The 72,089-nt window shown below is 44.2% G+C and overlaps 2 long non-coding RNA genes across 2 annotated transcripts; one reads left to right on the top strand and one right to left on the bottom strand.

The window, feature by feature from the left end:
• Positions 1 to 24,390: 24,390 nt before the first annotated feature.
• On the top strand, positions 24,391 to 61,531 carry LOC308570324. Its single transcript, XR_014001125.1, has 2 exons — positions 24,391 to 24,438; positions 61,419 to 61,531. It is a non-coding gene; the product is annotated as an uncharacterized lncRNA (long non-coding RNA).
• On the bottom strand, positions 55,023 to 62,205 carry LOC308570279. Its single transcript, XR_014001071.1, has 3 exons — positions 62,007 to 62,205; positions 59,376 to 59,492; positions 55,023 to 56,092 (listed from the first exon to the last, which is right to left on the bottom strand). It is a non-coding gene; the product is annotated as an uncharacterized lncRNA (long non-coding RNA).
• Between the last annotated feature and the right edge of the window lie 9,884 nt (positions 62,206 to 72,089).

The raw sequence follows: 72,089 nt of genomic DNA, 5'->3' as shown, positions 1-72,089 counted from the left end.
ACCTCCAGGCTTGATTATTGTAACTCGCTCCATGCAGGGCTGCTCTTGAAGCTGACCCAGAAACTCCAGAGGGTGCAGAATGTCGCGGTGAGGCTCCTTACGGGGTCCTTGCTGCGGAATCACATTCATCCAGTGCTTTACCAACTGCACTGGCTCCCGGTGGAGTACAGGGTCAGGTTTAACGTGCTGGTTTTGACCTTTAAAGCCCTACGTGGCCTAGGACCCACACATCTACAGGACCGCCTCTCCTGGTGCGCCCTGCGGAGGACCTTAAGGTCCACAAATGACAACACTTTGGAGGTCCCAAGTCACAAGGTGGTTAGATTGGTCTCAACTAGGGCCAGGGCCATTTCAGTACTGGCCCCGACTGGTGGAACGCTCTGTCACAAGAGACTAGGGCCCTGTGGGACTTGACATCTTTCCGCAGGGCCTGCAAGACAGAGCTGTTCCGCCTGGCCTTTGGTTTGGACTCAGTCTGACCTATATGTTTCCCTTCCCTTATGGTTTTGATCTATGGGCTACATATTTGATCTATGAGGCTGCATTTTAAATTGCATTTTAACCTGTATTTTAAATTGCCTGCCCCCATTATGTTTTTATTGTAATTTTACTGGTGTTAGCCACCCTGAGCCCAGCTCTGGCCGGAGAGGGAGGGGTATAAATAAATAAATAATAATAATACAAATATTTCGCATAAGAACTTGAGGGCTGCATCATTTAACAAAGCCTAGGCCTTACAGGGTAAGACTTCCTTGGAATCCCCAGAGGGCTGGATTTCATATTCCGTTTCCATTTCCGTTTCCATCTGGTGAGTGGCCAGAAATCGATAGGCCTGCCACCTTTTTAGTGTCTCAGCCTCTCCCAGGTGTGCTGATGCCAGACGTTATATGGAACAGCTGTTAGGAAAACCTCCAGAAGATGCCGCGTCCAGGACTGACATATCCAGCACTCTTCAAAAGGAAAAAGCTGCCTTGGCCTCATTCTGCAGGTGTTGAGCAGCAGCACGTCTTCCTTGCTTATAAGGGTTTCAAAGAAAATACTGGTTTTATTTTTAATTTTCGGTGGGGGTGTGTGGAGAGGGATGGAGGAACCAATTCATTCTCTATTTGCTTGCTTGTGTTCCCTCTCCTTGTCTCTCTCTCTCATATATATATATATATATATATATATATATATATATATATATATATATATTCCAACTGCCACATGGCTTGTTTTGCTACATCTGGTGAGTAGGTGGTATTAACATGCAAAAGCTCTGTGGAATATGGAGATAATCCAATTTGGTTGCCTCATGTAGCAGCTATCTCTCCGCTTCTGTGTCTGTAAATGCTCTCACTACTGCGTGGGGCCTGGCAGGGCCATAAGAGGTTATATCTGCTTCTAGATGTGGCAGGGGTGTGCAGTATTTTGGAACTGAATGGCTTGAGCTAAAAGCTGGATAAACCCTGAAACTCACCAGCTCTGTTAACTGAACAAAGGGAAGAGACCAGGCACCGACTATTTATGCCATGCCTAGCCGATCTAGAGGCTTCCTTTTGCTGGCCTGTCACAACTGGAGCTGATGTGCCAGACAAGGGCACTCGGATACACAAAGTCCCTGGTACAGGATTATCCAACATAGAATCATAGAATTATAGAGTTGGAAGGGATCCTGAGGCTCATTTAGTCCACGGGTAGGCAAACTAAGGCCCGGGGGCCGGATCTGGCCCAATCGCCTTCTAAATCCTGCCAGCGGACGGTCCAGGAATCAGCATGTTTTTACATGAGTAGAATGTGTCCTTTTATTTAAAATGCATCTCTGGGTTATTTGTGGGGCATAGGAATTCGTTCATTTTCTCTCTCCAAAATATAGTCCGGCCTCCCACAAGGTCTGAGGGACAGTGGACCGACCCCCTGCTGAAAAAGTTTGCTGACCCCTGAATTCTAGTCCAACCCCCTGCGATGCAGCTGTCTCTTATGAGGATCGAACCTGCAACCTAACTCTGCCATATTCCAAAAAGTAAAAACCAGGACACCCTGAAAGTTGATGAGCTTTTGAGTTTTACAGAAACACATAACACACAACACACAAAACCCCATCGCCTTTCAGAAATTCCCCCCAGGTGTCACTTCTGCCTTTGAAATCCGGATAATGTCCCAGAAATCCCAGACATCAACTCCCATCATTTCTGATCATTGCCCATGCTGGCTGGGGCTGATGGCAGCTGTAACCCAAAATATCTGGGTGCTACCCCTGGCACAGTGACCAGTCTAGGCCCGGGGCTCATATCTAAAGTCTCCACTTCAGTTTTGTGCATTTGCTGTGTGTTGATAAACTGACATCATGAGGATAATGAAATCTTGCTAATAAACCTTTTGGCTTCATTTTGACAATGGGATGCTGTGGATTCATCACTGTTTGGTCGCTGGCATTTGGCAGCAACTGTTGTGGAGTGCCAGAAGCTCATCTATGCCAAGTTCACCATGGGCCACTGGCTGATACATGACCCACACAGTCAGTTGCAGTCTGGCTGAAAGGCTCTTTGGAACAGCAGCAGAATTGTGAACATCATTGGCTGAAGCGGCATGTGAATAGATGTTAAGCGCAGTGTGCCCCCAGCTTGTCGTGAGATAGGACCGTCTGACTGAGCTGGCTTCTGTCCCGACAAGGACTTCATTGGGGGAGGAGATGGGAACTTCAGTAGTCGGATGCCTGTCAGTTTCTAAGATGATCTGACAACTAATGAGACTCTCTGGATTTGCAGAAGTGCACTCGTTTGCCCATTAAATTGAAAAGATAAAAACAAAACAACAAAAAAATGCGGGAGAACTTATCCTTCCCTAAGAGACATTGAGTGAAATGCTCCCCCCGCAATGTCTCTGCCCACAAAAAGGGTGAGGAATTCCAGGAGGTCGTTTGTGCACAACTCGAGGCTAGATATAGTCATACCTTGGAAACATGAACGGAAGCCATTCCGGAAGTCTGTTTGACTTCCAAAACATTCAAGTTCCAAGGCGCGGCTTCCGATTGGCTGCAGGAGCCACAGAAACCCCACCGGATGTTCAGCTTCCAAAAGAATGTTCGCAAACCGGAACACTCACTTCCGAGTTTGCGGCGCTTGTGAACCAAAACATTTGACTGCTAAGGCATTCGTCAACCAAGGTACGACTGTACTTCTTTTTCTTCAAGGGTGTTTCTACTTCATGCTAATCAGATTCCTATGGAAGTAGGACCTGAGCACAACAACACTCTCTCTAATTGTGATTTCCAGAAGCCATTGAGAGCCACGTCCTCCATGAATTTTTCTAATCCCCTTCTAAAGCCATCCAACGTGGTGGCCATCAATGAATTAAGTATGTCTGAAGAAGTACTTCCTTGCATATCTATGAGTTCTAGGACCATGAGAGAAGGAGAAAAACTTTTCTCCATGTCGTGCTTAATTTCAGTCACCCTCACTGCCTTTCTCCAACCCAGCATGGCCAAAGTTGTCCCTCCAGCTGTTTGGGGAATACAACTCCCAACATCCCTAGCTAACAGGACCAGTGGTCAGGGATGTTGGGAATTGTAGTCCCCAAACAGCTGGAGGGCCAGGTTTGGCCATGCCTGCTCCAAACTAAGAAGCTTCAAATGCCATGACTTATCTTCGTAGGGGGGTTTCACCATCCCTTGAACATTTGGGTTGCCCTTTTCTGAACCTTGAGTGTCCACTTATGATCGAAGAAGAAGAAGAAGAAGAAGGGAAACATCATTCCGAAAGAAAATACCAATTTGCATTAAATTAGCATGTCCTGAGGACTAGAATTGAAACAAAAATGCAATGCATCTAGTGGGAGAGACTGGCAGCAGGCAAGTTGTATGTCTGCTCAATCTGATGCTGTGCTGGTCCCGGGGGGGGGAGGGGGTGTTACCGTGCGGCGTGGTCTAAGTCTGGTCCTAGGTCGAGGGTAAGGAGGCTGTCCGTCAGGGGCGAAGCAAGGTCCAAAGCAAGGAGTCAGGCGTGGTCAGGAACTCTGGAAGAGCAGGACAGGGTGCTGGCAGGGACAGGTTACCAACGATGTTGCTACTGCAACCTGGGACTGGGCTGACTGGCCTTTATCTCCTCTGAGGCATAGGGCGGTCCCGGCCCACAGGTGACTCACCTCTCCTGGCCTTAAGGTGAGTACTCCTCCTGTGAGAACTTAGTTCCCCCCGCCTCTCTGCCCTGAGCCTCTACAGCTCCGGAGAGGCTGGAGGGTTACTGGACCCAGAGGCAACCTCATCTTCCTTCCCCTGACAGGGCTGAGAGAGGAGCACCTGCAGACAATGGGTCCTCGATCATCTCCGGAACAAGAGTGGATTCAGCTGGTGTCTGCTCCTGAGGATCCGGCACAGGTGAGGGCCCTTCAGGTTTAAGCCCCTGCCCCAGCTCAGCCGGCCCTGGAGGCGGGGACTCCTGTGCAGGCTGGGATTCCTCAGGTTCAGCCTCTGAATCGGATTCCCAGGCCATCACAGATGCCCAGGTGATACCAGCTGAGGGTCAGTTTCAGGGCTTCCTTCTTTAGGTTATTAAAACTGGACTTGGACTGGGTGGCCCTTCCGATAGAGGACTTCTTTCCAAAAAAAGGGGGGGGGGACTATCCTCTGACAACCCCTCACAAATAGAGGGCTAGAAAGTAGGACACCTGGCTATTCTAATTTTGCCTCATCATTCACTATCTGTAAACAGCAAGGTTAAAAATGCAGGTGAATTGGACCAACAGAATAATAAATATCAATGCCTGTATCTGCTGAAGACAAGAATGCAGGATTTGTCTCCGGGGACAGCCTGTTTTCCCTCCTGCTGCCATTCCTTGTAAAATAGGATCTTCATCAGATCTGCTGTGACAGTGTGTATCTTTCCCCCGAGCCTCCTTCCAGTCCCCTGCAGGGCTCTGGTCATCTTTATCCCCAAGAGAGACTCTAAGCCTGACAATGCTTTAACTGGAAACAATGTCTATGGAAATGAGCAAAGGCAAAGCAGCCTGCGCTATGAAAATGGGTTTAAATCCTGTCATTATCGCACTTTAACATTACTTTGGGATCATGCATTTAATTACTCCCTAGAGACAATGAGCTGCCTAGTGCCAACCAATCTGAGCCTATTTATGAAACCAGATTGTTCGACCTGTATTTTGATGACTGCCGCGATTTTGGGGTTGCAGACTTAAGGAATAAAAGTAAGTTTAACAGAGTTTTCCAAGTCCGTGTGAGCTAAGTTAGCTCCGCGCTGTCCTTGCTAGCGTCACAATGGACTGGGCCCACAAGGTGCTCACCTTGGCAGAAGGCGCTCATCCTAAAGTGTCCCATGTCTGTGAAGGAAACTGACCATCAATCTCGGCTTCCCAGTGTGTGGATCAGGCACACACATTTGTGACATGAGAAAAACCATTTCCAAATGTTCCCTCTGTGTATTTACTGAATGTGCAGAGGGTGGGGGAATAGGACTGGACCTCCTAACCCTGGTGCCAGTCCCTTCAGCCAGGGATGGTTTACTGCGGAAAGTTGATCCTATCCGCTCCGCCATCACTTCAAATGCAATGGTTTTCAACCGTGGCCCAGTTCACACAGTAAGCTGTGACTCACTGGTGTGTGTGTCAGAGAACATCTGCATGTTCAGCATGCTTAAGAGCAGGCTCTATGCACAGACCAACACCTGTGCATACTGTGGGGCATGTGTGGGGCATCCTAGCCTATTCAAGATCTTCCCTGAAGGAACTCTACATACCCATGTGCATACCCATAGGAACTCTACATACATGTACATACCCATAGGAACTCTACATACCCATGTGCTCCTTCTCATAGGCATTAAATGTAGGAGAGTGAGAGGCATCGCTACCAGGCGTATTGGTAGTGCAGGAGTGGATAGCAGGCATAGACCCATAAACTTCCCACATGTTCTTTGTGTTAGGCTCGTCCTACTCTCGCATAAGACCCTGGTAGAGACACATGCCTGACTGGCAAGTTCTCTCCCTCCTGGTCTGTCGTTTGGGAGCTCCAAAAGCTTTCTTCAGCCTGAACATCACAGTGACTGATACCAAGAAGCATCAGCACACTTAGGAACCTGCAGAGTATTTGCAGTTTGCGTAACAGAACTCAGTAGCAAAGCATTTTGGCTAATCGACTTTATTTACCTATAATACACTCGGAGCATTTTGCCTTAGCTCTTTCCTCTTTCTCGTCAGACAGCAAAGAGAGAAAGAACAAAGGACAATAGTCCCACTTCACGGGACACAGTAACACAAAACATCCTGTCTCTGTCGCTTCCCACACTGTGGAATGAAAACATACACCGTCATGTGATAGACAACAATCTCATGACTGCAAACACGGAGCAAGAATCCTAACACTTTGAACATATGGAGAAGTGGCCTGAATCGGCCTACCATGTGTACATAATGTGAATGAGCCCTCAGAAGTGTGGTGAGTTCAAGGCCTTTGCTTATTCTGCCTAATGAGTTTCACCTAAAATGTGAGGCAATTTTCTGAGGCTCATGCTTAGGTTAAACATTGGTAGACAATTTGAAGGAAGCCAGAAGAATTCAAACAAGGTTAGCAGCCAGAAGAAATAAATCTCCTTGGCCAGATTTAACTTCAGCTTGCATTTGTTTTCCAGCCTTCAGCTGTGCATGTGCCTGTATGCGCATGCATGTTAGGTCACACAAATTCTGGCATTCCCAACTCTGCTGCTTTGCAGGACCAATAAATTCACCACTCTGTCTGCTTCAGGAATGGTCTCCATGGAGTTAATCAGCTTTTAAATGTCTGGTGCTTTGCTCCCAGAGCCCTGAGATGAACTATTGATTGAGAAACTAATGTCACGATGTGATATTATCAGGTAGGGAAGACAGAACAACTGAACTCTTATACCAAAAAAAGAAAAGAAAACCCACCAAAAGTCAATATATTCAAACCATTTTAAGAATAGATTATAGCCAGGCAAATTAGCCTCAAGGTTCATTCTGAGCATGCCATTGCAGTGCAGTTTGCAGACATTGTGGTAAACAAAGTAAAAAGCAGAGGTAATGTGACATCCCAGCATTTTTGACATCCCAGTGTCCAATGAATCAATTGTGTCTTTATTTGAATGGCTGGGAACAGGGAAGGCTTGAAGCACACTACCCTTCACATGCTCTGGTTCTGAACTTTTATATCCCATCCCTAAATATATTTCACTCCCTGTAATTGTGCATGGAATTTCAGATCTGGTTGGGATTGTGGTAAAGAATATTCAACAATGTTTCTTGAGAATAAATAGGAGTGGGGGGAGAAATTTGATTGAGTTTGCATTTAGAAGGGAACCTCCCTAGTTCCCATGTTCTGAAACATTGCAAAAACTGAACACCCCCTTCCTTCAAAATTCATATTTTTCCCAATTTTGCAAGGCAGTTCTTCAATCAAGTAATGTGGACAAAAAATGAAAGTTTATTGAAAGTGGTTTTGTTGGGTGTTATATTGGATTGGACAAAGTGAATACAGTGGTACCTTGGTTTATGAACTTAATCCGTTCTGGAAGTCCGTTCTTAAACCAAAACCATTCTTAAACCGAGGCACAATTTCCCTAATGAGGCCTCCCGCTGTCTGTGCCCTTCCACTGTTCGGATTCCATTCTTAGACTGAGGTAAAGTTCACAAACTGGGAGGACACTACTTCCAGTTTTGTGGAGTTCGTAAACTGAATAGTTCGTAAACAGGGCTGTTCTTAAACCAAAGTGCCACCGTATTGTTTTTATATAGCGGACAGATGAAGAACCGAAAGTTCTTTACTTTGTGAATCTTATCTTTCTCTTTTAACTTCTTTTATACTCTTCTTTCTTTCTTTTTCTTTCTCTATTTGCCCCCTCCTTTTTATATTTTCATTGTATCTAGATCAAAGCCTTAGCTGGGATTTAAAAAAAGAAAAGATAATAGGTTTTGTATTTTTCTCTATAAACCTTAATAAAATTTATTATATAAAGTGATGTGTACAAAAATGCACATGCTGCAGCTAAGTGTGCGTGTGAATATTAGCGGAAGTAACATGCACAAATGCATTCCATTAGGGAAAACTGTTTTGCAGAAATGCATATATTAGTCCAAATTGCATACAAAAATGCATATATTGGGAGAAAGGCACACTGGGGTGCTGATGAATTTTCACGAAGAAGACTTTAAGAACAAAACTGCAAATTGATGCAGAATTATGGAGATTTAAGATGGGGGAAATGTGAGATTGAAAGAACCTGAAATTGGCAGATTATCCCCTCCCTAGGAACGGAGAACGGATATTTGGAAAAGGGGCTACCTGTATTCTTGTCCAGTGTGGGGAAAAGAAGCCCAGAGAATATTTATGAAGATGGCTTCTCAAGGTACTGTAGTTAGGTGCTCATGTTCTCTGCAATGCTACATCCTAATTAAACAGCTGTTTTCTTCCAAAAGGGCTGGCATCCATTCTCTAGCTCTTGGGAAGCTAGAGAACATCACTAAAATTCTGCCACAACAGGGATTTTGGATTGTCAAGGCTATTAGGGAATAATACATCATTGTCCGCATGGATTTTTAAAGAATAGAAGTTGTTGGCTGCGTGAGTTTGTCTGTGTTTTCCTGCTGCGGTCTGCTCTAATTTGTCTTCTACCTGAGGTGAAGTGCCCAGTTGGTTGACCAAACAATTCAAGCGAATCACTACTAGTCCCACTTTCTGAACTGGTAATTCAAAATCATAAGATGGAGACTGGCATTCTCATGTGTTTTCTTGCAGTACCTGCAGCACTCTCGAAGTCTATGAATCTAAAAATATATGTAGAGGAGATGGCACTGAGAATCGTCAATGAGCAATGTTTAACTTCACAGTGATGGAGGGATCCTGCCTGTGCTACTTTCTTACACACCAATCTGCATAACTCCTGTTGAAATGCATATTTACATACCCATTTTACCACACAATGGATATTTCAGTATGTGTTTTATCTCAATGTATTTATTTATAAATTTATTATTCATTATTAGATTTATATACTGCCCTTCATCATAAGGTCTCAAGGCAGTTCACAGAATAAAGCACAGCATAAAAACAAGTAAATAAGTAAAATAAAACAGCAAAACAATAACCCCCCTTCCCACAATCTACATAGTTAAAAAACATATTTTATCCTGAATGTCACATTTTGAAAATAATTTGGGTATGCCTTTTTCGAGTGGAGAACTTTGTCAGAAAATCAAGAGGTGCAAAAATTCAAAGGAAAATCACATTTTAATACCTCCCATTAGTCCAGGAGCTGTAGATCACACTGTAATTTGCAGAAATCCAATTTCTCATGTCCCTACAATGGGATAGCTGAGAGTGAGACAGAAAGTGACTTGGTGGCTTTCCCGAAGCTGCAGAATTAGCATCAGAACGTGGCTGAAAAGAATGTACCTTTCAGCTTTTTGGTCCTCTTCCTGCAAAAAAAAGCAGCTTCCCTAGTCCAAATTGGAGAAAAGACAATGCTTTGGGTTTTGGATCTCAGGGGTAACTAAATGTCAATGGTGGTGAAAATATCCAAGAACACGCTGAGAAAGGGAACGTCGAGGCCTTGTTTTCTTTCCCTCATTCCAGCCACAAAAAGCATCTCTGCAGAGATCCAATGAAGAATTAATAATGAATTGCACTCTCAACAGCTTTGTTCACTGTAGGAGAAAAATCGGCAAAATCAAAGGTAAGAAAAAAATTATAGCCTTCCAAGATGACAAGGGAGACCTGGCAGTCAGTCAGCAGGAAAACTATACTGGCTGACAGTGAAAGACAGCTCTAAAGTCACCAAAACACCTGTCTGCACGGAGCCACCTGTCACATTAGTGGAAAATATATTCAATATCGGCTCTGTGCATCACATAATTGTGACAGAGGCAACTGTTCTACAATGAATCTAACACAGAGGGGTTAAAAGCAAACAATGGCAGAATTACCAGTCAAAATTTCTGAAGGACTACTTCATAGAAGCAGGGAAAGTACAATTCAAGTTTGGAATCATGTTCTTCTTCCACTAGCAGAGGACCCCTTTGGACACTCCAAAGAAGTGTAAGTTGAAGACAGATGACTAGATTGTGTTTTTCTCTCTGGCAGGTTCCAAATCCAGGTCTCCTACAAGGGGAGATGAGACAAGAACATAATGCTTGCCTCAAGGATAAGGAGCTTTCTTCAGCCTAAGAGCTGCAATTCCTTCTAAGCAAGCTACCACAGCCCCATGGGTGCCAACTCTTTAAGGCTGAGGTGTCTTTGGCTTTCTCAGTACCTGTGGGGAGGGGGCCAGGCCTCCTAAATGTTGAGGGGATGGATGGAGACTGAGCGCGGCACAGCTTCAGTAGCTGGCTCCTCCTGAGTGTGAGAGAGGAGGAGCCACCAGCCATTGAAGCTTCACCATGCACGCTCAGCCTCCTCCCAATGATGCGACGTCGCACACATGACGTCACACACCATGGCCAATGGTCAGAGGTAATTGGTGCTAGAGTTCAGCAATACTTGGAGGACCACAGGTTTTCCACTCTGGTGTGGGACAACCAGTTATAGAGAGCACTGAAACCTCACATTCTAATAGCTGAAATTATAATACAGTGGTACCTTGATTGTCGAACGTAATCCGCTCCGGGAGTCCGTTTGCCTCCCGGAATGGTTCGAAAACCAAGGCGCAGCTTCCAATTGGCTGTAGGAGCTTCTTGCACTCAACTGGAAGCCGTGTAAGCTGCGTTGGATGTTCAGCTTCCAAAAAACGTTTGCAAACCAGAACACTCACTTCTGGGTTTGCGGCGTTCAGGAGCCGATTTGTTCGACAACTAAGCCGTTCGACAACCAAGGTACCACTGTATTAACCAACTACTGATTTCTCATATTACACCAGATTAAAAAACAACAACGAAACCATGCCATTTATTTGACAGTTTTGAATGTTAAAGGGAAAATGTGGAGAATTCAATCATTCTAACTTTTATTATTGCTTAAGACCACAGAGAGTGGTGCATGCTTGAGGTGAGAAGTAGTCAAATTCCATAAGGAGAGAAGCTTGTAGAACCCAAGAGTTTTACAGAATCCTGTTCTATTTGGTACAACCCACAAAATGTTTGCATAGCTTGTTTGTATTCTCTTGTGGTCCGGTAAAAAATGTTAACATGACTAGTAAATCGCAGCTGTAAGCAAACTAATAACCCTCCTAGTGCCCGTAACCTTATTGAAGAAGATATTTATTCTTTATTACTCCATAATACAAATAAGTTTTCCCAAAACTTTATAATGCCATCACATAAATAAGATGTTGGGGGAAATAACGTTCAGTCATAGCTTCACAACCTTACAGACTAGAAACCTGCGGATGTCTCCAGCTGAGCCACTCAGATGAAAGTAAGGCTCCCATCAGCTGAATCTTAAATCTACTCTGGTAAAGGTAAAGGTAAAGGGACCCCTGACCATTAGGCCCAGTCGTGGCCGACTCTGGGGTTGTGGCGCTCATCTCGCTTTATTGGCCGAGGGAGCCGGCGTACAGATTCCGGGTCAGGTAGCCAGCATGACTAAGCCGCTTCTGGCGAGCCAGAACAGCACATGGAAATGCCGTTTACCTTCCCGCCGGAGGGGTACCTATTTATCTACTTGCACTTTGATGTGCTTTTGAACTGCTAGGTGGGCAGGATCAGGGACCGAGCAACAGGAGCTCACCCCATCGCGGGGATTCGAACCGCCGACCTTCTGACCGGCAAGTCCTAGCCTCTGTGGTTTAACCCACAGCGCCACCCGCGTCCCAAAAATCTACTCTGGAGGGTTGGGAACTCTGGAGGGGTGGGAACCCTCACCAATGGGCTGAGCAACACCATTGGGTGTAACCCTTGATATTTAAACAAGCAAAGAAAGCTGAGATTTTTAGGACAGTGATAATAAATATATATTTATGGAATACCACATTCACAGGCTTTTCTGCATTCTTGTGGGATTTATTTATTTACTCTTTATTAAAAGCATTTGTAGCATTTTCTTGTTGATTTTTGAGCAAACTAGATTCTTAAAATGATTTTCAGCAAACAAATAAACCAATACTTGCATCAGCGGTGCACTCCGAGTCCTGGCCATGACTGATATCCCTGACACACATTTTATGTTTGCTACTGATTTTGTTGTTGTTGTTGCATGTATACAGACCAGGTCACAGGAAGGCTAAATGTAGAAATAACAAGCTCCTATTGACTGCCTCCAAGATGTCTGCTTCATTGAGCAAGCACATGTCAATAGATCGATGCAGCGCAAGAAAATTTTGGCTGCGGGTAGTTTGGTCCGTCTGTGACAGCTACCCATCTTCTGGGAATATCAATCAAGGAACTACCGTATTTTTCACTCTTTAGGACGCACTTTTCCCCCTTCAAAAATGAAGGGGAAATGTGTGTGCATCCTATGGAGTGAAGACGCCATAGCCCCGCGACCCTCTCCCAGCTGGAGAGGTGATGTGCGGCTATGGCAGGAGCCTCTATAGCCGCGCGCCACCTCTCCAGCCGGGAGAGTGCGTGTGGGGCTAAAGAAGCCCCTCTTACCCTCTCCCAGCTGGAGAGGTGATGCGCGGCTATGGCAGCAGCCTCTTTAGCTGTGCACCACCTCTCCAGCCAAGAGAGCGCATGCGGGGCTAAAGAAGCCATAGCCCCGCGACCCTCTCCCAGCTGGAGAGGTGACACGTGACTATGGCAGCAGCCTCTCCGCTGCGTGCCTTTCCGCTGCTCCCCGACCTGCTCTTTGGGGCTGGTGGTGGGCTTCTCCCCACCAGCCCCAAAGAGCAGGTCGAAAGGAACCTGAAGCCTGGAGAGTGAGAGGGGTCGGTGCGCACTGACCCCTCTCGCTCTCCAGGCTTCCAGCGTAGCCGCCTGAAGGCGACTGAACACACCTTAAACGGCACCTTGTTTTAGAGGGGGAAACAAGAGGGGGAAAATTATCCTGCCGCTTCGCTGAAGGGGCGCTGGGCAGAGAGCGGGAGAATTTTTTTTCTTGTCCCCCCCTCTAAAACAAGGTGCATCCTATTGTCCGGTGCGTCCTATGGTGCGAAAAATACGGTACTCATCTGGAATGATTTACTTTGCATGGACATTCACATGCCCCATTTTGCATGTTAGATTTTGTAAAATCAGAACTCCAAACTTCAGTCAAAGGGCTTAAAGAAATTAAAACTATGTTTTAAAAGCGCAAATGATAGAAATAATCAACCGAGTGGGAGCATCACATGTCCTCCTAAAGGGATGCAAGGTACTATGAATATCAATCGATGTGCAAGCCCATTACTTTCATGTTTTCCTAATCTGCAAGCATATTCTGGCCTGTGTCTGCTCCTCTGGTAAGTAAAAGAGCACAGAGACAGGGAACAGGCTAATTCCTTGCCCCTGAACTCTGCTCGCGTTAAGTGTTGCATATTGTCTTCATCAGCCTCTACCGGCAAGCCCAGGAATTAAAGCATTCATCATTCCTGACTGTGCTGAAGCACAAAACCTTCTGACTGCAGCTTTGGGAAACTGAAACTAGTGTTTGAAAAATATATATGAGGAAATTGAAAAGAAAAACACCAAGCCATTTTTCTTACTGGATAAAATTCTAAAAGTTGGTTATATATATAGTTACAATGCAGCAACAGGTGTTGCGACTGGTCTTCTAGGAAAATAGCTTTATGTAGCTGGGATATTGATAAGTAGGGGATGGGGGAACCACTAACAGCTTTTGAGTTTATACTGAGGAAATTAAGGAGTCCTAGTAGAAAGACAAAGAAACCTGATTCACTAGCGATAATGGCTGGGTTCCACTCCAAACCTCCTCATAACTGAGTAAAACATGTCTTCCCAAACGCATTTCTTATGAGGAGGCTGATATTTCCTTACATCTGAAGCCACTCACATCCCGTGAGCTTGTGCTTCAAGTTTGTTTGCAGCATCAAACTTAATAAATATAAATTAAATGAATAAGTTAGTAAGATGAACCAACCCAGACCTTGCAATCAACATCTGAGGTCTGGAGAGTGGCAACATAAGAACTGGCCTTTTCTGCAGTGGCTCCCCTGTTTGTGGAACGCTCTCCCCAGGGAGGCTTGCCTGGCAACTTCAATTCATCTCTTTAGGAGCTGGGCAAAAACATTCTTGTTTTCTTGTTTTCCCAGGCCTTCGGCTAATTAACAATCTATGTTTGTCATTATGTTATGTATTTTTGTGTTTTCATACTACAAACTTCCCTGTGATCGTCTGATAAAGGGCAATATATACATTTAATGGGACACGGGTGGCGCTGTGGGTTAAACCACAGAGCCTAGCTCTTGCCGATCAGAAGGTCGGTGGTTCGAATCCCCGTGACGGGGTGAGCTACATAAGATGAGGACTGATGCTTCAGAGGGGCCCACAAAACCAAAGCCTGGATCCCCAATGGAAGTAATGACATCACAAAAAAACTTGACAGGTGGGGAGGAAACAGACATGCCTGAGTTGAATTCGCAGAATTTGCAGTTCAAAAGCACATCAAAGTGCAAGTAGATAAATAGGTACCACTCCGGCGGGAAGGTAAACGGCATTTCCGTGTGCTGCTCTGGTTCGCCAGAAGCGGCTTAGTCATGCTGGCCACATGACCCGGAAGCTGAACGCTGGCTCCCTCGGCCAATAAAGCGAGATGAGCGCCGCAACCCCAGAGTCGTCTGCAACTGGACCTAATGGTCAGGGGTCCCTTTACCTATACATTTAATAGATAAACAAACAAATGAACCTCTGTGTTTACCTAAAGTTTGGGTAGAACTAGTTTGTGGTGTGTTTCTCCTCTCCAAAAGTGCAATATTCTGGTCTCTCCCAAGAAGCACAATTATTTTCATGCTGCTTCTTGTGATTCCTTTGCATTTTCAGAAAGGGAGGAGAAAAGACAGTGTGGGTAACAGCTCCTTACTATTCACTACTAGGTTTGCAAAGGAAAACCTGCCTAACTCATGCTTTCAAAAAGAACGTGCAGTCCAAAACCCAGCCATCTGTCAAAATTTGCCATTCTCTGATTCCCCCCCCCCAAGGCAGCTCTTCAGTCAAGTAACACATACAAAAACGCATACGCTAGAACATAGTGTGCAGAAAGATGCACATTGTCCTAAAAATAACATTAAAAATGCAGCACATATGGGAAAACTGCTTTGCAATAATGTGTATATTAGGCAAGAGTGCATACAACAATGTGTACGTTAGGGGGAATTTGAGTTGTGCTGATAATTTTCTGGGAAAAACCAAAAACAAGCTTGTGAAGTTGTGTGGAAAAACTGGAGAACTGAACTTAACAAAGGAAAAATGAGGAACGGAGAGGCGCCAATTCATCCTTCCATACTCAGTGCTAGAGTTATTTTCCATACAACCTGTTTATTGAGCATTCATCCTGATTTGTCGGCAAAGTTTGTGGGAAGGTTGGATGCTGCTGGCTAGTTACTTAGCATTTGTTCTGCTTTTTTATTGTTTAGTTTTCCCCCTGAAGAGAGGGAATATAGTGCTGCATCAAGCAATTGTTATCCTTCGTTGCACAAGGGCACCAAATCAACTTCAATTGTGCAATCTAAATTTGTCGGGAGGTGATTGAATCTTACCTGAAAAGAGCAACACTCTGGCAGCAGCCTTCAGCCACAACATGGAAGTCAGAACCATAGAAAACAATGAGCTTTCCTCAACATACTACTTACCCTTTTTTAAGTTTATTTTTATTTTATTAGTCAATCTTTACAGAGTTAAAATGAATACATCCATATTGTATTTGCCATTACAAGCTTACAACATAAGAAAGAAAGAAACGAAAAACACGAAACAAGGACAAGCATATAAAAATCAAGAAAAAAAGAAGAGAAAAAACATACGCAATTATGAAATTCCTCAACATTAAGTATTTTGTTAATGCAATGATTATTCACACAATTAGAAATAAAAAGTGCTGCAAACATTTAAAAAGACTTCCAAGTATTCTCATTGTACTTTATCTGTTATATACTGTACATCATACCGCACAGTTACCTGTTTCTTGTGATTTTTCATTATACCTCAGTTACCTTTTCTGAATTTCAAGGATCAGTCTAATTCTGCCAGGAGATTTCTGTTTCGTAGTACTTACTGTATACACAAATTATTTATAAATGCAATATATAAAATATGAATCCTTTCAGCACAATTTTAAAATGCCAAACATAGGGGACTTGGGTAGCTCAATGTCTTATTAGCTATGGGAAGTAAATGGAACTTCCAGCTATAGTGGCAGTATATATCTCAATAGCAAAAAAAAAAAAAAAAAAAGCAGTACACTTGTCTATGCAAACTCTAGGTTCTAGACACCATCACTTTTAAGAAGATTGCCCTGGGCTTCAGAAATTAGAAACCATTTGGAGACCATTCTTGTGTTGGATTTGAGCCAGTATTCGTATTTGCAACAAATATTTGATTACCCCGGTGCAAAGTGATATAAATCTGTAGGGGCAGGGAGGGGAGGGATTATGTTATAGAATCATAGAATCATAGAGTTGGAAGAGACCACAAGGGCCATCGAGTCCAACCCCCTGCCAAGCAGGAAACACCATCAGAGCACTCCTGACATATGGTTGCCAAGCCTCTGCTTAAAGACCTCCAAAGTAGGAGACTCCACCACACTCCTTGGCAGCAAATTCCACTGTTGAACAGCTCTTACTGTCAGGAAGTTCTTCCTAATGTTTAGGTGGAATCTTCTTTCTTGTAGTTTGGATCCATTGCTCCGTGTCCGCTTCTCTGGAGCAGCAGAAAACAACCTTTCTCCCTCCTCTATGTGACATCCTTTTATATATTTGAACATGGCTATCATATCACCCCTTAACCTCCTCTTCTCCAGGCTAAACATGCCCAGCTCCCTTAGCCGTTCCTCATAAGGCATCGTTTCCAGGCCTTTGACCATTTTGGTTGCCCTCCTCTGGACACGTTCCAGTTTGTCAGTGTCCTTATTGAACTGTGGTGCCCAGAACTGGACACAGTACTCCAGGTGAGGTCTGACCAGAGCAGAATACAGTGGCACTATTACTTCCCTTGATCTAGATGCTATACTCCTATTGATGAGGCCCAGAATTGCATTGGCTTTTTTAGCTGCCGCGTCACACTGTTGGCTCATGTCAAGTTTGTGGTCAATGTACTGAGTTGAATAGGATCCAAAAGGCAGCGGTCTGATTGGTCCTAGAACAATAGGATTCAGGATGCAGCAGTCTGATTGGTCCACAGGAGCCACCCAGTCCAGCTCCAGATGGAAGTGAATCCACAACCTGATTGGCCTATAGGTGAATCCGGGAATTAGCCAATCATGTGGGGCCCATTGTGTAAATAATGTATATAAAGCAGATATTTTGGGGGAACTTCCATTCCTCCTCACCACTATGAGCTGAATAAAGAGCATGAAATCCACTCTCGACTCCGAGTATATTTCCGATTATATTTAATATCCTCCTTCCCCACCACCATGCTTTTAGCTGGATTTTTGTGTGTGCGTCTTTGTGATATCTACAAAAAGAAGAAACCTAACAACACCTGTCAACAGCCATTAACAACTGCTCTTGGCAGGGCCTTTAAAACAGATGCCCCCCTTTTTTAGTCTTTTATATAACAAACTTATTTATAAAACCTTGTGTTTCTTTTGTATATGCCAGCGCCCATTAAAATATCATATATAAACCCACGGCATGGCGGAGAGTCATATTTCAGACCCTCTTGCTTGTAAAAAACATTGCAGAGAGGTAAAAGATAGTGATCATTGCAAAGTAACAGCCTCAAATTTACTGTGCCCGGTTAGCGCGAACATTTCCTTCTGCAATTAGCTTCCTACCAAAAGACATGCTATTAATACTTCAAATCCAGACACTAGAAAACACAGAGAGCGTGGCTTGGGTTTTACTTGTTTCCCAAAAGCCAGCTGGGTGTTGCTTATTATTTGCTGTAATGTAACCTCATGGAGGACATAGTCTAATCACTAGAACGATATTTTGTTCTCTTGCCTGTGTTGTTTACCAGTGCCCTCTGCAAGAAATGGAGGCACCCAGTCCAGTGAGATAACTTTTCATGGCTATTGGGTCATGCAAGGAATTCCGATGAGGAACTTTGAGACGGGGGGCTTAGGTTGCACTCGGGGGGGGGGTGTGAGTTGCCCAAGTCCAGTGATGCAATCCGGACATGATACAGCATATCAAAGAAACATGTCTAGACTAGAAGGAGATATGGAACATAGCCCCTCCCCAGCCCCCCCTCAGAACACATCTGTCCGTCCTTTAAAAAGAAACTTAGAAGCCAAACTGAGCTGATGTATTTGGAATGTAGAGAGGGATGTCTCAAGTTCCAGAAAGGGTTTCTTAGGTCTTGAGGAAAAGTCCTGAGAGAGACATATAAAGCAATGGTTGACATTGCAAGCCACCACTTCTCTGCCCCTTATTGCACAATAATAATAATAATAATAATAATAATAATAATAATAATAATAATAATAATAATAATAATTTATTTATATCCCGCCCATCTGGCTGGGTTTCCCCAGCCACTCTGGGTAGCTTCCAACAAAACACTAAAATACAATAATCTATTAAACATTAAAAGCTTCCCTAAAGAGGGCTGCCTTCAGATGTCTTCTAAAAGTTTGGTAGTTATTTTTCTCTTTGACATCCGATGGGAGGGCGTTCCACAGGGTGGGTGCCACTACCGAGAAGACCCTGTGCCTGGTTCCCTGTAGCTTGGCTTCTTGCAGCGAGGGAACCGCCAGAAGGCCCTCGGCGCTGGACCTCAGCGTCCGGGCAGAACGATGGAGGTGGAGACGCTCCTTCAGGTATACTTGGCAGCGGCCGTTTAGGGCTTTAAAGGTCAGCACCAACACTTTGAATTGTGTAAACCCACATCTTCATGACTTGCTGCCTTGGGGGGGGGGTCAAATATGCCCGACCCACCTTCCTTGGAAGAGATTCAAGGCCAATTGAACAATCTATGGCCTTTTAATACCGGGGGGGGGGGGAATTGTTTTTGCTTGTTACTACGTTACGTATTTTTGTGTCTTTATATAGTAAACCACCAATCCTCGGATGAACAACACCATATAAATTTAATAAATAATAATAAAGCCTGTCTCTCCCTATGGGAGAGGGTTGATTTATCACATGGGCAGGAGTGACCAATCACATAACAACAGCCTCCCTCTACACTGTGGGCATTCACTTTTTCTGGGGCGCATGCATTGTCTATCACATGTCAATTGAACATGCCTAAAATGGTCGCCGCATGTAATGCCCTCTTCACTTTGGAACTCCCTGCCTATTGGGCTTATTTGCTGTACTCTTTTCAGTGCCTGCTAAAAACATTGTTGTTCAAACAATTGTTCGGATGCTTAGAAAGCTGAGGTAATTTTAATCTGCTTTCATATTTTAACTTTAATAGCACGGTTGTGATTTTCTCTTGATTTTACTCTTTTATCTTTTGTAAACCGCTTTGAGGTTTGTTAACAATCAATCAGTGTATAAATTATATGAAACAAATAAACAAACAAGGACAATGAGAAGACAATTCACACAAAAGGAGGGCAGGGGAGAGAAGCATGCCCCCTAGTTTGACAATCAGGGAGCCTGGTATCTAAGCCTGCTTTGTAAACTAATGGTTTTGAGTTTCACTTTGCCATTCCTCATATCAAGCAGAGTGGCTGGGGAAACCCAGCTAGATAGATGGAATAATAATAATAATAATAATAATAATAATAATAATAATAATAATGCAATGGTTGAAACACTATAGACATGTCTTTGCCTCTATGCAATCAGAGGACAGCCAGTAGAGGGAGCGACATGCTCTACAATTGCAAAACTAAGATTGACAGGAACATAGGAAGATTACCAAGTCAGACTGTTGATCCATCTAGCTCACTGTTGTCTATAGTCCCTGGCAGCTGCTCACCAGGGTTTCAGACAGGGAGCCTCTCCTAGCCCGGCCAGGAGATTCCACAGACGTACAAAATGCGCACCCTGCTCGTGAGTTACAACCCTTTACAGGATTTCAATCACAGAATTGTGGAGCTGGAAGGATTCCAGAGGGTCATCTAGTCCAGTCCCCTGCAATGCAGGAATCTCAACTGATTAATGGTTGGATAGCTTGAATTGGGGACTCGGGTGGCAGTGGGATGCAGGTGGCACTGTGGGTTAAACCACAGAGCCTAGGACTTGCCGATCAGAAGGTCGGCGGTTCGAATCCCCACAATGGGGTGAGCTCCCATTGCTCGGTCCCTGCATCTGAGAACCTAGCAGTTCAAAAGCACATCAAAGTGCAAGTAGATAAATAGGTACCGCTCTGGTGGGAAGGTAAACGACGTTTCTATCCGCTGCTCTGGTTCCCCAGAAGCGGCTTAGTCATGCTGGCCACATGACCCGGAAGCTGTACGCCGGCTCCCTTGGCCAATAAAGCGAGATGAGCGCCATAACCCCAGAGTTGGCCACGAATGGACCTAATGGTCAGGGGTCCCTTTACCTTTACCTAGCTTGAATTATGGTGATGGCAAACACTGAAACAGTAGCCGTGCAACAGGCAGAGTCTGGGTGCTGTGTGAAGAAGAAGAAGAAGAAGAAGAGTTTGGATTTGATATCCCGCCTTTCACTCCCCTTCAGGAGTCTCAAAGCGGCTAACATTCTCCTTTCCCTTCCTCCCCCACAACAAACACTCTGTGAGGTGAGTGGGGCTGAGAGACTTCACAGAAGCATGACTGGCCCAAGGTCACCCAGCAGCTGCATGTGGAGGAGCGGAGACACGAACCCGGTTTCCCAGATTACGTGACTACCGCTCTTAACCACTACACCACACTGGACTCTGTGCACTCCTCAAGCCAACCAGGAAGCAGCTGGAGAAAAGCAGGTAGTGATTTAATTCAAGAACAACTTGTAAATGGATCATTCTCAAATGCCCTTGTTTTAAGGATCACCTTCACCCTTACCAGCTTAACTGTGCTTTGAGGTCAGGCCTGAGAAATATGGCCTTTTTTGTGTTGGCCCAGTGAGTTTAAAGCATCTTCTGCCAGGAAGAACATATCTGCCCTCTTCTTTGAAGGCCTTCAGAGAGGCAGAAAATCTTGTTTATTTCAGGCTGTATTTTCCAAAGACATCCTGCAATCCCACTGTTCCCCACCACCCCTGGTTTACATGGTCTTTTTGGCATCTAAATTAAATTTGTGTGAGGGTATTTTTTTAAGGGGTGTGTGTGCTTGACTGCTTTTAAATGGCACAATGCTGGTTGATGTTATTTTATGTCAATGGTTGAGTCTCGCAGTCGTATATTCTTCCCCTCTGATGATTTTTCAAATCTTTCCGTGTTTGCTGCTGCATTTTAATTCCTTGTAGAGGCTGCCTTGCAAGGTCATCTGCCTTAAAAGCTGGCTTATAAATAGTTTTTTCAAATTAATTAATAAATGGCCAAAAGTGCTCATTGCATTTTGTAAATTAAAAGAGAGAGAGAGAGAGAAGGAGGAGGAAGAGGAGAAGAAGAAGAAGAAGAAGAAGAAGAAGAAGAAGAAGAAGAAGAAGAAGAAGAAGAAGAAGAAGGCGACTGTGAAGTTGGAGGGGGTTGGGGGTGGAATCATGCTGTCAGTCTCCCTGTTCTGTGGACCATGCCTTTGGATCATCCACATCATGGACTTCTGAGCCAGAGTATCAGTTTGAGATCTGTCTGCCACTTGTGCTAACCTCATCTCATTATCCCTGGAACAGCTGCAGATTCTTGCCCCCATGACTCTGGACTGAAAGCACTGGAGAGCTTAGCCATACCTTTGGTATGCTTTTAAGAGATCAGATGAATTCATTCACAGTCTAGAAAGCGCATGGGGGAGGGGAGGGAAGAGTCGAGAGTAAGGAACGGTCCGCTGACGTAGTTTAGGGATTTGATGAGCAGGCCACCTGCTCCCGGGACCCTTGTCTGTGAGACATTTGAGCCTGTGAATTCAGAGACGACACTCCACTGCCTTTGAACTAATCTTGCGAGTCTGGCAGCGCCGTCCAAAGGAATGTGACCTCGGGGGGTGGAGATCTAGCCCAAATACCTTGGCAGGGCAGGCTGAAGAGACATGTTAGCATCAGTGAAACGCTGAGTGAAATAGGAAACATAAAAATGCTTCTTACATGGGATAGATTTGTCAAACGCAAACCGCAAATGCCTTCTGGTACACCGCGGCTGAGATGCAGATGCCATTCCCATGTCTCACAAGGAAGATTCCAGCCTCAAGGCAGAAAAAAAGCAGGTCAAGTTAAGGAGGAGGCAGAAGGTGGTCGTTCCATAAATTGCTCCAGGTGGTTGTGGTGCTCAGGGAAAAGGGTAAAATTTGGGAGTCAATGTATTTTGCAACCAGGACTGTAGTTAGAATGTGGTTTCCAGTATCTCTCCAGCATTTTGAAAACATTTTCCTTTGACAGGGACTCAAGAAGCAGGAAATGGCTGAAGCCGGGGTCCAACCATGCAAGTTCCTTAAGGCTCTCGGTGCATAGACCTCAGACGTTATTTTTTTTAAGCACTTGTGCCACGTCAGGTCTGTATGAAAGACCAGAGCTTGTGGAACAGCCATCTTGTGTGCTTGCCTGAAGTGAACCTGGGAGTAGGCAGTACATTTTAACAGGAGGATCACATAACCTGAGTTTTATTACAGATGTCAAGTTCATTGAAGTGAGGAACAAAGAAGGTCATGTGAAGTGGCTACAGGCCTCTTGCACAGTATGAAACAGGTAAGAAACAAGCTGAAATTAGTTACCAGTCCTGTTGTATTTGTCATATCACTCAAGAAATGTTTTCTTCTCCCAGAAGAGGAGAAAGTAGAGGATGAAAAGGAGGGGCTGACAGATATTCTTACAGATAAAAGTGCATGCCAATTCTTACCATTTTGTATAGACTACTACACATCCAGAATGTTTCAGTAACCAGAATTTATGGAAAATATAGGAACTGATTAAACTAGCATCACTGTTAAAATCAGAGGTTCCCCTACCCCGGTTCATAAAAATCCCCATGTTGTTTTTTAGACTGGAATCATGCCCCCTCCTTTTTAGGCATCTGAATTCCTTAAAACTCACTAATATATCATTTCAGGCTAAGAATCACCTAAATAAGAGCATCAACATTCATCTGCAAATGTCCTACAACTGAAAAATCTACATCTAATTCAGGCACTGATAAGATTCATCTGGGATTGTCATTATTCAGGTATGAATCCTGACATTCCTCAGTTATGAACGTGTTTATATAATTATTATTTCACAATGTATTATTTTGTTATAACAAGCTTCTGGTATTGTATACTCCCCAGGGGTGGGAGATAATGTGTGCAGATATTTCTTCTCCCCTTTTCACAGAACCCATTGCAGTTATGAGCTGCCATAACCCATCAGCAGTGAAGCCCAATGCCATATACCATCCACAGCAGAGCCTGGAAGTATCTGAAGGGAGATTATGCACCTAGAACTACACTAGAGGTGTAAGAAGGCATCCTTTTCTGTTCTGTCCCATATTCTTTGCCTGCAGCACTGTTTTGTTCCACTGCAGCTTTGTCTTCCACCAAAGACTACATTATTTGTCTCGCTGCCTGCTGTTGTGAAATCTTGCAAATTATATTGCCATTACAGTGGTACCTTGGTTTTCAAACGTAATCCATTCTGGAAGACCATTCAAGTTCTGAAACGTTCAAAAACTGAAAACTCAACAGCCGACAGCTAGGCCTCAGGATCTTGCACTCAGCGGAAGCCGCGTGGCATGCTCGACTTCCAAGGCATGTTCGAAAACAGAAGCTTTATTCGTAAACCGAAATGTTTGTCAATGGAGAAGTTCGAAAACCGAGGTATCACTGTACATCATTTTACCTCCTCCACTTCAGTGTATTTGTGCTTGGTTCTCCAGTTGTACAGCTAGGGAGAGGAAGGTGCTCCAGAAGGTCATAACCACAGCCCAAAGGATTATTGGTCATCCTCTCCCATCTTTGGAAGAACTGTACGGTTCCCGTTGTCTTAGGAAAGCAAATAACATCCTGCAGGATTCATCTCACCCGGGACACGGTCTGTTTGCACTACTGCCTTCTGGCAGGAGATATAGAAACATCAAGTCAAAGACAAATAGACTGAAAAACAGTTTCTATCCAAGAGCTGTGGCCTTTTTGAATGCTGTAACTCGAGAGCCAGTGTGGTGTAGTGGTTAAGAGCGGTAGACTCCTAATCTGGGGAACCGGGTTCGCGTCTCCGCTCCTCCACATGCAGCTGCTGGGTGACCTTGGGCCAGTCACACTTCCTTGAAGTCTCTCAGCCCCACTCACCTCACAGAGTGTTTGTTGTGGGGGAGGAAGGGAAAGGAGAATGTTAGCCGCTTTGAGACTCCTTAAAAGGGAGTGAAAGGCGGGATATCAAATCCAAACTCTTCTTCTTCTTCTAGTGTGACCTGGGAGTTTGATGGGTGTGGTGTGGGTGTGGCTGGAATGTGGTTTGTTTGGTTGTTGTTGTTGTCTTGCTTTTGATGTTTTAAGGGATGGCATCCAATTTCGTTGCACTTTGTACAATGTTGCACTTGTGTAATGACAATAAAGAATCTATTCTATTCTATTCTATTCTAAAGGAAATGTAATGCAAATGAGAGAGATATTTAATCAATTACATATAGTTTGTTGACCGAAAACAACAACAATAGGGAATGCTGATCCTACTCACTGGATTGATTTCCGTTGCCTACGTGGCACAAATAAGTGATCACCAACAATTTCCACTCCCATTTCCTTTTCATAGAAATTCTCTGACATCCCTAGGATTGCCAGGCAGAAAAACCGCATATGTTTGGCTGGTTTTTGTTGTTGTTAATATATAGCTTTGAGCTGCGCTCCATCCTGGACTTGCCTGAAGGCCCTGGGCTCTAACCTCCTCTCTGGACTGGATGGTCCCACCAGTAGGCCTTGCTTAGATACCAACATCTTTGTCTTCAGATGTGTACAACCCTACAGTGGCAAAGCTAACTTAGGGGGACTGTCAGAAATCTTGGCCTGCACCAGGAGTAGGTGTAGCCCTCCAGATGTTGTTGGACTCCAACTCCCATCATCCCTCAGTATTGGTCATGTTGGCTGGTGCTATGGGAATTGGAGTCTAACAGCATCTAGAGGGCCACAGATTCCATCTACCCTATATAGTGGTACCTCGGGTTACAGACGCTTCAGGTTACAGACTCCGCTAACCCAGAAATAGTACCTCAGGTTAAGAACTTTGCTTCAGGACGAGAACAGAAATCGCGCGGTGGCAGCGGGAGGCCCCATTAGCTAAAGTGGTGCCTCAGGTTGAGAACAGTTTCAGATTAAGAACCGACCTCCAGAATGACGTGCCCAAGGATTAAGGCTTTCTGGGAGATGATTTATAATGAACTGAAAAGGGTATTTAAATATACCGTATTTTTCGCCCCATAAGACGCACTTTTTCCCCTCCAAAAATGAAGGGGAAATCGGGGTGCGTCTTATGGGGCGAATGCCTGCAAGCCTCGCGCGCCCGGCAGGAGGTCCCATCAGGTGCGCGAGGCTTGGGGCGGCAGCCTGTCGCCCGAAGCACGGGGAGCCCTCTGGAGGGCTCCCCCTGCTTCCGGCGAGTGTCTGCAAGCCTCGCGCACCCGGCAGGAGGTCCCACCGGGTGCGCGAGGCTTGGGGCGGCAGCGGACTGCTTGCGCGCACCTAGAAGCTTGGGGCGTGCTGAGCTCAGCGCAGAAGCTCCGGGTGCGGGAGGCTTGGGGCGGCAGTGGACTGCTTGCCGGGATGCAGAAGCTTGGCGCGCGCTGAGCTCAGCACGCCCCAAGCTTCTAGGGGCGCGCAAGCAGTCCGCTGCCGCCCCAAGCCTTGCGCACCCAGCGGGACCTCCTGCCGGGTGCGGGAGGCTTGGGGCGGCAGCGGACTGCTTGCCGGGATGCAGAAGCTTGGCGCGCGCTGAGCTCAGCACGCCCCAAGCTTCTAGGGGCGCGCAAGCAGTCCGCTGCCGCCCCAAGCCTTGCGCACCCGGCGGGACCTCCTGCCGGGTGCGGGAGGCTGGGGGCAGCAGCGGACTGCTTGCCGGCATGCAGAAGCTTGGCGCGCGCTGAGCTCAGCAAGCCCCAAGCTTCTAGGTGCGCGCAAGCAGTCCGCTGCCGCCCCAAGCCTCGCGCACCCAGCGGGACCTCCTGCCGGGTGCGGGAGACTTGGGGCGGCAGCGGACTGCTTGCCGGCACGCAGAAGCTTGGGGCGGGCTGACCTCAGCTTGCCCCAAGCTTCTGGATTAGCGCAGGGGTCCGCTAGCCCTGGGAGAGGCGCCCGGCTCTCCCACGCTAGCGGAGACCTTGCCGGCACGCAGAAGCTTGGGGCGCGCTGAGCTCCGCATGCCCCAAGCTCCTGGTGTAGCGCAGCGCACCTGGGGGGGAAATAAAATTTTTTTCCTTTATTTCCCCCCCTAAAATCTAGGTGCGTCTTATGGGCCGGTGTGTCTTATGGGGCGAAAAATACGGTACCTTCCTGAAGAAACCAGAGGCCTTTCTCCTGGGCATTGTCGGCCAATTGGTGCCAAAGAAGGACAGAACAACAGCAGCAAGAATACTTATTGCAAAGTATTGGAAGACGCAAGATCTACCCACCCTGGAAGAATGGCAGATGAAGGTGATGGACTACATGGAACTGGCGGAAATGACTGGCAGAATCCGAGACCAGGGAGAAGAGTCAGTGGAAGAAGATTGGAAGAAATTTAAAGACTATTTACAGAAATATTGTAAAATTAATGAATGTTAGAATGATGTTAGAATGAAGTTAAGTGGTTTAAGCAGCAATGTTTTAAAGGTGTATGAAAAATGGATTATTAACAGGTGAGAACTCAAAGTTATATTATATTAAGTTAAAGGATTAAGATAAAAACAAAGAGGGAAAGAAATTGCTGAATCAACTAATTAAATTGGAATACAAAAAAGGGAGGTGTGAGGAGGTCAGGGAAGCAAGGATATGAATATATGATAGGGAAAGATTGATGTGTTTTCTCTTTAAATGTTTTTTTATATTTTTTCTGTATTTTGCATTTTTCTTTTTTTATTTTTCTTTTTGTCTTGTTTTCTATTCTTTTTACTTATGTAATTGTTTTTCCTTTGAAAACTTAATAAATATTATATATATATATATATAAAGAACCGACCTCCAGAATGAATTAAGTTCTTAACCCGAGGTACCACTGTACAGTGCCCTGAGTGAAGAAGTGCAAATTATGACTTATTATTCTGAGGCATATGTCACATGGTGTTGTGAAGGGAGGAGGTACAATAAGAAACGTATGGTGCAGTCAAGAAAGTGTAACAGGATGCTGCCCTGTTGGAAACCCTGAAGAGCCACTTCCAGCCAGTGTAAACAACAGTGAGCTGGAAGAACTATTTTTTAAACTCAGTATAAGTCAATGCTCCTGTATTCCTATAGTTTGTATTCTCTTTCATCTCATATTTAGATTCCATGTTCATGTAATTATAATAAAAAGCTAAGTATTCTGACTGGCTTTACTGAGCAGTTACTGCCTCAGAGGAACAGCATGATCTGTAGTCAGCTAGAGAATACTAAGTGCAATGGAGGATCCCCACAAATAACATTAACGATACTTTTGTCCGTACTTCAAAGCATTGATGAGCAGATAGGAAGCTAACTCTTTTCTCAGTTGCCTGTGACCATTTGATGAGATTATTTAGCTGGGCGGTTTTTTCCTGGGTCTGACCAGAAAAGAACATGTACCAGAACAATCCCTTTGAATTATTGCGGGAGTCTTTGAGAGAGAACTATTTCCACGGCATCTGTGGTGGAGGAGCACATGATAAATAAATTCATTCTGACTCATTGTGGAATGGGAATCAATATTATTTGATCTCGTGTGATTCACTGGAGACTTTTGGTCAATTAGCTGTTGCAGATGCTGTTTTTCATCCCCAGAAATTCTGAGTGTTTGGGAAGCAAGAAAAACTCCATACACGTGTCTATTAGTCCTACAGATTCCACCCCCCACCCACCCCTGTTTTTATGCAGCTTAAATTATGAGGTTTCAGTAGCTTCAAAACTCTGTGGGTGCTCACATTAACTTATTATGAAGTTTAGATTTACAGTGCACTGAAGAAGGTGAAAAGCTTTAAATTACCACATTTGCTGTAACAGCATCATAAACATCTGCTCAGATGACACTGCCTAAATGATTGGGCTTATAGTGCTCTTGTTAACTTGATTTGAGACTCTACTTAGAACATATTCCTTCCAGATTAGTGGTTCAATTTTTAAAGCCAAACAGTGTTGATGCATTATACCCTATAGTTCTACAGAAGACGCTTCGAGATTGTTATTAATTGATTATGCATTCTGACCAAAACAGAGCAGGTGACTGACATGGGCATATACTGAGTTAGAGAGAGCCGGTGACAGCAGTCAGCCGGCAATAAATCACACCGTGCAAGTTGGAGTTAACACTTTATTAACCAAAGCACGATTGTCACAGACATGGCGGAGTGTCAGGCCTATTGAGCAGAGCAGCTCGTGCCTGGTAGGTCTTACACCATAGATCAGTTGCCAAGAAGGAAAGCCCTCACCTACCCACAACTGACTAAGCCCCCTCCTCTCTGGGGTTTACCCCAAGCAATCAATGGTCCCCATCAATGGACCCCCATCAATGGTCAACCTTATTATCCCTCATCCAGCAGGTGGGCTGGATGAATTCTGGATACATACCCAATGCCTGTCTAAAGCTTGCTTACATCTGTAATAAGTTGTGGCCTCATTTGATCCCAGCACTGGTGTCCTGTGCCTCATTTTATGTCTTAACTGTGTGTCCCACCCCCCATCCCCCCATGGCTTCATTGCGCTTGGGCCCACAACCGACTGCAATCTCAAACACATTCCCTAAGGGGGAAGTCCCATCGAGCACAGCGGGACTTAATCGTGAATAAACATACATATGGTTGTGGAATTGGAAGTCCATTCTCCTGCGTGGAAAACGACAGATGAAATTATGGGTGTGCAGCAGATTCTGAAGAGTCCCAAATGCTGAATCGAAGTACAGGATTCTGGGCTTGTCTGAAGCAGATGACGCAGAATCTGTGCAAGCTGGGGAAGCAATTGAAAGGATGGGGATAGGAGAGAGGGAGAGAGCTCCATTGTGATCAAAGTGCAGCTTGTAATCAAAGGGAGTGATTTTACCATGGCTCTCCAACCCCGGTTTTTTTCAGGGAGGAAATTTGAAGTAAACAAATAGCTTTGCCCTCACATCTTTCTTGCTGTTCACTAGTTCTGCTTCTGAGGCACAGTTATAGTTGGCGGCTTTTGTATTACTTGTGTGTTTCTAGCCACCAGTACCCGTTTACCTCATCCCATCCCTGTCCCTCATTTGCCTGTCATTTCTTCCAGATCCTTGCAGTCCTCTTTCATTTATTCCTTTTGATTAAATCTTGCTGTTGTTTGCATTTTTGAGCCTACGTGTCGTTTGCTTGTTCTTCTAGTGTTTTTCCTTCTCTCCATATAACAGTTATGGTCTGAGGTGCTTTAAGTTCAATGCACAGTCTGTTTTATTTAACCGGTCACAAGTGATTTTATTTTATATATCAATCCTTTCCTGCCATATTATAATAAGATACTATAAACTATATACTATAATAAGATAATATAAACTAAAGTTGTCTGTGTGTGTGTGTGTGTCTGTTTTGCACACATGGTACTGCTTCTTGCACAACCCTGCCAGATGGGTGGGGAATAAATAATAATAATCATTATCACTAGTGTTATTCTATTCACTTATTTTGCCTCAAGTGATTTTATTTTATTTTATCAGCCATCGTCTGCATTATGATGAAATCTGCATTGTTTGTATCTGTTTTGCATGGGTACTACTGCCTGTAACTAGAATACAGTGCTGCTTTGTGCACAAATACTCCCTCTTGTACACAGCGATGCACCACACAATATTGTTGTTTTGGTGTTTCTGGTCACAAGGCATGCATGGCCTGCTAGTGGCAAGACACATTGTGCCCACAGAACAGTGGCGTAGCATGGGTTGTCAGCACCCGGGGCAAGGCAAGTAATTTGCGCCCCCTAACCCATGGATTTTAGTAGGGGCAGAGAGCTGCGAGTGCGAGCGCCCCCCCAGATGTTGCGCCCGGTGCGGCCGGGCCCCCTGCACCCCCCACGCTATGCCACTGCCACAGAGGCAGATGTGGAGGCCATGTGTTGGCAGTGCTTGCCCCTCTGCCAACTCTTCACTGCAGGCAGCAGCAGGGATGACATGCCTCAACAGAAGATTGCCCTCCCCTATGTTCTGAGGTTGGCAGCTCTGGTTATGGAAGCAAGCCCACTTCTGCCACCATCACCACGGCTGCTTCTACTGCCACTACTGAAAGGGCCTTTTCTGTAGAGCATGAGGCAGCCCTTCTTCGCTGATAGTTCCTCTGACTGAAACTGGATGTCACCAGTTAGAAGCTGAGATTGAGGAGGCGGTTATAGAGGAGTTGTTTTGGATATTTACCATTTACCTGAGCCCTTCAAGACTTTTCTTGTCCTCGGTCTTGACTGTATTTGGAATATGGCGTCGCATTTCCATGACCACATTTAATTTTCTCAGAGACAGGTGCAGAATTGCATTTTGCAATGCAAACAGACTTAGGGGAAGTGCCAAGGGTCTGTATTAAAGTCATCTACTAATAAGAACATCCCAGTTATAGAAGCCAGACATAGTATTCAATACAGTGTATTGGAAATTTGTAAAAAGAGTGCACTAATATCAGTTCCTTAAACTGTGAAAATCCTTCCCTCCCTTTTTCCTATGAGTGAAACTGGCCATACCTTTTACCATAACTTGATTACAATTTGATAGGGGAGCCTGGGGGCAGATGAAATTGCCTTAAGGGCTGGATCTAACCCATGGGCTGCCAGTTGGCTATTTCTGGGAAATAGGATATGATTCATATTATGCAATGATGAGACAGCAGTTATGCTATGTGTCAAAGAACCTTGTCAATAGACATTCATATTTAGCAGAGTGTTGCTGATTGTGCATAGTTTTAGAACAGGAAAGATTAATAATCAAATTATTAGTGGAAGTACATATAATCTTACTAAGCCGGCTATATGTCTAGTTTTGGAGCATTGTAAGTGAAAAAATGTTTCCATGATACCTTGTAGCACTGGTGCCTCTGAGATCATATTATTAGCAAAATATGAAGGGGATTGTTAATTAGTCCATACAGGCAGGGACCACCAGGACACCCACTAAATTAAGCGGCTACATATTTTCTTGACATTCTCTTGCAACAGATATTGAAACAGTGAGATGCCTTAATAATTTTGATCATTAAAGCCAGTGGAATACTGCAACCTTGATTCCTTCTGAACTAAGGTTGGGTCCACAGTGTGCAGAACGAAGTGATAAGGAGGTGGTAAAATGCTAAGGCAGTATCATTGTGGATGACAGGTTAGAGATCCTCGTCGTGAATGCTCCCCTGTGTTATGTTGTTGTTTAGTCGTTTAGTCGCGTCCAACTCTTCGTGACCCCATGGACCAGAGCACGCCAGGCACTCCTGTCTTCCACTGCCTCCCGCAGTTTGGTCAAATTCATGCTAGTAGCTTTGAGAACACTGTCCAACGATCTCATCCTCTGTCGTCCCCTTCTCCTTGTGCCCTCCATCTTTCCCAACATCAGGGTCTTTTCCAGGGAGTCTTCTCTTCTCACGAGCTGGCCAAAGTATTGGAGCCTCAGCTTCAGGATTTGTCCTTCCAGTGAGCACTCAGGGCTGATTTCCTTCAGAATGGATAGGTTTGATCTTCTTGCAGTCCATGGGACTCTCAAGAGTCTCCTCCAGCACCAGAATTCAAAAGCATCAATTCTTCGGCAATCAGCCTTCTTTATGGTCCAGCTCTCACTTCCATACATCACTACTGGGAAAACCATACCGTTAACTATACGGACCTTTGTTGGCAAGGTGATGTCTCTGCTTTTTAAGATGCTGTCTAGGTTTGTCATTGCTTTTCTCCCAAGAAGCAGGCAGGGCCCCTCTGTTAAGCACCCCGTGAATAAAGAAACTAGGAGTTGGCAAAGCTTCTAACCTACTCCTTTGTCCACTCTTGTGTTCTTTTCTTCAAATTGTGTAGAGTTTTTAGCATTGGGAAGCATCCAATTTTTTTTTTGTAAAAATCCCCTAAGGGTGTAAGGAGGCAATGTCTTCCATCCTGTCCTTTGTCGCAATCAGTTCTGCTTCCGTTCCACTACGGTTCATCTTTCACTAAAACCTATGTTATTTGTCTTGCTATCCACTATGGCTTAAACTTATGTAATTAATTTCAGTAGAAAGGAATGCCAAAACAGTGCAGAAAATAATGTAATTATTTATGTGACATTTGTGGACTATGAGAAACCACAAAACAATTAACACTTGGATTAACTTGATGGTTCCCCCCCCCCATTCCTGACATTGGATGAACATGAAAATTGTGGGAATTCCCACTCCCATTTGTGACAGAATTCCCTGACCTCCCAACAGCTTCGACCTGCTATCTGACATTATGCAATTTCTTCTACCATCTCAGTGTCCTGAATATGTAGACCAGGCCTAAATTAAAGGCTTTGCCAAGTATTGCAAGATGTAATTTCCCACCCTCCCTTTCTTATCTCTCACTTTCAATCTCTTGCACAAACAACATGTGGCACAATGTCATTACACCGTGTGTCTCACTGACTCCACCTCACATCACTGGTTAGTAGAACAGGATGGTGTAAAAGTGTCATATCACACGTCATTTTCATTGTGCTACAAGACAGCAGAGAAGAAGAGTGGTCAATGAATTAGACTGAGTGGTCAATGAATTAGTGTCTCAATTGTACAAAATGTTAATAAATGTCTCTTTTCGTTCCAACCAAGGTCAAAGATTCAGGTGGAAGCTTAACTAGAATGCCCCATTGGAAGAAGAACTGTGGAGCAGGTTATGGACTAAGGCTCCATATAAATCACTGTTAGCTCAGAAGAAAGAGCTCTCATTAAAACTGGCCCATGGCTAGTATCTTACCCTGAGGCAGCTCTCATTCATATAATTAGGCAGTTCACCCATGTATCGGAGACAGTGCCAAGTCACTGGCACCTATAAACACATGTGGTAGAAGTACCCTAAAATTGCATATTTCTGAAAAAAAAAGTATTTAGTGAGATTTCTTTAATAGCAAGAAAGACCACCCCTCCCTCCCTCCCTCCCTCCCTCCCTCCCTTGAGCTAGTTCTTTTAAACCTATATGTATATGTGGATAGAAATCAAAAAATATGAAGAACTCATTAACAGCAGCAAATGTGACAAAATTCTAGAAGGCATTTGATTTAGACAATATAGATTACCAGTAATTTAAAATCTGGAATATTGCTTTCCTAGGGAAAAAAAATCCCACCAATTGAAAGCAGCCTGGGGACATACTACAAGAGAGCGATTTTCTGCAATATGGTATGATTTTATTTTGTTTACAAATGAAGAAGTCTGTGGCCGTATGGTCCCTCTTGTTTATTCCAAGGTGTGGATTTTGTGAATGTATGTTTAGGCAGACATATGCTCTTTATATTTCTGGTGGACTACTAGTAATGAGGAAGCAATAAAAATAATGTTGTTAGTTTTACATTCCTTCATTTTTTTCATTTGGCAATTTTGAATTCCTTAGTTGTTGTTTTTTTAAAAAAAGTCTGCTTGCATGGAAAATTTTGTATTTGACTTGTCTTCTCCTGCTGGATCTTATGCTACATATCACTCCTGTGATTTATTTATTTATTTTAATTTTTTACTTGTATGTAAAAATTTCCCTTGTGAAAATTTACAAATTTTAATAACCCCCCCCCCTCAATAGCAAATGCTATTTATATTTGCGTATTGAGGCCCCTTTACCACCCTAAAGTGCAAATAACTAGACAACACATGAAATATTGGTTTGGGATGAAATATGGTCACAACTTTATCGGTTACAGATGTGAAGGTTTGGCCATTGGCATTGTGGTAAGCAATGGCATATGTCACTCCCACCCATCCTCTGGGAGTGTTACTTAGGGTGAAGCCAGTGGAGGGGGATGCCCTATGACCTACATCAAATTGGGGCATCCCCCAAGTTGTTCCCATTAGAGGAGTGGTATGGCCCTAGCCACCATCTGGGCATCGGACAAGAGCCACTCTTCCTGGATCCTTTTAACAGGATATCTATTTAACAGGCAGAAGCTACAACCCTCCCTGCTCCACCAAGACTAGGCTTACCCAGTGCCTATCCGCCTTACATAGTTGTGACGATTGCTATGAAATAGGCAAAAATCCAAAACAAGGTTGTACCATCCGCAAAAAGAAAACCCTAATCTGAGGGTGGTTGGTTGGGTGGGAGAGCTGGCTTGGCAATAGGGAGGCCAAAAGGCTCCATAGGCTGGGAAATTATCCTTGCCCTGGGCGTGGAGCCAGGTGAAACTATTGGTCAGTTGGCCCCGCACCCAGGGAAACGCCCACTGATTCCTGCCACCGTTGGCCAATTTGACAGCAAGGGGGTGATCCGGCCTGCAATAGGCCAGTTCACAGAGGAGGCCCAGGGCTGCCTGCAAAGCCGCCTGCCCGAGAAGGGGCGAACAGACTTGGTTTCCCCATGCCCCGCATATTTCTGACATTGGATAAGCATGTGTCTTGTAGGAATTTCCGCTCCCATTTCTGACTGAATTCTCTGACACCTACAAGGCTCCCCCTCTCTCACGTCAGCTGACATTATGCAGTTTATTCTACTATCTCAGTACAGTCTGTGTATAAAAAAGGTAAAAGGACCCCTGACCATTAGGTACAGTCATGGCCGACTCTGGGGTTGCGGCGCTCATCTCGCTTTATGTGGCCAGCATGACTAAGTCGCTTCTGGCGAACCAGAGCAGCGCACAGAAACGCCATTTACCTTCCCACCAGAACAGTACCTATTTATCTACTTGCACTTTGAGGTGCTTTCGAACTGCTAGGTTGGCAGGAGCAGGGACCAAGCAACGGGAGCTCACTCCATTGCGGGGATTCGAACTGCCGACCTTCTGATTGGCAAGTCCTAGGCTCTTTGGTTTAACCCACAGCACCACCCACCTCCCTCACTCTGTGTATAGACCAGGTCTAAATTAAAGGCTTGCCAGGTCACATAAGATATAGAGAACAAATCCCACTCCCCATCTCTTCTCCCTCTCTTTCTTGCACTCTCTTGCACAAGCAATACGTGACCCAGTGCCATAGCACCAAATGTCCACTTCACATTATTGGTTGGTAGAAAAGGATGATATAAAAGTGTTGAGTCACATGCCATTTTTATTGTGCTACAAGGAAACAAAGGACAAGAGACACCGAATAGTCACAATGCCATATCTTGCAGTATTTAGCTTGGTCCTAAGCCAGCCTCTGCCAGCCTCAGGCTCCCTCTGGATGTTATGAACCACGACTCACATCAGCCCCAGTCTGCAGAGCCTAACGTGAAATGTAGCCCAAACATCCAGAGGGGACTAATTTGGTAAAGCCTGTCCTAAGCATTCCTCCTCTCCTGCGGAGTAATTATTTCACCATGTGCTTGCTTAATGAAGCCATTCTCTGGCAGTTAATATTGCCCATCAAACTTGTCTCAGAGGGGAAGCTGTTATTTGATTACATCTGATGAACGCAGCCACATGCACGGTCACTGTTTGTCGCTAGTGATGCCGTTTGATTTTCGGATCCAATATTGCTGGCAGATGCTGGTTCAGTTGGTCAGCTGTTTCTCACATGCACCCCTTTCACCTAAAACATCAAATTGGAAAATCTCTGAAGGGTGCAAATCGTTGGAAACAATGCAGTCTTACTGAAGCTGGAGCTGTCCAACCAGAGCTTTTGCTTGTGTTCTGGCTGCAAAATGACCCATGAGCTCCACACAGGACTTTTGAGAACTCTTAAAAGATGCGCTGTGACAACTCACTTCCATACCACTTGATTTGTATCCTAACATGGCAATGCCACCAGTCAGCCATTCACAGAGCAACCCCTCTAAGTGTGCTCACAAAATAACTCAGACTGTTGCTTTGACCTGCAGGTGACATGCACCAGAAAAAGAATAGAGGAATGACAACACGACACAGTGCATCTCTTCTGACTCACAGCAGTGATCTGATAGATGTACCAGAAGCTGGAACTCTGGCTGGGACCAGAGGCGAAAGTGGGCAGAACAATGAATGCATAGTTTTGCCTTTGCATGGCCCTCTCTGCCAGTGTGGTGTAGTGGTTAAGAGCGGTAGACTCGTGATCTGATGAACCAGGTTCACTTCCCTGCTCCTCCACATGCAGCTGCTGGGTGACCTTGGGCCAGTCACACTTCTCTGAAATCTCTCAGCCTCACTCATCTCACAGGGTGTCTGCTGTGGGGAAGAAAGGGAAAGGAGAATGTTAGCTGCTTTGAGACTCCTTATGGTAGTGATAAAGTGGGATATCAAATCCAAACTCTTCTTCTTCTTTGTTCAGGCAAAGAGTCATTCTCAAAAGTCAAAGACATCTCCTAACAATGCAAATGCACTGCAGGATGGTGTGAAGGAAAGTCAGTAGGGGGGTGACTGTGGAGAGGAGGTGGCCTCAGGAAAGTGTCATGGGCAAGATGGAGACCCTTGGAGAGGTGCATTCAGATTCTAGGACCTCCACCCCTGTCCTAGAGAGTAAGCTTTATTGAACTCAGTAGAAGGAAGAATGCATTCTCAGGCTTGCACTGTTTGAGATTTTGTGAATACCTCAGGTTACCCGCACACCAAGAAAAGACACCAAGAAAAGACGCCCTGACTCCACAATGTATTCAGTTGTATCCCCTTCTGCATCCTTGTTCTATAGAGTCCTCAGCAAACCTGTGACTGAAAGGTGGCATAGATTTCTCTGCAGAGACTGGTGAAGTAATGTGAATTTTGTACAGTGGTACCTCGGGTTAAGAACTTAATTTGTTCTGGAGGTCCGTTCTTAACCTGAAACTGTTCTTAACCTGAGGTACCACTTTAGCTAATGGGGCCTCCTGCTGCTGCCGTGCCGCCAGAGCATGACTTCTGTTCTCATCCTAAAGCAAAGTTCTTAACCTGAGGTACTATTTCTGGGTTAGCGGAGTCTGTAACCTGAAGCGTATGTAACCTGAAGCGTATGTAACCTGAGGTACCACTGTATTATATTTAGGCAGGAAGGATTTAACATGTGCAACTTTCAGGAAAGAGCTGGTGTTGGCAGTGGCAGCAATAGAGAGTAAGTTCTCACAGCTTATGCCAGGTAAGCCCATAGCCTGGCAAGTGCTTGCCTGGCTTGGAGAAGGAGGTGTGAGGGCTCTGACAGGGTCCTAGAGTCCTCCCCCTCCTCTTCAAATCTGGGCAACTGCTTACCAGGCTTTGGGAAGGAAATTGGGGGACTCTAGGACCCTGCCATGGCCTTGTGCCTCCTTCCCAAAGTCCAGCTTAAGCTGCTGCTGGGGGCTGTGGGGAGGGCATCAAATGGCCTCACTCAGGGTGGCATATTACCAAGGTCTGCCTCTGTGGGGAAGACTGGCGTAGGTTATTATTTTATTTTCTCTTGGCTGTTCATTGTTTAGATTTCTGATTTCTGCAAGCCTCCTTGTGGAATTTCTAAAGTCAAAGGGTGACTTTATTATATTATAGAGAGGTCAGGCTCTGGATATTAAATAGCTCTATTTCTTTCTGTGTCTCTCTGTGTTTCACTTTTTCGGACTTATTTTGTTAAAAATTTGAAAACCATTACTCATGACAATCAATGGGGGAAAATGATTCAATAACCTTCCCAGAGTCTGTCCTAATGTGTCTCCCTGGAGACCATGGTGAGCACAGCGGTAAATTGATTTTAAAGAGAGTGGAGCATTTCTAACTTCTTTTAAATGCAGGATTGGCTAGAGTTTCAAGCTTCTAGTTAACAGGGTTGGATAATGCAGGGCCTGTAGTGCTGATTTAGTACAAGCATTTCTAGCAAGGGGAAGATTCCATTATCATCTGCTTTCTTGGAATTCTTCCTACTGCACAAAGAAAATCAATGGCAAAGTGAGCAGACGGATGGGCTAAATGAAAAGGGCAAAGGGTAGCTATTTGATTCCCAATTTTGCACCACAGCAATGACGACTCTCTTCTACTGCCTGAAGAAATAAATGCCTTGTTTTCTTATTGAATCAAGCTTGGAGCTAGAGGGATAAGAGGTATCTATGCAAATAGCTCTGTACTGGTAGGTAGGAGGGTTTGTCACAACCTGTTGCAAAGTCATTCCTTAGCATAGTACCAGATGCTAAGGAAGCTACCCATTTTGTATTTTTACTAGGGTGTATTCTCTTGTCCTTCTACCCAGTTAAATGAAGCATCTAGCATGCTGACTGAGACCCTACCTCCCCATACACTGTCTCACCAGAATGGTACATGCTCTGGTTATCTTCCTCTTGGACTACTGCAATGCGCTCTGCATGGGGCTACCTTTGAAGGTGACTCAGAAACTGCAAATAATCCAGAATATGGCTGCCTGAATGGAGACTGGGAGTGGCCCATGGAGCCATATAACACCCAGTACATTTCCAAGCACAATTTAAAGTGTTGGTGCTCACCTTTAAAGCTCCAACGGCTTCAGCCCTGTATACCTGAAGGAGCATCTCCAGCCCTATTCAGCCCAGATACTAAGGTCCAGCTCCGAGGGCCTTCTGACAGCTCCCTCACTGCGAGAAGTGAAGTCACAGTGAACCAAACAGAGGGTCTTTTGGCACCTGAAGGCAGCTCTATATTGGGAAGTTTATAATGTTTGACATTTTGTTATGTTTTACATGTGTTGAAAGCTGCCCAGAGTGGCTGGGGCAATCCAGCCAGATGGGTGGGGTAGTAATACTAATACTAATACTAATACTAATACTAATACTAACACTAACACTAATACTAATAATACTAATAATGTTCTGCAGGCCTGTATACCATGGGTGGTGGTTCTTTTTCCCTACTGCTGACCACCAGCCACCACCAGTGCTTCTCTGAACAGGTAGGTATGGATGGACAGTGGGGACCGATAGCTGAAAATGAAGGAGAAGCACCATCAGTGTCTGAGCCACTCTGGGACACACACCTGGCCCTTTGAACATTATCTCCTGTCTTTCCACTGAATACCAGAGAAGGTTTTCTTTTTTAAAGGACTGGCTGCGTAGCATTAGCCAGTTGGGGGAAGAATCCTGCCTCCATACAGCTGCCTCCATATATCTGCCCTGAGCATTGTGACTGCAGTGGGAAGGTGAGGTATACATCTTCTAGATGTTAAATGGATAAGTATGGACACGAATCATACCTTGGCCATGAATAAAATCCACTTGCTGAATAACCCAAAGTTTATTTACTGGACTGTCTCCAGTGGTGACAGTCTCGGATGCATCATCCAGTAGATGTCTGGGTCACATGTATAATGCTTCACTCCAGTGGCATTCCATGGGCTGCCAGTGGTAGGTAGAGCATTTGTGGTGCTTGCATACAGTGGCGTAGCATGGGTTACCAGTGCCTGGGGCTGTGGGGAGCAGGGGGTGGGTGGGAGGGAAGCAGACAGAGTATGCATGCACATTCAACTGCCTAATGGAGTCTGCATCATCCAGGAGATAGCAGCTGCAGAGATAAGAAAAGAAGAGTTGTTCCATTGTCTGAACGGCCACTTCCTGGTTCACAAGGAGAAGCTGTTTTCAATAGAGCCAAGCAATGGAAGTATTGAGGCAGCACCAGATGTTGAAATTTTGCACCCCTAACAATTTCACACCCAGGGCAAGTTCCCCTGTGCCACTCCCTACACTACACCACTGCTTCGCTCAAAATGTATATTCAATATCAGAGAAGCGCTGTAGGTATATCTAAAACCCATAGCTCCCCTTGTTGTCATTCATTGGTGTCCATCCACAAAGTTCCATCATGACGCATTATCAGTGGAAAGGATGGAGATAAAATTCTGCATGTTGTGGAGAAAGGAGACAGAGAGATTATTCTCCCTCTCTCATAATAGTAGAACTCAGGATCATCTGAATGAAGCCGGATGTTGGAACATTCAGGGCACATAAAAGAAAGTACTTCTGCACACAGCACATAGTTAAATGATGAAATTCACTCTCATGAGATGCAGGTATGGCCACCAACTTGGATGATTTTAAAACAAGACTAGACAAATTCACAGGTGATGAAAGTTAGTGGCTACTAGCCATCATGGCTACCTTCATTGTCAGTGATGATATGTCTCTGAATATCAGTTGCTGGAAATCACAAGTTGGGAGAGTGCTCTCGCACAGAGGTCCAGATTGTGGGCTGCCCATAGTTATCTGGCTGGCCACGTTGAGTACAAAATGGAGGACCAGCTGGGTCTTTGGGCTAATTCAGCAGAGTTCTTCTTACGTTCTTAAGAGATATGTATTAGAGGTATAGGACCAGCTGTCAGAATACCACCGATTATAGGCTTAACTCACATCTGTGATGCAAAATGTTAAGACTCAAAAACAAAACACCCTTCACCTCCTAAAATGTCTTCATATGAAAGACCACTGGTAATGTGTGATAAAAGCACATGACTTGCAAGCAGATGGGGGAACAGTCTGCAACAGATCACTGAGAGGACATCTGCTAAGTGCCTGAGTGAAAATAAAGCTTGCAGACAGGCTGCAATTCTGTCACCAGCATTTTCAACATAAATAAATGATTTTTATGTCCTTAATATTTTCATTCTGTGGCTTTTGTTACGGCTCTTCTCCAATCTCATTAAGCGAAGACATTTTCATTGACAAATCTAAGCCTTATTCTAGCCTCTCCAGGTTGTGCATGTGAGTGTGATGCTTAAGGAAGTTACTAGAGACCTTTAGGCTTGGCTCAAAACTTTATTCACAAATTTTGTGCATGGGCGCGGGGGGGGGGGAGTTGGTACATTTGGTGGTGGTGGTGAAATCCAAAATCCACAGTAGGGTACCTTCATTAGGACCAGCTAAGTCATCACAATTACCTAAGGTCCAAGTTCTCCAGAACTCTTATTTAGCCTGGATTTTAACCAAAATTAAGGGAAGAAAAAGAAACGCGGGTGGCGCTGTGGGTTAAACCACAGAGCCTAGGACTTGCCGATCAGAAGGTCGGCGGTTCAAATCTCCGAGACGGGGTGAGCTCCTGTTGCTCGGTCCCTGCTCCTGCCAACCTTGCAGTTCGAAAGCACGTCAAAGTGCAAGTAGATAAATAGGTACCGCTCTGGCGGGAAGGTAAACGCTGTTTCCGTGTGCTGCTCTGGTTCGCCAGAAGCAGCTTAGTCATGCTGGCCACATGACCCGGAAACTGTACACTGGCTCCCTCGGCCAATAAAGCGAGATGAGTGCCACAACCCCAGAGTCGGTCACGACTGGACCTAATGGTCAGGGGTCCCTTTACCTTTACCTTTAAGGGAAGAAAAGGAACAATTGTTCAGCCTTTTCTCTCCCTCCACTTTCTTTTGCCAAAAATCCACCATGAAGGAGAACTCTAAAGTTTGTTAATTACTTTGTGACAGTTTCATTGGCCCTTATAATGGCAATACCGCAGCCCCAGTGAGGTATATGTCAAATGTTTCCTGCAAGGTACACCACCAATTCCCTAGCCCAATAGGCAGATACCTGCATCAGATACCAGTTTACTGAGTTGAACACATGTGAATTCCGAGGATGCCCGACTGAAGCAACCCTCTAAGATTCAAAGGTGAATGATGGAGTAGAATATGAACTGATGATAAGATTTATCTACTTGCACTTTGACATGATTTTGAACTGCTAGGTTGGCAGGAGCTGGGACCAAGCAATGGGAGCTCACTCCATCGTGGGGATTCGAACCGCCGACCTTCTGATTGGCAAGCCCTAGGCTCTGTGGTTTAGACCACAGTGCCACCCACATCCTGCAAACTAGAACCTTAGTTGCACTCAAAAAATTCCACCCTACCTATGGTAATAACACTGAGGGTGACATTTTACCAAGTATTGGGTGCATTGTGTGAATTTTTACAGCAATTCGGGGGAAGTTTTTTTTTTTAAAGAAAACTTTCAAAAAATGTATTACAGAATTCTTTTCTAAGGCACTTTGTCCCTGCTCCCGGCAGCATGAGTAGGTGTAGCCTGGTGTTTTAGGTCTGGTCATGACACCCATGAAGAGTAGTCTCAAGTCACCAGCACTTTTAAAGGATGGTTTACACACCTTTCCAATCATCATTGAAACTGCCCAAACAGCATGGATAACCTAAACAGCATAAAACAACATGTATTCAGCGTGATCTTTTATGTGTGCAGGAACAACATGTTCACCTTGTGGAAGAACTCCCTAAAACCTTTTGAAGTATCACCATTTTGATACAGTTTCAAACAATTTCCCCCGTGAGCTAGTTTATGGCTAATATAACCTGACACGCTTAAAATGCTTCACTGAAGCACTATTGAAGTACAGTCCCAATAAAGATAATTATTTTGGCAAAGCACAAAGCATTTCTGAATGAACCAATGAAGCGTTCAAAGAATATAGTGGTTGTGAAACATATTTTATATATATTAAATATATAGACAGATTGAACGGTTTAAAAACATGAATTAATGGTTTTCAAGGAAGAGCTCCTCCAATCCTATTTATACCAGGAAGTAAAAGCCTGCATGACTTACAAATAATTATAGCTCTGCATGTTATATAACTATGTTTATAGGTATATCGTCTCCTGCAAAACAGCACAACAGAATAAGTTTCTAAAGTTAAGGAAAACAGATGTTTATTTTTCCACATCATCTGTACATGTCACAGAAAACTGCCACAGCTTGACTGACCAGCTATTAATAGAAGCCACCATTAGTCAACAATTGCAAGCAGAGAGTGACAGCCTTCTCCTTCTCCACCTCCTCCAGCCTCCATCAGTCTTGAGTTCTTTTGCTTGTTACCTTCACTTTAAAAAGTTGAGTTTTCTGCTACTGAGGGTAATGGAGATAAGCTTTCTCTTGGGGTCCCCCCCTCCTCCTCTTCTTCTTCACTTATATTTTGTGCTATGCAGCAACACTACTGCATTCTGTTGCAAAAAGGACCTGTGGTGTGGGTGCAATTGCACCAGGCTGGAAGGAGGAGGAGTGTTAAATATCCACATGCATATGATAAATTAAGTAATTAATCAGTTGCTTGATGCATGATGGAAGTTTGCCTGATGGGAGCAAATGCTATCTGTACTCCACTTTCTAGATGCCTTCCCTGTCAGACTTAAGTGTCCTCACTCTTCCTGAACAAATACTTGCATTTCCCATATACTGTGATCCAGTCATTGGACCCACAGAGATCAAATATTCTGTTGTGCTGTTTTGCAGGAGACCATATACCTATAAACATACTTATATAACATGCAGAGCTATAAATATTTGTAAGTCATGTAGGCTTTTACTTCCTGGTATAAATACGACTGGAGGAGATCTTCCTTGAAAACCATTAATTCGTGTTTTTGAACCCTTCAATCTGTCTATATATTTCATATGTATGTATGTATGTATATATATATATATATATATATATATATATATATATATATATATATCAATATCATTTGAGGAGGTGTATCTGTATCTGGCTCCTAACTACGAACCTAGATTTGAGGAGTTCGGGGGTTGGGCCTCCACTTTAAAGTGGCACACAAAGTAATCAACAGTATTGTCTTATACCAGACCCTGAAACATTTCTCTGATGAAAATAGGGGCATCCTAAGGAAAAGTGGGACATTTCAGGATCAAATCAGCAGACCCTCCTAATGTCCCTATTTTCCATGGACATCCCTGATTTAGATAAGCCATCCCGGTTTCTGATTTGATCCTGGAATGTCCCACTTTTCCTTAGGACACCCCTATTTTCATTGGATAAATGTTGTAGGGTATGGAGTTATCTAACCCCCGAGGCACCTGAAGACAATCCTGTATAGGGAAGTATTATTATGTTTTTATATATGTTGGAAGCCACCCAGAGTGGCTGGATCAACTCAGCCAGATATGTGGGGTATAAATAGTAAAATTATCATTATGGAATGGGACCATCCCTGGAAAATAGGGACACTTGGACATGTCTACTTAAAAGTAAACCCCATTGAGTTCAATAAGGCTTACTCTGTGGCATAGGATTGTCTCTCTAGTTATGAACACACAACACTTCCCAAGAACATACAGGAAGCCAAAGGCTAATTTAGTCCAGCATCCTGTTCTCACAGGCTGACCAGAGACCTGTTTGCAGATTTATGGATTTGGTTTATTCATATTCCATATGACATATATCCAGTGGTAGCAACTCTAACTAGAGCTCTCAACACGATTGGCTTTTTGCTAAAGTAATAAGACCTTGATTTAGGTGGAAATTTCAGAATGCACTAACCACCAGTAGGCAAAGTAAGAAAACAAAGTGTGCCTATTAATTAAGAATAGTCAACAATTTATTTGTCCACCAAGTCTGATCTTGGAGGTTGGTCTTATAAGACTAAATATATAGGATTAGGTATAGCTGATGTGAGTCACTAAAGCAGCACTATAATTATGCTGCAACTGTTGACATACTGAAGCTTTGAGAAAGCCAAGAGAATGGTGGCCATTATTTTAAGTGAACCCCTCACTCTGACAATGTGATCCTATGCACTGCATTCAATGAACCAAACATTTGCAGGATATTTGATGTTGTTTGTTCTATGCCGCTTAGTTGTGGTTGTGGTGAGAAGCCCATGGTGCTTCACACGGACAACTGTTACTTCCCTCTTGCTGCTATCCAATAGGAAGAATGTGAGTCTGTTTGATACAGTGATGAGGTGTAGGGCAAAAGACTCTGGTAGATAAACCAAAATTGGGTCTTCCCTTTGCATCATGGCTAAAGAGAGTGATTCAAACCTATAATACAGCCCTGTGGAAGGGACCAGGTGATGCTGGCTTAGATCTACAGAAGCATCCTCTGATGGAAGAAGGTTTTGGAAAGCCAGTCCTCTGTTTCTTCAACATATTCTGTTCTGCTTTCTCAACTATGAGACTGTTCATGAACTCTTTTTTCTACGTCTGTCCCTTCCAGGATTTGTGGTGAGTTGGTAGGAGATACAGGGACTTCTTCTGTTGCAGCATCCAGAATGCGGAATTGACTCCCGTTAGAGATATTGCTAGCCTCCTCCTTGACAACTTTTATATGAGCTCTGAAAGCAACTTTGTTCCAGTGGGCATTCTCAAGACTGAGCCACTTTTAATGTGATATTTGGCCTACTTCTGATTCTAAGTTCTGAGTTTTTAAAATGCTGCTTTGATTATTTATCACATTGCATATATTGGTTACTGCATTTTTAATGTGGCAAACTGCCTTGAACGTATTCTCATATAGAGAGGGGACGTAAAACAAAGTGGCAGATTAGGCAAGAAGCTTCCTAAAGCTAGCCGGATTTTAAAAAAATAAAATCCCAAGCATTCTCAATGTCAATCTTTAAAATGTATGTTTCTAGCACTTATGGACAGAGAGAGAAACAGAGAGAAAGAAAGCCTTGGAAATATGGCTTCGGTTGTCCAAGAAGTAGAAGGCAAATAAATAATCCAAATGTTTTTATATTAGTTTGTATTTTATCATTTTAAATCCAGAGTCACGGTGTTGAGGTTTATGACTCACAGCAGAGAACTCGGTACTTGAAAAAAGTTAAACTTTGCATGATTGAATGTGTATTTCTGGATTTGACACACCGAAACTTTTTAATATTGTTTAGAGAACAGTTAATTGGTTTGGAAAGAAACGGATACAGGCACCTCTAGGGAGATGGAAAGTCAGGCATTATCGTTGCATAGTACAAACAGACTACTCAGTATTTTGTGTGTGGTGAACAAGAATTGAGAATCGCTGCTGTAGACGTGGGCGTCTGTACTGGCAGCACAGCCAAGGAATTAGTACAAGTATCTGTGCAGGAATTAAAGGAGGGTTGGGGTCCTATGGCCCTCCATCAGCCCCAGGCAACATACCCAATGATTAGGGATGTTAGAGTCTAACAACACCAGGAGGGTCACAGGTTTCTCACCCCTGGATTCAAGAGATGCTATCTATACCTCTCTCTGTGTTAGAGCAACCCAGGTCTTTTTGGCTAGAAATGTTACTGGCTGGTTGGTTGATTGGCATCTTTCTGTCTTGGGAGGCAATTGAAGAGTGTGCCTTTGAGAGTAAAGTCAAACCATTGGAGACTTACAGCGCCTGCTGTGGCTGTAGAGACTGATAAGGATGAGACATGTTTTATTGCAGGTGGGGCAGGTGAAGGGCATCTGGTTTTGCTGCTACAGGTGCGCTATGGTGTTTCTTCTGTCTGTGCTCCTTCCAGCCGTCGTTCCTCCTCTGGTCACTGATGTGGATACTGTCTGTCTCCAGGCACTGCAATCATCTGCCTTCATGTCATGTTTGCAGACATCTTTGTAATGCAGAGCTGATCTGAAGCAGATGCCTGAAGCCAGCTCCCTGTAGAGCATGTTCTTGGGGATCCTACCATCTTCCATGCTATGGTAGTACGAATTGGCTGGCAATGTGAGGTCACATCTTTATTTGAGACTCTGCCCTGCCATGTGAAGCCCCAAATCTTTCTGATGCAGCACATATGGAAGGTGTTGAGGCGTCACTCCTGATGGTTGTATGTTGTCCACAACTCACTTCCATAAAGCAGTGTACTAACACACAAGGTAGACCTTCATCTTGGTATTGGACATTAGCATCATCTCCCATACCCTTTTGACGAGGTGAGCCATTGCTGTAGCAGCCTTGCCAATATGTTAGTCCAGCTCAGAATTGGTGGAGAGGCTGCTAGTTATGGTGGAACCCAGTTGATACCTGAAGGAGCATCTCCACCCCCATCGTTCTGCCCGGACACTGAGGTCCAGCGCTGAGGGCCTTCTGGCAGCTCCCTCATTGCGAGAAGCAAAGCTACAGGGAACCAGGCAGAGGGCCTTCTCGGTAGTGGCACCCACCCTGTGGAATGCCCTCCCATCAGATGTCAAAGAGATAAACAACTACCTGACATTTAGAAGACATCTGAAGGCAGCCCTGTTCAGGGAAGTTTTTAATGTGTGACATTTTAATGTATTTTTAATCTTTGTTGGAAGCTGTCCAGAGTGGCTGGGGAAACCCAACCAGATGGGCGGGGTACAAATAAAAAAGTATTATTATTATTATTATTATTATTATTATTATTATTATTATTATTGACAAAATTGTCTACCGCCTCAAGCATGTGGTCACCAGTGCTGGTGCGTGGAGTTCTGGTGACATCCTGATTCATAGCACTCACGTTAAAACTGAATTATAATGATGCCTGATTTCTTCACAAACTCAGAATTTAATCTGAGCCATAGAGTAGCTCCCTCCTCTCACCCTTCCATTTATCTTCCTGCTGCTCCAGCATCAGATGCGGAAAGAGATGGGGATCCCATCTTTTACCTTCATCTCCCCTTTCCAGTTTTGTAGGGCAGCAGTTGAAGAAGGAGCAAAAAGGGTTTTCTTGTGTGTGTGTGTTTCTTGTGGCTGATTAGCTCTTTTCCCTGTGTAAAGGTCAGAGGGGGCAGGGTTTCTGTTGAGGCAGGGGATTAGCTGTGGGAGGAGCTTATCAGAGTTTGTAGGGCAGCAGTTGAAGAAGGAGCAAAAAGGGTTTTCTTGTGTGTGTGTGTTTCTTGTGGCTGATTAGCTCTTTTCCCTGTGTAAAGGTCAGAGGGGGCAGGGTTTCTGTTGAGGCAGGGGATTAGCTGTGGGAGGAGCTTATCAGAGTTTGTAGGGCAGCAGTTGAAGAAGGAGCAAAAAGGGTTTTCTTGTGTGTGTGTGTTTCTTGTGGCTGATTAGCTCTTTTCCCTGTGTAAAGGTCAGAGGGGGCAGGGTTTCTGTTGAGGCAAGGGATTAGCTGTGGGAGGAGCTTATCAGAGTTTGTAGGGCAGCGCGCAGTTATATCCATCTTTTAGATTTAGGGGAGCTAGTCTCAAACGTTTGTTGGGGGAGACCTAGGTTTTGTTTTTTTTTGTGGGCGAAGTTATTTGTCCTGTCTTCAAGCTTTTTATGATGGAGGACCTCTGTAGCCACCCCCAACAACACGATCTCAAGATGGAAGGGGAGGGAACAGCTGCAGTCGCCTGCGATTCCTGCGCAATGTTTGCCATCTTGCCAAAGGTTGCAGGCAGCTTCACCTGCAGCAATTGCATGTTGATTGCCCTTTTAAAAGACAAAGTCCAGCAACTGGAGGAACGTGTAGCTACGCTCCAAAGAATTAGAGAGCTGGAGCTCTTCTTGGAAGCAACAGAGCACACCGTCCCCACCAAGGAGGAGACAGGGGACTCCCCTGAGAAGGAGGCTAGTTCATCAACACAGGAGCCAGATATATGGAGAAACGTGACTCAAAGAAGTAGGAGGCCCAGGGTTCACTCTGATTGTTTAGAAATACACAATCGCTTTGAGGTCCTCTCCCCTAGCATGGAAGACGAAGAGCAGACTCCATTTGAGGATCTCTCCCTCATTACAGTCGATCAGGTACACGAAGACGAGCAGCAAAGTCAGTCCTCAGGGAATGTGCAGGCGACCTTGGAACGGACAGCTCACGGAAGAACCCCGACCAAACCCAAGAGGAGGCGTGTAGTGGTGATAGGGGATTCCCTACTGAGGGGAACAGAAGCAGTGATCTGTGGGCCTGACAAGATGTCTCGGGAAGTGTGCTGTCTCCCCGGGGCTAAGATCCAAGATGTAACTGAACGACTGCAAGGAATCATAAAACCCACTGACAAATACCCCTTCCTCTTGGTTCATGTGGGAACCAATGACACTGCAAGCAATAGCCTCCAGAAGATCAAAAGAGACTACGAGGCTCTCGGCAGGAAATTGAAGCAACTAAATGCACAAATTGTCATCTCGTCTGTCCTCCCAGTTGAACGACGTGGCCCAGGGAGAGAGGGGAAAATAGTGGAAGTGAACAGCTGGCTTCGCAAATGGTGTAAACAGGAACGGTTTGGATTCTTAGATCACGGACTGCAGTTTCTTGAAGATGGACTTCTGGCAAGTGATGGGCTGCACCTCACAACGGTTGGGAGGAATGTTTTTGCCAAAAATCTCAGAAACCTCATCAGGAGGGCTTTAAACTGACTAATGTGGGGGAGGGAGACAGTGCTCCTGAAGGTAGGAGTCTATCAATTAATGAAGATGATCATCCAAATGTCATAGACCAAATGGAGCAAACAGCACGCGGACCTAGTGGTGGGAGGAAAAAATCCTTAAATAAGAGACACGGGGGAATGATTAATGGACTTCAATGTCTGTACACTAATGCGCAAAGCATGGGAAATAAACAAGATGAGCTTGAGCTCTTGGTACATATGACATAATAGGCATCACTGAAACCTGGTGGGATAAGTCCCACGATTGGAATGTAATAATGGGGGGATACAATCTATTTCAGAGAAACAGACCAGACAAGAAAGGAGGAGGAGTGGCGTTATATGTCAGGGATGTGTATACCTGTGAAGAGATCCAAGATTTAGAACCTCAAAGCCAATGTGAGAGCATTTGGGTCAAAATTAAGGGAGAGAAGAATAACAGAGACCTCATTGTGGGAGTTTACTATAGATCCCCAAGCCAAACGGAGGACATAGATGATGCCTTCCTGGAACAGATGGCCAAGCATGCAAAAGGAAGGGAGATAGTAGTAATGGGGGACTTCAATTACCCGGATATTTGTTGGATGTCAAACTCAGCCAAGAGCATAAGGTCAAACAGATTCCTCACTGGCCTTGCAGACAACTTCATTGTCCAGAAAGTGGGAGAAGCAACAAGAGGAACAGCCATTTTAGATCTGGTCCTAACCAATGTTGATGACCTGGTTAGTGGGGTAGAAGTGGAAGGATCATTAGGCGCGAGTGATCATGCTCTTCTGAAGTTTACTATACAGCGGAAAGGAGCAGCCAAGCATACTAGGACTCAATTTCTTGACTTTAAGAAAGCCGACTTCATAAAACTTAGGGAAGTGCTGGGTGAGATCCCATGGACAGTAATACTAAAAGGAAAGGGAGTTCATGATGGCTGGGAGTTTGTTAAGAGGGAGATAGTAAAAGCACAACGTCAGGCAATACCAATGAGACGGAAACATGGAAGGTGCCTAAAGAAGCCAGGGTGGCTATCTAAAGAACTTTTAACTGAATTAAGATTAAAAAAGGATGTGTACAAAAAATGGAAAAGGGGGGAAACCACCAAAGAGGAATTCAAACAAATAGCCAGCACGTGTAGACACAAAGTCAGAAAAGCTAAAGCACAGAATGAACTCAGGCTCGCTAGAGAGGTTAAAAGCAACAAAAAAGGCTTTTATGGGTATGTTCGTAGCAAAAGGAAGAACAAAGAAACAGTGGGGTCACTCAGAGGAGAAGATGGTGAAATGCAAACAGGGGACACAGAAAGGGCTGAACTCCTCAATGCCTTCTTTGCCTCAGTCTTCTCCGATAAAGAAAACAATGCCCGACCTGAAGAATTTGGAGCAAATGATTCAGCAAAGGAAACACAGCCCAGAATAACTAAGGAGACAGTACAAGAATATTTGGCTAGTTTAGATGTATTCAAGTCTCCAGGGCCAGATGAACTGCATCCAAGAGTATTAAAAGAACTGGCAGATGTGATCTCAGAACCACTGGCAGTCATCTTCGAGAAATCCTGGAGAACAGGCGAAGTCCCGGCAGACTGGAGGAGGGCAAATGTTGTCCCTATTTTCAAAAAGGGGAAAAGAGAGGACCCAAATAATTACCGCCCAGTCAGTCTGACATCAATAGCAGGGAAGATTCTGGAGCAGATCATTAAGCAAACAGTCTGTGAGCACCTAGAAAGGAATGCTGTGATCACCAATAGTCAGCATGGATTTCTGAAAATAAGTCATGTCAGACTAACCTGATCTCATTTTTTGACAGAATTACAAGCCTGGTAGATGAAGGGAACTCAGTGGATATAGCCTACCTTGATTTCAGTAAGGCATTTGACAAGGTGCCCCATGATATTCTTGTAAAGAAGCTGGTAAAATGCGGTCTTGACTCTGCTACCACTCAGTGGATTTGTAACTGGCTGACTGACCGAACCCAAAGGGTGCTCATCAATGGTTCCTCTTCATCCTGGAGAAGAGTGACTAGTGGGGTGCCACAGGGTTCTGTCTTGGGCCCGGTCTTATTTAACATCTTTATCAACGACTTGGATGATGGACTCAAGGGCATCCTGATCAAATTTGCAGATGACACCAAACTGGGAGGGGTGGCTAACACCCCAGAGGACAGGATCACACTTCAAAACGACCTTGACAGATTAGAGAACTGGGCAAAAACAAACAAAATGAATTTTAACAGGGAGAAATGTAAAGTATTGCACTTGGGCAAAAAAAATGAGAGGCACAAATACAAGATGGGTGACACCTGGCTTGAGAGCAGTACATGTGAAAAGGATCTAGGAGTCTTGGTTGACCACAAACTTGACATGAGCCAAGAGTGTGACGCGGCAGCTAAAAAAGCCAATGCAATTCTGGGCTGCATCAATAGGAGTATAGCATCTAGATCAAGGGAAGTAATAGTGCCACTGTATTCTGCTCTGGTCAGACCACACCTGGAGTACTGTGTCCAGTTCTGGGCACCACAATTCAAGAAGGACACTGACAAACTGGAACGTGTCCAGAGGAGGGCAACCAAAATGGTCAAAGGCCTGGAAACGATGCCTTATGAGGAACGGCTAAGGGAGCTGGGCATGTTTAGCCTGGAGAAGAGGAGGTTAAGGGGTGATATGATAGCCATGTTCAAATATATAAAAGGATGTCACATAGAGGAGGGAGAAAGGTTGTTTTCTGCTGCTCCAGAGAAGCGGACACGGAGCAATGGATCCAAACTACAAGAAAGAAGATTCCACCTAAACATTAGGAAGAACTTCCTGACAGTAAGAGCTGTTCGACAGTGGAATTTGCTGCCAAGGAGTGTGGTGGAGTCTCCTACTTTGGAGGTCTTTAAGCAGAGGCTTGACAACCATATGTCAGGAGTGCTCTGATGGTGTTTCCTGCTTGGCAGGGGGTTGGACTCAATGGCCCTTGTGGTCTCTTCCAACTCTATGATTCTATGATTCTATGATTCCAGCACATGGAATGATGTTACGGCAAAAACTCGGGTGCTCAGAGCTGTATAGATATCAAAATTCCTCAGAACTGTTGGGCTGTTTCTGAATTGCACTAGATGGACCACCAGTGGTCTAACTCAATATAAGGCAGCCTTTTGTGCTAAACTCAGCTATGTGTCCAGCACTAAGAAATTTGCCCATCACTAGTTATGACACAGCTATGTTGTACAAATGCATTTTGCAGGGAAGTGACACAGATAGAGAATGCACCCTGTATGTGATTACCCTGTTTATTCAATGTTGGTATGAGCAAGGAAAAAATATGATAACTTTTCCTGGTATGTCTCTACTCCTTCTGAATTCTGTAGAATGTTAAAATTAATTCCAGAACTGGAGTATATATCCTTCTCCAGCTTTCAACTTCTTTGATTTATGTGAATCTTCCTAACACACACATTCCTCCACACTGCAATATTGATGTTCAGCTGTGGACTGAGAAAACCAAATCCCATGAAACAGTCATCTGGATGGGATTCTATGTGTTATTACAATCATTCCTTCAGTGTATGTACTGTTTTTACTGATAGATGCATAATGCTCCTGTCCTGCACATTGATAAAGCATGCTACATAAGTTTACAGTAATGATCTTGCATGGTTCCCACTCATTTCAATGGGCTCTTGCTGACTGTGTTCTGCGTTTTCAAGCATAGTATGGAACTTGTAGGAGATGCTAGGAGATGGGGGTGGAGGTGCTTACCTGACCTCCTGGCAGGTGAATCACTGCTACTTACAGGTGTGTGGGGGGGATTGCAGTGCAAATGCACAAGCCAAGCAGATTTGGTGCTCCTGCTACTACATTGGCACCATGCTGCCCTCCCTTCTGCCTTCCCCTCCTGGGATGCAGGAGACACTCTCAGGCTTGAAGGTGAGGCAAGAGCCTTCATGCCACCATGCAATCCATTGTTGTATGATAAGGCTGTGGTATTTTTACACTAGATGTCATCTATGGGTGTGAAGAGCTCTAGCCAATGGAAAAATGGGGTGTTCCCCCCTCTCTCCAGTACCGCATTATAATGAGACATTACAGAACATCTAAGAGTTCCTTTTCATCTCTTTTTATAGTTCCCATTCAGCTTGGTTTCCTAGTAATATAATTAGAAGCTGCTGAATGGAAAGGGGAAGCTTTAAAAGGGGATAATTTTCTAAATTTTGAGAGAAAAAGAACGATCTTTTCACAGAATTTAGAAAATTGTCGCTTTCTAAAGGTGGGTTATAAAACGGCTTTGATTGACTGACAGTCCTGAATTGTGTGATGTGGTCTTTGTGAACTTTATACTTGAAAAGGCTGCTGTGAACTTGAAAGAATGACTATTTCTCGGAATCTTAAACAAGTTTTCTCCCACCCAGGGGCGTAGCTAGCTGCTGCAGCACCCGGAGTGGCGGGGGCGGGGCGAGCCGCCCAAGGGGGAGGCACGGAGAGTTGCCTGTGGGGGTGGCACATTGATCCGGCCACGGGGGCAGAATGGTGATTCGCGCACGGGGGAGCACTGACTATCCGTGCATGGAGGTACCCTGGCGATCTGCGCACGGGGGCGACATGGCAATCTGCCCAGGGGGGCAGCACAGCGAGTTGCCAACAGAGTCCGCCTGGCAGGCACAAACCCCATGCTTCCATTTTGGGCAGCACAGGGCCCGAGCCACCGCGTCACTCCCAGGAGAGACATGTGGCTCTGGCGCACTGCAGGCCAGGCCCTACGGTCAGTGCCGCCCCCCACAGTGTGCCATTTTGCCACCCCTCAGGGATGACATCTGTGGTAGACTGCACCCCCTGCACCCCCCTTCCTGTGCCCCTGCTCCCACCCATGTTTCTTTCCAGGAGATAAATCATTTTCACGTAAACATATTATTGTATGATTTGACCACTCCCCATATCCCATGTTAAATAACATTGAAAGGTCATTTGATGCTTCTGATTTCCTGAAAACCTTCACCCGGAGACATTAAGTGCTTCACAGAGAGATGATTTGGGCTAATTCCAGTGGCCTTTTACAGTCATGTTATCAGATTGTGTGTCATCTGTATATATGTGTCACATGTACAGTTCTAGCCTCCTTAGTCCAAAGGTCTCAGGATGAGTAGCAACACTAGAATCATGCATCCCAGAGGTTTTCAACCTTTTTGGTTCCATGGCTCCCTTGTCCTTCTCCCAGCCATCCTCTCTGTGGCACCCCTGTGGGGCTCAGAAGCCCAGTTATATCACCCCTTACCTTCAGAGCTGGTAGCCCCTCACCCCTTCCTTGTGGATGATTCTCTCAGCCTCCTCTCTTCTCCCCTCTCCTTGGGAGTGCTCTGCGCAGCCGTAGCTGCTACCCCTGGTCTTTGAGCTGCCACCCCTACCCCAAAGAGAGCTGCCTCCTCACACTGCCCCACAGGGGCCTGGGAAGCACCCCCGGGCCAGCCCCAGAGGCACCATTCTCCTGGGGAGCTTGTAGCCAGGGTTGCTGCAACAAACAGCTGTGCAAGCCTTTGGGAGCCAGAGACATGAGTAGGCATTAGAGGAGGGAGTGAAGGAAAGAGGGACAGAGGCCAGTGTTGCCCATGGCACCCCTGACCAGTGTGGTTTAGTGGTTAAGAGCACCCCTGACAGTGTAGTGTAGTGGTTAAGAGCAGTGGACTCGTAAACTGGTGAACCGGGTTCGCGTCCCCGCTCCTCCACATGCAGCTGCTGGGTGACCTTGGGCCAGTCACACTTCTCTGAAGGCTCTCAGCCCCACTCACCTCACAGAGTGTTTGTTGTGGGGGAGGAAGGGAAAGGAGAATGTTAGCTGCTTTGAGACTCCTTTGGGTAGTGATAAAGCGGGATATCAAATCCAAACTCTTTTCTTCTTCTTCTTCTTCTTCTTCTTCTTCTTCTTCTTCTTCTTCTTCTTCTTCTTCCTCCTCCTCCTCCTCCTCCTCCTCCTCCTCCTCCTCCTCCTCCTCTTCTTCTTCTTCTTCTTCTTCTTCCTCTTCATGACACACTGGTTGAAAACCACTGATGTATCATCTACAGTGGTACCACGGGTTACAGACGCTTCAGGTTACAGACTCTGCTAACCCAGAAATAGTACCTCAGGTTAAGAACTTTGCTTCAGGATGAGAACAGAAATTGTGCTCTGGAGGCGCAGTGGCAGCAGGAGGCCCCATTAGCTAAAGTGCTGCTTCAGGTTAAGAACAGTTTGAGGTTAAGAACAGACCTCCGGAACGAATTAAGTTTTTAACCTGAGGTACCACTGTACAAAGTTTGTACAGCAGAGAACATTACATGTGTGGCACAAGTATGACATGATGATGTTTTCGAACAGGTGACATACGTTACTAATAAAGTACAGTTCCATGAGAGGACCATATTTACATTGGAATTAGCTGATATCTGCTATTTACATCTAACTCATGCCACGTGTATAATGCGGTGTGTGCACCTTTTTATAAGCCACATGATTGAAGTGTTGTTACCCTTGACACTATGGCTGAGATTAGCTAGAAAACTCAAATAAATCAACAAACAAAAGCACCCAAGAAGAATATCAGACATCTTGGAACCAAATGAAGTGGCTTCAACTATCACAACTGAAAATCCAAGAGAAAGTCTGTTAAAAACACTGAAAATAATTCACAATTATGGTAATGTAATGGGTTTCAAATTAAATAATACCAAAACAAAAGTTTTGGTCAAAAACCTCGCAGCCCAAGAAAAAGAAGAACTAGAAATACAAACAAATTAGAAAATCTCTTGAAAGGTGAAATATCTTGGAATTTGGATAACAGCAAAAAATATTTATCTATATCAAGACAATTATATTAAGACCTGGTCTGAAATTAACAGACATCTGGAGATCTGAGTAGTTTGAAATTACCCCTATGGGGGCGGATATCAATGATTAAAATGAATGCCCAGCCAAAAATGCTTTTCCTTTTCCGATCCATCCCAATCTAATTGGCAAAAGGATATATCCAAATTTATCTGGCAAGGATGAAGGCCTAGAATAGAACACAGTTAATTGACATTAAAGAGGGGGGGGGGGATTCCGACTACCAGATCTAATACTTTACTATGCAGCAGCCTGTTTCACATGGATTAGGGAGTGGTGTTTACTCCAGAATACGGATTTGCTAGACTTGGAGGGGCATGGCAACTGATTTGGTTGGCATGCCTACCTCAATTATGGGAAGACTAAGATACATAAGGACTTCCTTAACCATATTGTAAGAAAAGCGTTATACATGACATGGGTTAAATATAAAGATTTAATTGAACCCAAAACACCATGGTGGATATCACCTTTGGAAGCAAAGGCGGTTAAGAAAAAGAATATGAGAGGAGGTTGGCTGATGTATAAATCACTGTTGAAAGAGGAAGGGAATCAACTAAAGTTAAAGAACTATGAGGATATCAAAGAACATCTCGCAGGATGGCTACAGTACCATCAACTTAATGATACCTTTAAACAAGATAAAAAACCCCAGCTTTGCCATAAAGCCCTCAAAACTGGAAAGAGATTTGCTAAATAACAAAACCAAGCTACTTTCCAAAATTTACCGACTCCTCCTTGACTGGGAAGTCAAGGAGGAGGAGGCAAAATCAATAATGGTTAAGTGGGCCTAGGACTTTGGACACAGCATTCCGATGAGAGGGTGGGAGAACCTTTGGAAAGTAAATATGATATTCACTGCCTGTTATGCCATCAAGGAAAACCTAATGAAGATGCAGTATAGATGGTATTTCACGCCATCAAAGCTATCTAAGATGTACAAAAATATTTCAAACCAATATTGGCAGTGCAGGGAATCTGAAGGCAACATGCTCCACATGTGGTGGACATGGACATGTAAAAAAATCAAAGAGTTTTGGAATGTTATATATGACGAACTGATTTTTTTTTAAAAAAAGTAACATTTCCCAAAGAACCCGGAGGCCTTTTTACTTGGAATCGTAGGCAGAGGGGGGCCGCTAGGGGTGCATTGGAAGATGACAGACAATACCATCTCTCCGGCTCACACGAGGAAATTAAGAGGCTGATATGGGAATATGCAGCCTCCCTTGTTACCCCAGGGAATGGGGAAACACTGCCTTCGCCTGCGGTGCCGATTTCGAGTTCGAAAGATGCAGGGGGTGAGGGCACTAGGCGCACAGCCCTTGTGTGGGTTCTCGGCTCTCCCGGACGCTGTCTCCGATAGCGTGCCTGGTTGCAGCAGCTCAAAATAAACAATTAGAGAGCAGCAAATGCACATGTTTCGAGTGAAGAATGGGAGTTGAGACTGCTATGTAAAGTGACCTCTGTGAAGTCGAGCGACGAGCTGGATTCAACAAGAAAATATATCAAGAAGAAGACACATCAAAGGGTTGGCATGTTGGAACAGGACGGAATGAGGGGGGGACTTTTCTTTTTTTATCTTATGTTATTATCTAACAATCCCCCCCCCAAGAAGAATCGTTGCAACTACTGATTATAAGCGGGATGATTAAGAACTGTGTGGAAATGAATTACTAATCAAAGACATGGTTTGTGGAATATCTGGAAAGGAATGAAAGGCCTTTGGAATGACACAGTTATAAAAAGAGACTCGCCAGGAAGCAGGCCTGGTTGCAGGATTTACGATCGAGGGGGAGGAGACCATGGTTTTGTTATCATATTGGACTGTGAGTTTGACCTGGCAGAACCCCCTAAGAAGATCGAGGAGAGAGTGACCAGCCTGCGAGGATTAATGGGCATGTTTTGTGCGGAAGTGCTGAAATGGCGTCTGTCTGTTTGAATATGGCTCTTGGAGGAATGGGAAATCTACACAGGACTATAACAACGTTTGTTTTTAACCCGCTTGTGGAGACTATCAGAGGTCACAAAGAAAGGAATATATGATAACAACAAGAAGATGAGTAAAACAATAAAGAGAAGATTGGACAGAACTGTGAATACTATTTGGACAGAACTGTGAATATTAAAGCAGCAGCAACAGAGATGTTTGGATCCCTTTCTGAGCTCGAAGCATGGGTACCCCCAACAAAAATTTAAAAATTTGGCTCTGTAATTTGGAATTAATGTGATTCGATTGGTTTGTTAATAAAAATTATATTTAAAAAAAGGAATTGTAGAGATACCAAAAAATCTAAAATAATTTTTTTTTGTATGCAACTGCGGCCGCAAGAATTCTGATTGCAATGAACTGTAAGGGGGAGAGGGTTCCTACAAAAACAGATTGGCAGAATAAATTATTAGAGTTTGCTGAAATGGCTCATATGACAAATAGGCTGAGAGGCACGATAAATCAAAATTTTATTCAAAAATGGGACATGTTTAAGAAATATTTAATGAACTACAATAGTGGTGTGGTGTCTATGGTAGTTTTTGAATGATTTCTGAGTATATGAATGATAAAAAAACAAAAGGGTACAAAACTTGTAAGGAATTATGAGATATTATAAATAGAATAAAGTAATAGTTATTTGTATAATTGGAAAATAGAAATGGTAAATACATTGGGGGGGGGGTCAGGGAGTCATATGTAGTCAAGTATGGTGAATTGTATTGTATACGAATGAACTGACTTTTATTTGTAATTTTTTGAAATACCATATATAAGAATGTTTTGTTATCAATTAAATTCAATAAAAAAAGAAAAAAAGAAAAAAGAAAGCGGTTTCAACTAAATGAAGTTAAAGGAGTTCAAGGTCACCAATATCCAGATAATTTCTTATTGCTTTGTTTATCCAAACTCATTTCTTTTTTGGAGCTTTGATTCTGTGTACACACTGTTCATCAATGAAATCCTAAAGATTTTATTGTCCCCACAAATGGGACATGGAACCATATGGCTTCTAACTTAATGCTCCAAGCCGTGCTCCATCAACCAAGCGTTAATGGCTTCAAAGTTTGCCAAAAGTTTAATTTAGGTCAGTCTGTTCCACTTGTGTTAATATACCTGAAAAATTCACCTCAGTGACATTGTGAAAGATTCAGCTCCAGTGGCATTTAGAAAATAAAAAAATGCCTTAAATAATAGCTGCTTCAGATTCATTCTTATGTCATTATGTCACTGAAATTTCCTGCTCCAATTATAGCCTTATAATTATAGCCTGATAATATATGCTTACCATATATTCATTATTTTAAAATTCTCATTCAAATTATTAAGGTTCTAGTTCTTGAAGGCATCTAATGTGACAGAGATATATGCAGTGTTTAATGAGGCCTGTTTAGCTTGTCACTAGATAAGGTAAAGACTCCTCCTTTAGCTAGTCCATAACTATGGTATTCTTATATCTTACCCGAAACTACATCCCCAGTGAATGTAGTGGGACTTGGAAGTGGCTTACAGATTAACCTCTTATGGAGTGGCTTACAGATTGTTTCAAACAAGACAGTCCTTGTCCCCAGGCTTACAACTGAAAAACACAAAATACAAAGGGAGAACGGGCCAAGAAGGGGAGGAACTAAGCAACACAAGTTGGGATCGGGAGAAATCTGGTTCAGTTTGCATTGGAAGGAAGCCCACAAAGGGACTTCCACTAACACAATGGGGATTCCCCCCTCTCTGAGACTAGTGACCCCTTTCCTGGGCTCAGACGTTTCTTAGGGTCCTGATTTCAAGGTCATTCAGATTCAACTACTGGAGCTTATCAAGATCTGACCATCTCCCCCTAATGACAAGATGGGCAATGGATCTGGGATATAATATAGAGTATGACAAATGGCTGAAATTATGGACTAGTGGAATGAAATTTACGGCATGTGTAACACTCAGGGAAAATTTAGAAAAGATAATGTATAGGTGGTACAAAGCTAGGGAAAATGTATAAAACAGGAAATGTATAAAACAGGAAAGCAAAGCTAGGGAAAATGTATAAAACAGGAAATAAGAATTGCTGGAAGTGTAAAATTAAAGAGGGTAATTTTTTCCACATGTGGTGGACATGCGACGAAATGAAGAAATATTGGGAACATATTTATAAAGAGTTAAAAATATGTATTCAAATACACATTTCCCAAAAGACCAGAAGCATTCCTACTAGGAATAATTGGGGACGAAATCAAAAAAGAGGATAAGGTACTATTTCAGTATGCCACAACCGCCGCCAGATTATTAATTGCCCAAAATTGGAAGAATCAAAATACCCCATCAATTAGAGACTGGCAAACAAAATTATTTGAATTTGTTGAACTTGCAAAAATGACACAAAAAATCAGAAACCAAAAAAATACAAAGTTTATTAATGATTGGAATAAATTTATGATATATATTGAAGGGAATTATAGAAACCTGAAAACTATAGCAGGTTCGATATAAATCTTACGATGTGCAAATCATTAACAATCACTAGCTGCAGGAAAAATAAATTATGTATATTAAGAAGCCTGAAAGCGGGAGGGATGGAGATCAGTAGGGGGTAGAAGAATGACTTAAGTTCCTAAAGTTATAAAGAAATAAGTGTGAAGACAAATAACTGTAACGGAAACGGATAAGATCTTTACGTTATGTTTAGATATTTGTAATTTATTTTTTCTCTTTTTTTGTAATTGTTGATTTGTTTTCCTTTTTTGGTTATCTATATGAAACTTAATAAAAAGAAATTAAAAAAAAAAAGATCTGACCATCTCCCCCATGACATCTCCATGTAACTCATGCCACAGGCAGAGAAGCCCAAAGCTGCTGATCTCTTAGCTGGTGTGGAGAGAACAATCTGGCTCTTAATACGGCTAAGACCAAGGAATTGGTGGTGGATTACAGGAAAAAAAAGGCGGACATTCAGCCCTTGTATATCAACGGGGAACGGGTGGAGAGGGTGGCGGAATTCAGGTTTTTGGGAGTGACTATGGATCAGGGCATGACTTGGAGCGCAAATACCACTGCTCTGGTGAAGAAGGCCCAGCAGAGAATTTATTTCCTCAGACTTTTAAAAAAGAACAATCTGAGTGAGAGACTACTGGTGTCCTTCTACCGAGGCTCCATAGAGAGCATACTCACATACTGTATTTGTGCTTGGTTCTCCAGTTGTACAGCTAGAGAGAGGAAGGTGCTCCAGAAGGTCATAACCACAGCCCAAAGGATTATTGGTCACCCTCTCCCACCTTTGGAAGAACTGTACGGTTCCTGTTGCCTTAGGAAAGCAAACAACATCCTGCAGGATCCATCTCACCCGGGATACAGTCTGTTTGCACTACTGCCTTCTGGCAGGAGGTATAGAAACATCAAGTCAAGGACAAATAGACTGAAAAACAGTTTCTATCCAAGAGCTGTGGCCTTTTTGAATGCTGTAACTCGATAGTGAGATCTGGGAGTTTTTGGGGGTGGGTGTGGGTGTGGTTGGAAGGTGGTTTGTTTGGTTGTTGTTGTTGTTTTGTTTTTACTGTTTTTAAGGGATGGCATCCAATTTCGTTGCACTTGTGCAATGTTGCACTAGTGTAATGACAATAAAGAATCTATCTATCTATCTATCTATCTATCTATCTATCTATCTATCTATCTATCTATCTATATCTATCTATCTATCTATCTATCTTTTTCTTTCCCTCCTCTACCACAGGCTGATGGAATAGCTGTTGCCAGGTGAAGTGAGGAGCCTTGATTCTGTTACTTCAGTTTCTGTTGCTTCAGTTTCTTAAACTTAATCATTTCAGTGTTACAGCTTAATACCTTGGTACTATCTGTCACTTGCCCAACCTTTTAACAATCACACTCCTGAGGTACTTCAAATCATGTAACAGACCCAGGGGATCACTACACCCCTCTTAACTGGTTTGGGGGTCTTCTCTGTCTAGAAGAACAGTCTTCTCCTGACAGGAATGAGACACAAGTAGATGGTATCCTCACAGCTTCTACTTCTCCTTGCTCAAACTCGGCCCTCCAATTAACCCTTGTTTCAATACTCTCACAGGACACTATGCATTGTCCTTCCTACCTAAGCTCAGAGACTCCTTTCTCTAGCTTTAGATATTCTCCTCAGAGTAGATGCTATACACACAAAACCAATTCCGTAACTCTCCTTCCCGAAACCATCTGTCCTCCTCAGACTTCCTTAGAAACTGCTCCTTTTATTCTCCCTCCCAAAGTGCTGGCTCCACCTCAACCTGTGACTAACTGTCTTGGTAGCCAATCAGAGAGAGGTTCCAGCCCTTTGGTGGAATTTTGAGGCACTGCATCACCAGACTCTGGTCTGACTCAGCTGTTCATCAGAAATACACAATACATCTAGGATGTTTGTGGATTGCATCAAAAAATAATTACCGTATTTTTTGCACCATAACACTCACTTTTTTCCTCCTAAAAAGTAAGGGGAAATGTCTGTGCATGTTATGGAGGGAATGCCTACGGGTGGCATGCCTACAGATTTTCCTCCTCTAAAAACTACGTGATTGTTATGGTCGAGTGTGTGTTATAGAGCGAAAAATACGGTATTCAGTCTCCACCGGTTCTAAATTAATATGTTGTGTGTATGCAGCCCATGCCTTTTGAACTGTGGTATTTGCAATGGCTCTGTGGCATAGCAGAATTAGTCTTGTAATATATCCAGGAGGAAGAAGAACCTGCTAAAAGCTTGGCAAGCTACCGAGTCACCATTTATAAAATGCAGGAAATTGTTGAAGCCTAACTTCCTCTTAGGAAGCAGTTTCAAGAGTAGGTCCTGTGCCCTATGCATGGATGCAGTACAGCTGACGATGGAGCCGGTGGATGACAGGGACTAGAAGGAGCTGTCTGGGCGTAGCATGATATACCGCTGCTATTAAATATATTAATGCACTCTCCATCTGAGGAGCATAATAAAAAAGCTAATAAGATCTGTACTTCTCTGGTCTCTCTTTTTCTTTAAAACCCAGCAAGCAACAATGCGGTTATTATTAAGCAGCTCTGTTGGGCCACACCAGAGACACTGATAATAATAATAATAATAATAATAATAATAATAATAATAATAATAATAATAATAATATTTTATTTATACCCCGCTCTCTCCAGCCAAGACCGGGCTCAGGGCTGCTAACAACCAATAATAAAAACAAGTTGATTAAAATACAATTTAAAAGATTAAAATACAACATTAAAACAATTAGGGAGCAATCTCATCATAGGAGGAGAAAGGAAAAAGAAAAAGGGGGAGGGAATCAAACTGATTCTGAGCCAAAGGCCAGGTGGAACAACTCTGTCTTACAGGCCCTGCATGGAGAAATCAGATCCCGCAGGGCCCTGGTCTCATGAGACAGAGCGTTCCACCAGGCCAGAGCCAGTGTTGAGAAGGCCCTGGCTCTGGCTGAGGCTAATCTAACTTCCTTAGGGCCCGGGACCTCTAGGGTGTTGCTATATATGGACCTTAAGGTCCTCTGTGGGGCATACCAGGAGAGGCGATCCCGTAGATACAAGGGTCCTAGGACGTGAAGGGCTTTAAAAGTCAAAACCAGCACCTTAAATCTGACCCTGTAGTCCACCGGAAGCCGATGCAGCTGGAAAAGCACTGAGTGAATATGCTCCCATGGCAGGGACCCCGTGAGGAGCCTCGCTGCAGCATTCTGCACCCGCTGGAGTTTCTGGGACAGCTTCAAGGGCAGCCCCGCGTAGAGCGAATTACAGTAGTCAAGCCTGGAAGTGACCATCGCATGGATCACTGTGGCCAGGTCGGGGCGGGAAAGGTAAAGGACCTTACATGGGATTACAATGGGATTACTACAAACATAGCAACATTGACAGCAACTGCAGCAGTCCTGGATTGATGGTCTCATTCAAGAACATGAGAACATGGTCCATCTAGCACAGTATTGTCAGCAGTGACAGGCAACAACTTCCCAGGGTTTCAGGCAGGGAAACTCTCCCAGTCCTCCCTGGAGATGCCAGGGATTGAATCAGGGCACTGGGATATAATGCTCCTTCCACTCCAATGAAGGAGCAGTGGATGATCCCGTGAGACTTTTACCAATCAAAGAAGCCTTCTTCAAGAACTCTGTCTCCGCACAGTTGACATCTCACTGAGCGAGAGAGGGAGTCTATCTGCTCACTCTGCCCCCAGGCCCTCTCTGTTGTTTTCCATGCATTGAGTGAAGGCCCGGTGGTTGTGGTGAAACCTGAAGAAAGTGTCTGCTTCCATGAGATCAATCCTCAAGCAGTGGCGTAGCATGGCGGACTTGGCCCAGGGCAATTTTTTTTTTAGGGGGCATGACCAGTGCTATGGCCCAATGCTGCCAGCTGGCCACAGCTCCACTCCCAGGTGGTAGCATTGTTGCCCCTTCCCTCCCCTAGGCTCCAGTGCCTTGCAAAGCTGCGCAGGGCTTCCAGGGCAGCTTGAATGTATCCCTGAAGCAGTAGTGGGGGCTAGACTGGTGTGGCAAACAGGTCTCTGGTCAGCCAATGTGAGAACAGGATGCTGGACTAAATTAGCCTTTGGTTTGATCTAGAAGGGCTTCCTCTATGTTCTTGGGAAGTGTGTGTGTGTTCATAACTACAGTGGTGCCTCGCAAGACGAAAATAATCCGTTCTGTGATTCTCTTCGTCTAGCGGTTTTTTCGTCTTGTGAAGCAAGCCCATTGACGGATTAGCGGATTAACGCTATTAGCGCTATTAGCGGCTTTTAGCGGCTTATCGGATCAGCTGATAAGCATCTTAGCGGCTTAGAAAAAGGGGGGAGGGAAAAACCCGCAGGAACTCGCAAGACATTGTCGTCTTGCGAAGCAAGCCCATAGGAAATTCGTTTTGCGAAGCACCTCCAAAACGGAAAACTCTTTTGTCTAGCGAGTTTTCCGTCTTGCGGGGCACCACTGTAGAACTACAACCCTATGCCGCAGAGTAAGTCTTATTGAACTCAGTGGGGTTTACTTCTGAGTAGACACGTCCAAGTGTCCCTATTTTCCATGGACAGTCCCTGATTTACAGAAGCCGTCCCAATTTCAGATTCACACCCTCCAACATTACTCTGATGAAAATAGAGACGTCTCATTCCATAACGATAATTTACTATTTATACCCCACACATCTGACTGAATTGCCCAAGCCACTCTGGGTGGTTTCCAACATATATAAAAAACCAAACATTTAAAAAACTTCAATATAAAGAGCTGCCTTCAGATGTCTTCTAAAGGTTGTGTAGTCCTTGGCTCAGGGGTTGGGCAACTCCATACCCGCCATCGTTTTTCTGATGAAGATAGGGATGTCCTAATGAAAAGTGGGACATTTTGGGATCAAATGAGAAACCCTGGATGGCTTCGGTAAATCTGAGACTGTCCCTGGAAAATAGGGGCACTTGGAGTGTCTGCAAAAGGAGCTCCACAATATCCCAGGAAAGGCTAATGCACAACTTCACAGCCCCTTTGAACAGAGTTTGCCTTTTCACACATAACATGTGCAGTGGAAGAAAAAGAAGAGGAGTTTGGATTTGATAGCCCACCTTTCACTCCCCTTAAATAGTCTCAAAGCTGCTAACAATCTCCTTTCCCTTCCTCCCCCACAACAAACACTCTGTGAGGTGAGTGTGGCTGAGAGAAGTGTGACTAGCCCAAGGTCACCCAGCAGCTGCATGTGGAGGAGCGGGGAAGCGAACCCGGTTCATCAGATTATGTGTCCACCGCTCTTAACCACTACAGCACCACAGTGGGCTTGGGGCACGCCAGACAGTTGAGAAGGCTCTCAAGAATAGAATGGGATAGAACAAAGGTAAGAAACCCTTTTCAGCCTGAGGGCTGCCTTCACTGCTGAGGACCACAGGTCTGAGGGGTGTGAAGCCAGAGGCAAAAGTGAGCAGACTGACGAATGAGTCTCTTACCTTAGGCTGTAGGCTCATTTCTACACACATCTTGTCTTTTATCTCTCTGAACAAGCAAGAGGTATGGTCGGAGATCGAGCGCATATTCCGGCCAAGCCAAAGCACTCTAGGTGTGGGGCTTTGGGCGATGGTTGGCTTGGGAAGAGTTCTGGGGGCCAGATAGAGAGGGCCACATTCTGGCCCCCGGGCCTCAGGTTCTCTAGTCCAGGATTACAGTGGATATTTGTCTGTAATTCTATCCACCAGAGCCTGGACTTGCTGTATTCAAGCAATTATTGCAGTTCAGTTCTATCTGGGCATTAGAACAAATTTCTCTTAAATGGAAGAATGCCTCCTTGCTTTGATGATTAAATAACCTTTATATTATTATTATTGTTATTCACTCCAGCTACTCAGGGCTTACGATCTCATTAGCAATTGGTATTTGATAAGTGTGGTGGCTATCAAGAGCCTCTAAATTAAAACATTTCAGAAGAAGAACATCTTGTTAGGGAGTTCTCTTTTAATCAAAAGCAAAACAATTTCTCCTTCCATTCTTTACCATTTACCTTCTGGTTTATCAGTTAATGTTTAATGCTCAGATGAAAACTTAATGATCTCAGAATGTCATGTAGTGTGCTGTCCTGATATGCTCCCAGCCAGGTTCCTTCTGTCTGCCATGTGAAATTCCTGAGCAAAGGTTGATACCTTAAAATCTCTCCCTCAGCCATTGTTCAAAACTCCTCAGAGTGACTGGACAATAAATTTTGGAAGCCAATGTCTACCTGAATGAAAGTCATAATGATCAGTTGCTTCCGTGACCATAAGAGAAGATTGCTCAATAAAATGTTTCCCTTTAATTCAACTTGTGGGGTGGTTGTTTTTTTTTAAAAAAAGAATCATTTGGCACTATAATCTTTATTGTCATCTGTGAAATCTGTCCCACTCCAGATCCTTTAATTGTTGTTAAAATGATGATGACAATTTGACTTAAATACTGCCTTTTCTCCTGAAGGAGCCCTGGGTGGCAGATGCAACAATGCTAGAACAAAAATTCTCAAAACTGTTTAAAACTTTTTCTCAATCAGAGATTGTCAGGAACATTGTCTGTTAGCCATGAAATGCCTGTGTAATAAAGAAGATGCCCTTTGATTTCAATAAATCAATAAGCCAAACACTTCCTTCCCATTTCTAGAGTAGAACCCCCCCCCCCCGCCGGCTCAGACAAGAAAGCATACAAATGAGAATTGTTGTACGTAACGTTGATGTAATCAAACTATCAGATAATGCAAGGTCTGCTCCTGCGGACCTCACATTTGTTCCACTAAAGGAGACTACAGATGCCTTTACAACAGAAACTCTTTTTGGACAGCTTGAGCAAATGGGACTACCAGTTGAGAATCTATGTGGTCAAGGTTATGATAATAGGAGTAACATGAAAGGCGAAGAAAACAGAGTACAGTGGTACCTCGGGTTACATACGCTTCAGGTTACATTTGCTTCAGGTTACAGACTCCGCTAACCCAGAAATAGTATCTCAGGTTAAGAACTTTGCTTCAGGATGAGAACAGAAATCATGCTCTGGCGGCGCGACAGCAGCGGGAGGCGCCATTAGCTAAAGTGGTGCTTCAGATTAAGAACAGTTTCAGGTTAAGAACGGACCTCTGGAACGAATTAAGTTCTTAACCCGAGGTACCACTGCACAAAGAGAATCCTGGACGTAAACCACATAGCTTTTTGTGCATTTCAGTGTACACTCTTTAAACTTGATAGTCAATGATGCTGTAAAGTATTGTCTGGAAGCAACTAGGTTTTTCAGTTTGGCTCAACAGATCTATCATGATAATTTCTCTCTATAATTATTTTCCTGCATCGACTCAGCATTGGCAAATTCTAACTAGCCATGTATCAGACTTAGGCACGACTGTTAAGCCCTTGAACAAAACAAGATGGGAGGGTTGGATCAAAGCTTTGAAACCACTGAGATGTCATTTTGATAGTATGATGCTTTAATAGACATCTTTGATGACACCAGCTGAAAAGGTTTATCTGGATATGCTTTCCAGATTGGAGCTAAGGTCCTTGCTAATACAATTTGTAGGTTCAGATTTGTGGTCTCCATTGTTACACGGCACAACATCCTTGTCAATCTTACAAGCAAGCTTACTTCAAAATAAGGAAGGGTTGTGAGGATGAACTGTGGAGGAGGAGAACTATGCACACCATATTGAATTCTTTGGAATAAAAGGTGCTATTAAAATATACTAATACTAATATTAGATTCAACTACAACCCTATTGCAAATGACAAAGAAATAGCTTGTGGGCTGCAAATGTGATAAGGGTTTTCAACAAGTTTTGATAGTTGCTACTGAGATTGCAAAGGAGCTAGAAATACTACCAGACTTTGAGAAAGAACAAATTAGAAAAAGGAGAACAAAACAGAAGTTTGAGTATGAGGCCCAATAAGAGGTACTGCAAGATCCAAAACAGAAATTCAGAGGAGATTTCTAATATGCTGTCTTAGACATGACCATTCAGTCTGTTGAATACCAACAGCTACAACAATATTTGGCTTTCTTTGGTTGATATACAGTATCAACCAAAAATCTACTGAATAAAGTCCTGCAAAAATTTGGAAAAATCATTGATGCACAATGGAAACAAAGATATTGATGCTGGAGTTCTGTGCTGTTAACTTGTGAGTCGAGGACCCGCTACCCACTTGGGGATAAATAAGATACATGTATTTTAGGTTAATGGGCTAAATAAGGCCCCAACTTTATTGGTTGCAGCATGTGAGAGGTATTGGCTTAGGCATGGGATCAAACAAACTATATATGACCCCACCCTATGCAGCAGGGAGTCATTTGAAGGTTAACACCCAGTGGGAGGAGCTTGTTGATGCAAATACAACTGGAAGCTTCCCCTGTTGTCACCTGGGGTTGTGCCATGGCCCTAGCCACCAGCAGGGCATTGGACAGGATCCACGACTGCCAGATTCCTTTAACGGAATGCCCAACAAGGGGAGGGGTAGGTGATGACCACAACCTGCCCTCCAACACACAACACATATTCCAATGCCTAACCACCAATACCTGGAAAGTTGTGACGATTTGCTATGAGGCAGGCAAAGGCACTAGACAGCAGAGTGAGGACACGGGGCTGCTGTGGCCGCTTGAATGTGGCTCGACCCCGCCCCCAAGCCAGCCCTATTGGCTGGCCTGATGGGCGGGGCACGGCAGCCGGGACAGTGACGCAGGGGGCCGAATATGCCCCCCTGCTGACGCGGGATCAGCTCCCGCTCAGAACACCACCCCTCTGGGAGGAGGAGAGGCCTTGTAGCAATAGCTCGAAGACTTCCAAAGTCTATGCCGCCACAAGGAGTGCTTCTCTTCATACCCCTGGATAAACAAAAACTCCTGGATAATGTGCCCAATATTTCTGTTGCGCTGGTGGCATGTGGTGGACACAGTTTCTCAAAGCTCAAACTTCTCAAAGCTTGCATACGCTTGACAATGTTGCAAAAGAGACTGGTTGGCTTGGCGGCTATATCAACTGAACATGCCCAAGCATCAGCCCTAGGGCTGTGTGACAAATCGCCATATTGTTGACTACAGTATTGAAATGACATCGTGATAAGTGTTTCAACAAGGCAATATACCAGTGAACAAAAGGTGGAGACTTAACAGCTTCCCAGGGGCTAGCTCAGCTAAACGGATACTTTGCAGATACTTTGCAGGCAGCATTCTTAGCTTTCCCTCCTCCCTCCTAACCAATAAGAAATGACTGTAAGCCCTCACACAAACCAGCAAACTCTTTCAGCTTTACTGGTATCTTTCCACTTAGGTAAAGGGACCCCTGACCATTAGGTCCAGTCGCGGATGACTCTGGGGTTGCGGCGCTCATCTCGCTTTACTGGCCGAGGGAGCCCGTTTTTGTCTGCAGACAGCTTCCAGGTCATGTGTCCAGCATGACTAAGCCGCTTCTGGTGAAGCACAGCAGCACACGGAAACAACGTTTACATCCCGCTGGAGTGGTACCTATTTATCTACTTGTACTTTGATGTGCTTTTGAACTGCTAGGTTGGCAGGAGCAGGAACTGAGCAACGGGAGCTCACGCCATCGCGGGGATTCGAACCGCTGACCTTCTGATCGGCAAGCCCTATTGGCAAAGCCGTGTCCCTATCTTTCCACTTAGAGCTCAGCTAATTATGCAGAGCCTGCTAACAATCCAGGAGGGACCACCCACAGCTAGACAATCAAAGAGGCAAAGAAAACAAAGAACCGGAAAGCACTTCTTTCTTTCCTTAGCAGTGAAAAAAAAGAGGGGGAAGAGTTTTTATTTTCATTTTCCGGTGGTGTTTATGTTGTTGGTTCCCCCTAAATAGCTTCCCTCCATATTAAAAAAGAAGGGTGTGGTTGTTGTTTTTTAATTTAAGGGGGACTATCTTTTAGCTTGCTTGCCGTCCCTCCCTCCCTTTGATAAAAAGGGAGAGATTGGTGGGATGAGGGCTTTTTGGGTTGGGTTCTGTTCTGGGGTGGGGAATGGAGAGGATAAGATTTAGCTGGCTGCCTTATGCGGAAATGGGAGGTTGGGTACCGTGTGGAAATGATGCGGTGGGTGTTTTTCAGTAAACAGTGAAAGCAAATGTGTGTCTGCACACGAGCAAGCCCTTCTGAATTAAATGGGGTTCACTCCCAGGAAGATAGGAGCAAGTTTAGTTAAACTCAGTGGCGCTTATGCATGCACAGATTCCACTTAGACCTCTGAGTGGGGAAGCAGATGCAACCTGACTAGTAAATCACTTAAACTACTCATAAATTAGTTTAAAATATACTAAATATAATATATGGAAGTTTAGTTCATATTTTTATTAAACCTACTCTTTCCTTACATTTTAAGGCCCTCCATCACTGCACGGAGCCTCGCCAAGGCTCTCTGCTGCAACAGGGAAGTTTGGTACACCCTCTGCCACTGTGGGTAGGTATAGTGGATTCCTCTGCCACCACAGGGAGGCCCGGCAAGGCCATGTGCTGCTGTGGAGAAGCATGGCACACCCATTGCCACTACAGGGAGGTATGGTGGGACCGTCTGCCCGCATGGGGAGGCCCAGCAAAGCCCTCCGCCGCCACAGATGTATATCGTGATATAGTGAGATATCGCGATATTTAGCTGGTGATATATCGTGATGTTGAAAACCAGATATCGCCCAGCCCTAATCAGCACTTGGCCTGAAGGAAACGATAGCAAAGTTTGCAAAGGAAAAGGCAGGCAAAGTAAGAAAGATCTTGATGTGCCTGCAATGGAAACTTAAGAGACTTAAATTTTAACACCACAAATCATGAGATTATTCAAAATGGTATGTGTGCTAAAACATTCTCTTTTGTATTTGAGAAAGATTAGCAAAGATTGTTGTGTTACTTAGTCTTGCCATTTAAAATAAACTTAGCAGTTTTGAGCTTTTCATTTTTTTCTACAAGACATCTGTTTCTGAATATTGAAGTTAGCAATTTTTGTTTGTGTAGTTAGCCTTGCCTAGGGTGCAGAATAGCCTGGTACTGGCACTGCCCCACTGCCCCCCACACCACCCCATAGAATGAGAGATACTTTGACAAATGGATCTCTTCTCAGGCCTTGCAGGGCTGTTCTTATGCTAATATCCTTTTATTTTCTTCTTCATTTAAAGAAAGCTTGTTGTGACGGAAAAGCTAGCCATATTCTTTACAACTTAAATTATACATATTTAATCTGAGAAGAAAATAAAGACAAGCTGCTATTAAGATACTGGGGGGGGGGGAATGGGCTGAAATTGTGTTTTATCTTTTTGTGGTTTGTGTTCTTTTTGTCTTTTCCATGCATAGGGATGGCGGAGATGCATAACCATAAACCACAGAAAGAAATACTGGTACACAGGTGCAAGGCTGTTGCTGCTCTAACAGCGATGGTGTGGCTTTTGAGGCAGTTGCTATAGCAACAAGATCATTTATAGAACATGAGCCCATTAAGAGAGAAAAACCATATTTTTAAAACTAAACTAATTGTGCAGGGATATTTTCTGTGTAATCAAACTTGTGTCTGTTTTGTCAGGTTTTGTTTTTCTTCTTTTCTTTTTTGTTGTTGTTGCTCAGAACAAACAGGTGAACAGCTTGCCATACATCGTGACACACAGAAAGAAAGCAGGCATACTATTAGATGTATTGTTGTAGAGATTTACAGATTCCGCAGGCATGGCATTGTTAATTTAGGAGTGGAAATGCC

Source organism: Podarcis bocagei (assembly GCF_964188305.1).
Source record: "Podarcis bocagei genome assembly, chromosome: 12".
Taxonomy (NCBI): Eukaryota; Metazoa; Chordata; class Lepidosauria; order Squamata; family Lacertidae; genus Podarcis; species Podarcis bocagei.
This window is presented reverse-complemented; position numbering and strand designations above follow the sequence as displayed.